The following is a 72,089-nucleotide window of genomic DNA, read 5'->3' as shown; positions in this document are numbered from 1 at the left end:
GTAACTTTTTTGAAGCCAGTTTTTAAAACGGCCGCCATCTTGGTTAATCTAAACATTTCACGGAGCTTAAAATTTTACTAAAAACTTTATTAAAACCTTGTCAAAAGAATGCACCAAATGATTGAATTATTTGTCAGTTTATGTTTGGTAGCTTATGTTGGTTATAAAAACTATCTTATAAAGAATTATTTGCTAACTAATTTCCTTTTTCAGTTTAATCTAATAACATTCTTAATACTGAAATAGACATTCAGGTAGCTGTATATACAGCTTAAAATACGCATTTCAACACGATACTAGACGATATTGTATTTCAGATAGTATAAAAGATTTTTGAGAAACTAAAACCATATGTTTGTGAATTTTTACTTATATTTAAACAATTTAAGATAAATATATATTAATAAATTATTTATGTATATAAATTTATATTTGAGTAATATTAAATGTATTCAATAAAATAGAGTGTTCTTAAAAACTTTTTTAACTTTACGTGATTTACATTGAGTGGAGGCTATAAAATTGATAAAAAGATGAAAATTGACATGCATTGTTTTGCCTCTGGATGTACTGCAAGATATCGTGCTGATCGCAATACTTTTCATAGATACATTAAGCTACATCAAGCCAAAAATTTCATATATATATCATTAAAATATATTCTATAAAATATTGATTAATAAAGTATAGAAACGACCTGAGTAATAGCATATATGCTATTACTCTGGTGATTTTTTTATTCAAAATATTGACTAATAAAATAAAAAAATCACCAGAGTAGTAGCATATGAATTGTTTTTTTTTTGAAAGTCAATTTGTTTTTAAACAGATTTTTAAAGGTTTATGTTTTAACATGTTTGTTATACAATTAACTAACAAAACTTCTTTCCAAATTATCTCAATAATTTTTAACACAATTGGTAAAAATTATTTTACAAATAAAGAGATACCGTTACATTGTTATCAATAACTTTATTTTTTTGAAAAAGTGACACACCACTTTCAAATAAAACAACTTATATATGATATTACTCTAGTGATTTTTTTTGTTTTATTAGTCAATATTTTTAAAGAATTCCATTTAAAATTAAATATCAAGATTTGACAAAAATCTATAACTGCTCAACATAGAGAAAACTTCTAATCCTCATAAATTAGCAGCTCTCTTCAAAAAAGAAGAAGTACTTAATCAGCTTTGTGTACAAAAGCTGGTAATTATAGAACTAAGCTCTCATGTGTGAGAGTTCATTATTGTGCCATACCAGACATTTTTGAAGCACCAGAGTAATAGCTTACTTAGTTTCTTTATAGTTTTATTACAAACTTTTGGTGTTTTATCTTACTCGAATTTAGCCAAGATCATATAGAGCTATTTTTTTATACTAAGTCAGCAGTTGCACTAAAAGATCATTTTTACTTTAAAACCCGTTTTTACAGGTCAGAAAGGTCACATAACAAATTAATTTCAGATTAACTATGCATATCTCCATTTAACTATTTGGATCTTGTTTCGATATTACTTTATATCACAATATTACAATAGCTATATCAAATGATATAATATATATATATATATATATATATATATATATATATATATATATATATATATATATATATATATATATATATATATATATATATATATATATATATATATATATATGCAAATGTAAATAGAAATAAAAACAAATATATTAAATATACATATCTATCTTTCAATTTCTCTCTTGTTATGTATATAATATATACATAACAAGAGAGAGATTGAAAGATAGATATGTATATTTAATGTATTTGTTTTTATTTATGTCTACATTTAATTTTGTTACCATTTAATAAAAAACTCAAAAACATCTTTTTTATTCCATAAGATGTTCACACTGTGTAGAATATGGCATCTGCTAATAGTGTTTACTATCTGAACGTCTACTTCAGTGTTCCTCAATATACGACCTCAAGGTGTTTTATTTAAAACATCTTTAGTCTTATTTTAGATAGCTTTTAGCTAAAACAAAAAAGGTTTTTTGTTTAGACAAAAAACCTCTTTTCGACGGACAAAGGTGACCATTTTTAGACGTCTTAAAGACGTCTAAAAATGGTCACCTTTGTCCGTCGAAAAGACGTTTTACAGAATGCTGTTTCAATACGTCTAAAAATTTCAAAATTAAAATAACGAAATTGTTTTATGAGCAGCCATGGCGCAGTGGTAGCGCACTTGCCTCAGAAACAAAGGATCCATGGTTCAACCCAACATCTCTGGGCAAGTTTTGCGACATCGGTTAGGATGGAGGCGTGAACTTGCAAATAAATGCTTATCCGCAGTGCTCTGTGATAAGACCGTTAGGACTTCTTTGGGCACCTAAATAAAAAAATAAAAGAAGTATTAAATTAACTATTTTCATTTTTTAATATGTAAAGACAAAGTATTTACCAAATCAAGTCGAACCAAATCATTTTCTAAATATTTAATGAAATTCTCATACTCGGCAATAGTTTGTAACTGCTTGACTGCCAAATTACTATGGGGTTGTTTAAATATTGCGATAATGAGCTCCTGATTTTCAAGAATCTTTGATATCATCTTGAACATCATATGGTGGTAATCTAAATTACATAAAGAAAATGAAAAAAGAAAGTTATTGAATGCAAAACATTTATTTATAAAATTTCAGAATAATCAACAACTATTATTGAAAATAATCAAAATGTGAGCACACTCTCCTCATTTTATTGCAAATAAAAAATAAATTAAATGCTTAAGGGCTTACTTCTAACTTTCATAGGAAACTGATTTATAACTAACTTCTCTGGTCCAAGGGCTTCAATCATAGTTGGTTTTTGTATATATATATATATATATATATATATATATATATATATATATATATATATATATATATATATATATATATATATATATATATATATATATATATATATATAGTTTTAGATGAAAAATTTAAATTATCAAAGACACCAAATTGTACCCATAAAAAACTTTTGATTGTTCCTTTTCAGTTGTTTTTGAAGGTAAAAAGAAGTTAGGCTTAACATAAAACTATCAATAAAACAATATTCCAACTTTAATAAACAAAATCTTTAAATTTAAAATTTAAAAGTAATACAAACATAGTGAACCAGAATACGAAGTTGACTTTTCCTTTGTATGTAAAAGTAAAATAGTGTTAGGCAAAGCTAAAAATAAAAATACAGAAATGTTGTAGATTGAAGATGTTCCAAATTGAACAAGTTCTAAAATTTAATAATTCAAAAATTATTAGATACCATAATTAGATTTAACTTTAAAAAAAAAGTAGATCCAGGAGACAAATTAAAATCATAGAATTTTTTTAATAATTTTTTTGGTATGGATTTAAAACCAGGCGGAAACAAAGGAAAATCAGGTAACTCTAAAAAAAAATCCTTATATGTTTTTTTTTAATCGTACTTTTAATTTAAGTTTGATATTAAAAAGAAATTATAAGTATGAAAACAATAATACAATATAATTACACCATCAACATTACTTTTCACTTTAAAGAGACATTTGAAAACACTTATAAAACAATTGTCTATTTTATCCTTCTTCTATCCTGCTGTTAAAAAATAATAACTCTTATAAAGTAAATATTAACAGCAGATACTTTGCCAGCATACCATATATTAACTCTAAATGCGTTCTTTAATAATACTTATAAAGTTTAATCAGGTGTAGTGGTTTATTGTTTTTAAATGTTCTGCTCTTAAAAGTTTATAAACAAAAATAACATTTAATACAATCTATATATATATATATATATATATATATATATATATATATATATATATATATATATATATATATATATATATATATATACATACATACATATATATATATGTATATATATATATATATATATATATATATATATATATATATATATATATATATATATATATATATATATATATATATATATATATATATATATATATATGTAAATTATGTTAGTGTATTTTACAAATAGAGTGCTCAATGTTCTTAAAGAACAGAGCAATAATTAATTAGTAAAAAACACTTATCTAACTTTTATCTTCTACTCGGAGTTTCACCATCGCTGGATCATCCAGCGATGGTGAAACTCCGAGTAGAAGATAAAAGTTAGATAAGTGTTTTTTACTAATTTATATATATATATATATATATCTGTTTATATTTAAAAGATATACTAAAATCAAAATGTTTAAATACAATTGCGAACCACTTAAAAATTATATATATATATATATATATATATATATATATATATATATATATATATATATATATATATATATATATATATATATATATATATAAATATTTATATATATAATTAATATTATAAGATTCAGTATTACACTTATGAAGCAAGATGCAAGTTTGTAAAATAAAAGAATCATAAAATATTTCAACAAACAATATTTTTATTTAGAAAAGTTTCAATCAATGTACTATTTCTTCCATACCAGACCTTTCTTCCAAGGTAGAGCAACAACCTTTTAAAAAAGTTTGAAAAGTTGTAAACAGAATAGGTTTTGTATATAAATCATTTTGTAATTCAAGTTTAAGTATTCTGCATTTAAAAAACAGTGAACATTACAAACATAAAACAATTTGTATATAATTTTTTCAAATAGATAACAAAATAATAACTCTTCCAAATTCAAGATAATGTTTTCTAAATTGATTGTATTCATTAAGAGAATCACCATTGCAACATGCAATATTTGGAAATGATTATAAATTTCTTTCATAACAACACCCTTAAAAAAGAGTGTTGCTATGAAAGAAATTTATGATCATTTTCATACATTTCTTTTATAACAATTTTTCCTTTTAAAGGGAACGTGGTTGTCGAGCGAATTCAAATTGCATCATACCACGTAAGTTTAATAGATTATCAGATAAATTTTGTATTTGGGCGTTTGAAAGACTACAATGTTTAGATTATCAGATAAATTTTGTATTTGGGCATTTGAAAGTCTATAATGTTTGGGAGCATTAAAAAGGTAATTATGCTTTTTACAACTCAACAGACTAACCAGCATTTTTGCATATAATTTAAAATAAAATCAGAAACACAAGGTATTAGAATTTGAACTAAAGGAGTTTTGGATTTCTGATATGTAGTGATCAAAAAGGTTTTAAACTCCTCATTGAATCTTTGAGTTGATGGGTTGTCATTAATAATAATCGTTCAATGTTTCTCATTTAATACTTTAACTTGGCATTGCTTGCAGGAGTTATATCCTGAATGACCTTGTATACATATAAGAAAACACCAAGAAGGTGCATCACATGCTTTAAGTTTAACAATAATTTTTTTATTTTAATAGTATAAACTTTCACTAGGTAACAATAAAAATTCTTCAATAAAATCATTGAGAAAATCATCAAAGCTGAATCTTAATTGAAGAATTAAAAAAAGGTTGTTATTCAAAATTAACAGTAATAGATAACTCAGTATATCTATTACTATCTTTTTTTGTATTTATAAAAACAATTTAAGCCATCAGCAATCGTAAAATATGCACAAGTTCTGCCACACTTCTTATCTACTAGATAGGAACAGTAGATAGTCTACTGTAAAAACCTTAAAGATGTCTTTAAGATGCTTAAAAGAGGGCTATTTAAAATATTTGTATTTACTTAAGACGTCATACAAAGACACGAAATATTTTACTGACTTTTGTAAGACTTCTTTAAGACGTATAGAAGAGAACTTAGATTTGCGCTAAAAAAAAGGATTTAAAAAACCTGATATTAAACATCTTGAAGATGTCATCCGAAGACAAGTCCATTTAACGACCTAAATAAGATAGTCTTGAAGACATCTTGTGTTTGCTTGGTTGTACTCTCAAGTCCTTAATATAAAAAAGAGAAGAAGGAGGGGGGGGGGTGGCTTAAACGTTTTTTTGAAAGTTCGGTGAAAATCGGCCTTAAAAATTAGAAAATAATTATTTTAGTCACCGATAAAAACAAAAACTTTCAATGTAAACAGGCGTCGACCTACTAAATCTTGTTTTGTCAAAAATGATATTTCGGTTTATTTCTCACCAAAATATAAAACTTATATCAGCATACTAGTTCCTATTGAAATTATGATCTGTTAGAAAACATCTGTTTGAAAATAGGTCCTAGTAATTTGATTTTCAGAAAACGACGAAAAGCTGAATTACTCATAGTTGCGCATCAACAGAAATTAATATTTTCTTTGACTTTTTTGGGATAAAAAAAACTTTTAATTGGTCTAATATTTTAATATATGATAGATTTCAGTATATATAATCTGGAAATAGAATAAACCTTTTCCATAAATCGTGAAACACACAATGCATTGTTGTAGTTGTATTATTTTAAATCTAAACAAGTCGCGCAAAGTTTTTTTAAATTAGATAATAAGGTGGCCTAAAACTGGACCTAATTTTGAAATTTCTAAAATCAAAGAGTATGACAATTTTGATTTTCAACCTACGACATTTGATTTTTCATAATTACTATTAATTAAAACATGAACTACTAATTTTTAAGCCTACCATATTTTGTAATTTGTACCTTTTTGAAATTTTTACCATAATTTTTATGCCTTACCGTATTTTTAAGCCTACCGTATTTAAGCCTCCTGTATTTTCGACCTTCTGTTTTTTTGATCGACTTTATAATTACGTTTTTTCTGGTATGTAATTTATTTTTAGTTGTTGATTTGAATCAGAGCTGAATTTATTCAGCCGTGGCGCAGTGACTGGAGGACTAGCTTATAATTGAGAGGTCCAAGGTTTGATGCCTGGTCTAGGCATGTAAGGCGGCGTATAATTTCTTCCGCGCAACTCTACGACAAAACCGTTAGGTCTTGTTGGAGCGCCTTAATAATTAGAAGAAAATCGGTCGAATTAAAAAGGAACTATGATAGGTTGAAACACTTTAGGCGTCAGTAGGACATCTAAAAATTATTTCCACTTTTTAGTAGACGTTTTATTTTGTAGATCAGGTTTGTAGGTGCACGTTATTGTAGGTTGAGCTATGCGACACGGATTATATTAAAAAATAAAAAAATAAAAAATATTATAGTGATGAGTTCTTTTAATGCTAATTTACAAAATAAAACTGATGCTAGTTTTTCTCAGAGCTATTTTTCGTGAACTTAAACATGATGAACTTGTTGCTGTCGATGAAGAAGAATCTATAAATAACATTTCATTTTTTACAAATATAACTCATAACTTTAATAAGGATTATCTTATTAATGGAGATTATCTGTAGATAATTGTAAAAGAGGTACTGAAAAGCATCAAAAGCATCTTGGCTATTGTTTTTTAAAGAAAATTATGTAAAAAATGTATTGCAAATGTAAAAGCATCCATAAATTTGCTTATTGTAAAGTGCAATGTTGTAGTGTCTATGAAACGTAAGCAATACGAAGTTTTTATACACTTGTGCCAGTCTACTGGTGAAATAATTTATGCTAAATTCAATTGAAAAGCTGGTGCAGGAGGCTGTTGTAAGCATGTTGCTGCATCATTATACCAACTAGATGACTATAAAGAGTCAAAAATTAAAGTTGTCCCAGAAACCGAAACATGCGCTGACGTTTTACAGATATGGCATGTTCCAGGTAAATCAACCGAATCTAAAGCAATTTTATTTTCAAACTTAACTTTTAAAAAACCTGACGCTTATAAAGACAGAAATGATACTCAAAAAAGACCTTTAGTTTCAGGAACCCGTAAATATTGTTCATTACCAAATTTTTATGAAACTTCACCTTTACAACTTCGAACACTCTGTGAAGGTTTAGAAAATCTCTGCTTGGGGACATATATTTCTGAAATAATTCGTGATAACAATTTTTAAACATGTACATTTTTTAATTCGTCACTGTCTGCATTTATAGAAAATGATATTGCAGAATTTTTTTGTAAAAAGGTGACAGGTTAGTAATTAATACTCTATTTGATAATTTAAAAAATAAGATTGATTTTTCTTGTTTGTCTTCTGAACAAAAAGCAGTTGTAGAATTAAGCGTTGACATTGACGAAAATTATTGAATAAGCAATCCAAAAGCAAATTATGGTATTAAGAAAAAGGCAAACGATTAACAGCGTCAAATTTTCACAGTGCAATGAATAGATAAAAATTTACCTAATATCTATTTCGTAAAAAGTTCTACAAACTAAAAATATAAAATTAGGATAAAGCTGTGTATGGGAAACAGAGAATGAAGAAAATTAGGATAAAGCTGTGTATGGGAAACAGAGAATGAAGAAAATTAGGATAAAGCTGTGTATGGGAAACAGAGAATGAAGAAAAAGCTATAAAACAATATCAAAACATAACAAAGTCAAGTGTTACACAATTTGTTTTTTTATAAACCCTAAATGCCCATGGTTGGGTTGTAGCCCTGATGAAGTAGTGAGTTCTGATAAAGTACTTGAAGTCAAATGCCCTTCATCAAAAAAACATTTAACAATTGACGAAGCATGTCAGGATAAAAACTTTTATATGAAACTTAGCACCGCTACTCCAAAAATTAAAGTAAAACATCCTTATTATTATCAGTGTCAAGGCCTTATGGCACAAACAGAAACTAAAACAATTGGTTTTATTGTTTATACAGAAAAATCATTGAATTCATGGAATACAGTTATTATTAAGTTATTTGAGGTAACAGATTTTTATTTCAATTTTATGTCAATGAACTATTTAAAATAAAAAACCATTTACAAAATAAATATAAGTTATTTTTTATTCTGTCTTATCAACATTATCAGCTTTAATGTGAGGGGGTAGAAAATTAACTAAATAACAAACAATGACCCATAATTTGTTCATGTCAGAAGCCATCGAAAGCGGAAATGTATTTTGTAAGATTTTGTAGTTTTTAACTCTTGCAATAGCACGTTCGACATGAATTCGTACAGATGCAATTTTTCTTGTTTCTAATTCCTTTTCTAATGTGAGTTGCAAACTTTATGACTACTTTAAATAGTTCAAAATTATCAAAACCAGGTATTCAGTTTAACAGTTTTTGGAACAATTGTTGGCATAAAAAGATAAGTTTTTATTACACTTAGAGTTTTTAAAACAATTTGGCACACAACAAGTACATCCACCTTTTTTTTTATAACAAACTTTTTCATTGGTTGTTTGTATTGACAAACAAGAACTGAAGTCAGAAAAGTAGTCAACTTTGCTTTTAAGATTTAATTTAACTTTACTGTTTTCACAAGATTCATCTTCACTACTTTTACAAAGTTCAACTTTACTATTTTTACTAAGTTTAACTATTCTCACAAAGTTCAACCTTATGATTACTATTTAATTGGCTTTCGGACATTTGTTTTGATTTAGATGAATACAACTACCACAATGCATTGCGCGTGTACCAATTTAAGTAACTTAGCCCGTTTTGCAAATGGGCTCCTCAAATAGTGTTTTGTAAAATTATTAGTTTGGATTTGTAAATTAAAATTTTTTTTAAAAAATACTTATATTGTAACATGGCGTTAGTAAGGCCGACGCTGTCTCTTTCTCGTGACACCTACTTGCACCGGCGCTTGGCGTTAGACCAGAAATTTTTATTAACTGACCAAGATAAATAACACTGCGTAACATGACGTCCGATCGGAAATTTTTACTGACTGACCGAGTTTAGAAGTAAAAAATGCTTTAGGCATTGTGTTTTTTGATCTTTTTCATATTAGAATTCTTTATTCACTTTTTTGATATTTTATAATGCATGATTTTGATATTTTATAATGCATGAAAAAAACAAATTCCCCTTCCTCCTAATCGAAACTCTCCCTTTCCCCCGTTTATTAGATCCGGACTAAAATTCCCACCCCCTTGTATTAAGAACTCAAGAGTATAGAAGTCTATTAAAACATTGTGTTAAAATCGTGTTTATGCAAAACGATTTTTTTTTAATTAATTTATATTTTCTTTTTATGTTTCTTTTCAGTTTATTTCAAGTCGCTTTTAAGCTTAAAAAATCTTTCAAGAATTTAGTATTTAAAATTATAACACAGTACAATCTCTCCAATTCGAATTTTAAAGGGCAAAAAAGTTCGAATTAGAGAGACTTTCGAATTATAGAAAGTTAACTTTTTTTCAAATATTTTTGTCAACGTAACGAATAAAAATGAAACAAACAAATGGTGATTCCGGGACATACAGTATTTTTTGGTCTTTGTGATTGTTGCGCTAATCAAATCGTCATAAACGTAAATCATTTGGATTGGCTACTTACATAAACAATTAATTAATTTGAGCGGCCGTGGCGCAGTGGTTAGAGCGCTTTCTTTGAAAGCAGGGTACCCAGGTTCGAAACGAGCTCGGGACATATTTTTGTGTTACGGTAAGGAAGGAGGTGTGAACTTCCTGGTTGCACTACCATGGTGCTCTGTCACAAGACCGTTAGACCTTCTTTGGGCACCTTAATAGCAAAAAAAAAATTAATGTTTGCCTCGGGAATATGTATAAATAGTGTGCTTATCAAAGCCTCGCTCTCTTAAAGTAACCTATCCAACAACAACGGACTCGAGCAACTCTTCTACTAACTGTGATCTACAATATCTTCTTTGTGTTTATCGCGTATTTGTTATTACTTATTAATTATAATAAATTGAACTTGTTTTAAAATACGACTCTAACGTAAAACAACGGTGATTTTCAAACGTGAGAGCAACAAGTTGATAAAATATTTTATTTACTATTCTTGACTAGACTTATATTCATTGATAAATTTTACGTTTTATAATATAATCTCTTAGCGTTCAAAAATTATGACCATACAAAATTTGTAACTCCCTCAAAATGAGGGGGTTACAAATTTTATACCGCAGCCATCCCAGTTAGTCGAACTTTACTTTTCATTTTTTAAATGTAAACTTTTGTTAGGAAAACATTGGTAGAAAAGACCTAATTCATCGATATTAAAAGTATTTTTAAGTGTGTATCAAGAGAGAATTGTAGGCAGTGTGCGTTCGAGTTAGTCAATAAGCAAATGATCGTGGAGCAATCATTTGCTTATTGACCAACTTTGCCCCTCCAGAAACAATTTAGAAAGATATACCATTCCTGCAAAAAAAATTATAATTGCTTAGACGTAACTTTTACGTATGTTTAAATAAAATTTTGATGTCTTTACAAGTTTCCAAAACGTCCAATTCTCAAAAATATTTATTTTATTTTCTTAAAACAGTTAAAGAAAAAAGCTGTAATCATATATTGTAAAATCGTTAATCATATAATTTGATTAAATAATACGTTTCGCCCGTTTAGCCAAATTTCCTTGAGAAAAAAGTCAACGATTTTATCTTTATTCTTTTTCTAGGTTGAAAAGACTGTTTTGTGGAATATCAAAGGTTTTCGAAGCCTCTTTGTTTTTCCTTTTTCCAATTCCAGAATTACCGCTCTAAACTCAAAACGTTCAAAATTTGAAAAAGAGTTCGATGGTTTAACGAGATTTATCTAAATTTTAATTAAAAAATGTATTTATAATTTATTTCGATTTACAGGGAGAATCTTTCAGAGGAATCTGAAAAATCAATTTGATTTGAGGAGGTTTTCAAATTATAGAGATTCGAATTATAGAAAGATAAACGCAAAAGCGCTTTTCACTGCGACTTTGCATTTAAGTGAATTATTGATGATTTCGAACTAAAAAGATTCGAATTGTACTGTATTAAATAATATTTATTTATAGGTTTGCATAGGAGAGCGATGGCGGGTTTGTTCTAAAAGCGTTTGTATCCACATTACTTAAATCAATTTAAAGTTATTTATGCATTTCTTAGTTTTAAACTAAATTTGTCATAATTACAGTAACATTTCATAACAATGTTTTCGATAATTTATTTCAATGATATGTCTATAAAACGGAGTTTGTCTGGTACAGGAGGGAAGCGTCTTAAACGATTGAAAGGGTAGATACAAATCGCACTAGTACTTTTTATGCAAGAGCTGTTGTCTAACCAACTTTTTTTAACACTGCCTCTACTGTTAAGAATACATCTTTGCTAGTTTTGCAATTACCGCGACAAGTGCATTTTTATTAGATACTACTTCAAACTCAAGTGGTTTTGACACTACTTTTATCTCTTGTTAATCCTGATACTACTGCTACTAATACTTCTTCTTCTGTTGGCTTGACATCTACTATTACTCTAGCAATCTTGAGTTTACTATAACGTTTTGTAAAGGTCTCATTCTATATAAAACTTGTTTTTTAAAACCAAACTTTGTTTCTTTTTTTTTTTAACCTTCCGCATCATGTATGCATTTAAAAATATAATACTTGAAGGCCATTTTAATTTAAAAAGATACGAAACAAAATGTTTTTTATTTTAATTTATACCATAAAAAATATTTTTAAACAATAAACTGCCACACAAACCTCACATAAAATGACAAGAAATTACGTGAAAAATGGGAGGTGATTACTATCAATCCGATGAGTAACTTAACTTATATAGAATTTTTCTAAATTTTATTCGATTAAAGTTATCGTATTTATAATATGTAAATAATTTGCATCCCATGAATAATTTATCCATGCATGGAACCGTAGATACACAGATCTCCTGCATTAACTTTTTAATTTCCGTGTGTTTAAAGTTTTTACTTTTTTTTACTTTTACATGCCTATGGCATTTAAGGCCAGCTATTAAACTGGATTGTTAGTTGGGCCGCTAATGGACAGCGACGAGTAATAATTGGAGAATAAACGTCGGAGTGGAAAAGGGTGACGAGTGGCGTCCCTCAAGAATCAGTTCTTTCATCACTGCTATTTGTGTTCTTCATCAATGAGTTGCCAGACTGGATTTATAACCATATTAAAATTATACGCCGATGATGGCAAGATCTTACGAGTTATCGGTGTCAATGAATTTTCATGTGACCATGAAAAACTGTAAGGGAATACCAACAGCGCTGTAAATTGGTTCCACGACTACTTTGTAAATTTTAACGTCGAGAAGTGCAAAGTAATGCAATTTGATTGTCACAAAAACTAATTGATAATACCATGGTTGACAATGACGTTAACGAACGCAACCTAGTTCCACCATGCTTTGAGCGTGACCTTAAATCAAAATATACCATATGGCGAACCATAAATTAAATAAATACTACAGTTGGTGAAACTTAATAAAAATTTATTTTATCCAACTTTAACAACAAGCAGAAATTGAAAATGAGTTAAATGCGTTAAACATCTAATATGAAAAAGAAGCATTGACCAATAGTAATATGCAAAATCTAAATGGTCAAATAGTTTTTCAACTGACTTTATGATTGTTGATAAACATGTTCAAAAAAGAATAAGATGAGTCATTATAAAAAATGAAATTTTGTGAGATAATTATCTATCTGAAAATAGGATTTTCATCAGTTCTTGCTCAAAATTACAAGAAAATGATTTTTAAAATGAATTAATAATAAGTAATAAAATGATGAATTTTTTGAAACACATTTATGAAGTTCTTTTACAATTAGGAAAAAAGATGCAGCACAAAAACTGTTGAAAGATTTGAATACTTTCAATATGAATACTTTCAATTTCATGATTATTGTAGGCAGGGGCGTAGGAAGGTTTTTAAATATTTGAAATAACCAGCTTTTAAACAAAAAGAATATTTCAAATTTTTTTATGTAATCAGTGTTCAGTTTTTATGACCATGTAAAGTTTGTTGCCCCTCAAATTGAGAGGGGGGGGATTTTTCTTTACATGTTCATACAAACTGAACACTGAATAATTTAAACATAAAATTTGTAATTTGTTGATGAATACATAACTACGTTTAGGGAAGGTAGGGGGAAGGGGGTGGAGGCTAAGATTTAAGGGTTTCTTATTCCTATGAACAAGATGATGAAGCTAAAGGTTTTTTTTCGTTTCCAGCCTCCAATCATCGCATTTTTTTGCAAAGCATTCTTATTTGACATAAGTATAATTATATAAATGTTTGGTGTTTGCTCGATATCCATTAATAACTATGTTTTATTATTTAGTAAAGTAAAAAAATAAAAAATGCAAGGGGAAAATGGGGCAAGATGGCTTTACTTATAACAACTTAAAAAAAAAATTTAAAACAGATGAAAACGAAAGTGTATGTATTTCTTGTACTTTAATACGACATTTGGTTTTTAAAAAAATGTTAACGTAATTTTTAACGCGTAAGTTTTTTTTTTGCTCTTTAAAAACATACTTCGATTTCAGTTACTGCTAATAGATAGTGCCCTTTGTGTATATTTTTTTTTACCCAGACCCAAAAAGTTATACTTGATATTTGTATTAGTATTAAAAGATTATGGCTCTTCTAAGTCTGCTTTTTATTAAAAATTTAAAATCTTATTTTGAATCATTCAAACGTTTTTTAATAGGTGCAGCACCAAACCCGAACTACAAGTTTATGCGGCCTGTTAGTGCAAATGGCTATGATTTTACTTTCTTCATATATTTTTTTAATCTATTTGTAAAGCAAGTTTTAAGGGATGTCATAATCATTCTAATGATTAGCATATTTTAGTGGATTCACTATACTGCAGTGGATATTTATATCGACTAAGGAATTAGAATATAACGGAAAAAAAACAAACTTTAAATGTTAAAAAAAATCCCCAAATGAATCTTCAGTTTATTATTTATATTTTAGTAACTGTTTTTGTTAAAGTTAATGTTTTTTAAAGTTAATGTTTTTTTTTAAAGCAGTTTTTGGTATTAACTTGTTTCAAGCTGGAGTAGATAGTTGGTGGGAAAATAAAAGTCATCTCAAAAATAAAAAACCGAAGTTAACTAAGTTAAGTAGTAGCTATCTTATTTGAAAAAAATGTTTCAAATATCAACATAAATGAATCGCTTTAAAGACGTCATTTTTTGTAGAATTGCATGTCATTAAAATTAAGTAAACGTAAACAAAACTAAAACATTCCAGCGGCTTGTTTACTTTTTTACATTAAGTTAAAGTTTTCAAGCTAAAAAGATGAATGTTTTTTTTTTTTTTCTAACATAAAACAAAAATGTTTTGCAACGTTTTAAAAGTCGCAACATTTAAAACCATTTATTTTTTATAAATGCTTTATTTATTAATAAGTTTATCAAATTATATGAGTTTTATGTGAAACTACTTATTTTTACAGGATATGTCTGAAAAATAATAAAAATTAAAAAAAAAATTATTAACGTCTAATTGTATATGAAAATACGCGGGTAAATTTTTTACACCAAAACACTTTTTAAAAATTCATTAATTATAAATCACTCTAGTTTATGTATAAATGTATTAGTAATGATAAAAGATTACTACATCAGTCAAGATGTAGTGATCATCTGTACACTTTGATCAAGATTATCTGTACATTTTGGTCCAAGATTGTCTGTATTTTTTTTTTAATTCAGCAACATTTGTCCAATATTATCTGGAAATTCCCGGTTGAAGCATTTGATTTTTCTAATAAAAGTTGAAAAATGCTGGTACCTAGTCTGAATTGACTAAATCAAAATATCAACCCATCCCCCATTTGATTTCAGATGATCTGAACCCATCAAATCAAAAAAAACTTCAAATTACCCTTTTGCCCCTGTTTAGACGTATTGGATCCGCACCTGAGCTCAGATACATCTTTTGATAGAGTAAGCTATAACTAGCAGACCTTAGACAAAATCTGTTCAATCTGAAGATGGTACAACCATTTGACCTCACTGCAGAGCCATTTACCATCTTTTTTTTGTGATGTTAAAAATTTCATTCAATGGATCATTTTCTTTGTTTTACGCATTTATCGTACGTCTTCAGCCCTTGATCCAGTTTTGCCTGTACAACTTGAATTGATAAATGTGTAGAATTTGATTTCTTTCATTATAAACTTGTTACTTCTTTCTCAATTTACTTTATGCGTTTTCTCTCCCTTTAATAGATTCTCTCGGGAACAGATAGCAACCATCAATATGGATTTTAAGTGATATCTGTTATCTTTTAGTGACAGTTCTTTTATTGGAAAAGTTTTTCCTTTCCTATGTAACTCATAAAATCGTACGAGGTTTTTCATTCAGATGGTATTGTTTCATTCAGTAGTGAAAGCATTTTTGTTATAGTTAATTATAATTATAATTTCTGAAAAGCAATAATAAATATAAGTGCTATTGTACTTTTATTCTATTGCTACTTCTAGTGCTATTGTGCTATATATATATATATATATATATATATATATATATATATATATATATATATATATATATATATATATATATATATATATATATATATATATATATATATATTTGTATAAAATACAATAACAAAGCAATAGAATGAGTAAGTCAAAACTGTTTTGTTTTGACTTACTCATTCTATTGCTTTGTTATTGTATTTTATACTGTTATTTTCTGCATTTTGTATTTTTTAACGGTTTTTTCTTGATTTAAAGAATAGATATAGCTGATGATTGCCAAAAGGTATGAAACTTTAAGTACCATCACAAAGTTGTATTTTTTCAAATAATCTAACACTACATTTATATATATATATATATATATATATATATATATATATATATATATATATATATATATATATATATATATATATATATATATATATATATGCGTGTATGTATATATATATTTGTGCGTGTATGTGTGTATATATAATACTAATACTAATAATAATAACAATAATAACAATAATAATAATAATAATAATAATAATAAAATGTATGTAAATATTATGAAAAAAACTCAGATTTTTATCTTTTTTCAATTTGATTTTTCTGAGATCGCACGTAATTTAATATATAATAAGCTATAAAAGTTTTATATATAATAAGCTATATAAAGTGCTTTTTTAATTGAAAAATTTTAAAAAAATGTTAGGTCAATCCTAAAAAAATTGACCGAAATTTTAGCTTTCGCCTCTTATGCGCCTTAATCACTATCGAAACAGAATTTCGATAACGTAAAAATATTTCAACGCAATTTATTGAACTTCGAAAATAAAAAGGTTTTTTTTAGTTATATTTTAAGAATTTCGATGATATAAAAATATATTAGTACAACTTTTAGAGTTTTGGAATTGAAAAGTTGTTTCGATGCTATATTTAGGATTTCGATTACTTAAATGCGATGGAATATCGTAAATTTCGTTAAGAAAAGTTTACTTCGACGTAAAATTACCTATTTTTTTTCTCGATAAGTTCGAAGCAAAAATTGTTTCGAACTCAGGATCCAGTAATAGAATTTCGAAAACGTTTTTTTTTAATTTTATTGAAAATTCATTTTTAGTTTCCGCTAACAACCACCCTAGTTTTAACCCGTTCGTACTAACAGTAAAACAGGTTTGATTAAAAGGCCCTTTGTTTTGCACTATAAATTTAAGATAATTTTCTACATTTAATTTAAAGCACAAAACTTATTTTGCTGCAAAAAAAAAAAATCGTTTTTACAGCACTCGATCGCTAAATACTGTCAACATTTTTGCTCAAAACTTTTTAAGCAAACCTTGAGCTGAAGAATTTTCACCCCGCCTGACCAGGATCTCAATTGTTCATAGGTGAGATCTTGCCTAGACAAATTTACATATGATCTTGGTTGTTTTTCTATCCCGGTAAGGCGGGTTATGCTTTTCATCCTTCCCAGTGGGCACAGGACGTAAAAAAGACGTCTTTTAAACGTCTTTTGAACGTTTTGGACGTCTTTTGAACGTTCAAAAGACGTCTTATTTAGGTCCTGTGCCCACTGGGTTGTGAACAGTCCCTTGGAATAGCAGAAAAACGTGTTGAACACGCCCCTCAAGATTTAAACTTTCATAACGAATGTATAACGACATTTTTATTGAATCTTTCAATAATTCTTGATGATTTTCAATAATTCTACAAACTGCAAAGAAATTTTCAAATTCAAAACACGGACATATCCTATAAGAGTTTTTATCGGATATATCAAAATTATACGATAAAGCTTTTCAGGTGATAAAAATCATAATTAAAATTAAATTATTTTAACAATCACTGAATGACACCAAAAGTATTAAAATCATTTGCAAAAAATGATTGAATCTTAAAAAAGGTACTCGAGAAAATGTAATAAAGAAAGAAGAAATTTTTTTTATATAAGTAACATTTATGCTTCTTTTAGATGTTACTTAAATAAAATATACACTAAAAATGATTGAACTTTTGGAAACTTAGCTAAATTATTTTTTCAAAAATAATTTAGCTAATTTTCCTTTTCGAAGTTAGTTTAACTTTTCGAAGCTCATTTTTATTTTCAAAACTCGTCTTGCTTTTTTTTTTTATTTATCGAAATTGCTTATTTTTTCGAAAATAATTTAACTTTTCAAAATTCAATTTAAATTTTCGAAATTAATTTGGCTGTTCGATAATTTTCAAAACTTTTTAACGAATTCAAAACAACTTTTTTTTGTTATTCGAAAGTTTTTGAAAATTGTTCTTTTTGAAAATGAATCCAAGTAAAAATATTTTTCATAACATTTAGTTTATTAAAATTGCATTATTACACAAGTATTTATAAAGTTCCCTCACCCTCTCTATCTAATTATTAGATGTGCACATGTTTCCGTTTTTACAATAATATAAAAGATTAATTTTTGTATAATAATATAAAAGATTAATAATTGCAAATACCAAACTGATTGCTTTTTTAAAATAGGCTCTTCAGCAGAGGTTTCGTTTTTTTGTCAACTTTATTGTTTGTTTTTAAAGTTTTCATAACAAAGATATTTTTAAATAACATAGATAGTTTTAAAGTTTATATAACATAGATATCGTTAATGCAAATGTTACTTTCGTTGATGATTCAAATATTACTTACATCAGCGTCTGCAGATTTAAGTCATATAAAGTGTTTCTGAAGTGATACTTTTTATATAAGATTTATTGCGACATAATGTCTTTGTTTGAAGGAGTTATAAAAAAATCAGGTTTAGATATTAATAGACCATTTCGGAAAAGATTTTGCATAATTTGTTGGGAAAAAAACGAAATGCAAAACAAAGTTAGTCTTCGAAAATCGATTTTTCCTTCGACGAGATTGGTTCAAGCAAAGAAATCGCCTTCATATAACAGTCAAAGTTCAAACAATTGCAAGCATTTGGTCTTAATCTACTATAAGCAAAAAGAAAAGAAAGCTGGAGACTACAAAGGTTGTTTTAATGTAAAGATTATATGGATGGTTAAGCGCCAAACCAGCCTATACAACAAAGTTGAAAAAAACTAGTATATATTAAAAAATGATTTATGTAGTGTTTCTTTGCAAACGCAAAAATACTATAATTAAAATTTTTAAGTGCACTGAACTGCAATTATTCTTTAATTTTTTTTGATTTAGTGGCTCTTGTTAAGAACTTTTTTTAAAAACTTTTAAACTTTGCGTCAAATTATCTCATTTCAAATATACGTTGGATAGTCTGGTTTTGCGCTTAACCACCCACATAAGGTTACGCTTAACTAATTTTCAAGTATTAATTCATTCGTTTTAGAGTAAGAATTGGAACAGGTCAGTTCAACATAATAATTTCATTAAAAAAAATTTTTTTTTAAATAAATATCAAGTAAATTAAAATATATTTATTTACCAATTTATATGTTTCACTAATCATATACTTATTTTTCTTACTAACATTTTTAATTAGCTTTAAAATAAAATGTTTTTTTCTTATTGTGTTTTAGTATTAATATTTTCGAGTAGCATGAAAGTAGCATGTCCTTAATAGAACGTGCAAATTTTTTTAAACGTTTCCAAAATCGTGAGGGGGGGGGGGCGAGTTTTGGTAGAGAGGTAAATAAAACTTGCTAAGAATGATGTCTTACTGGGAGGCCTCATGTTATTGTTAAAAGGAAAATGACGAAAACATGGCTTAAAGAGGAAAAATTTAAAGTTAAAAAAAATGTTAAAATTAAAATTGATAACTAAAGTAAAAAAAAATTTTTTTGATGAACTGAAACTTTTTAAATGTTTTTGAAAAACTTTTGATACCATTTATTTTCTTGAATTAAAAAAACAAAAATTATATTCGGTTAAAAACTTCATAAAGCTACCACATAAAGTAAGTTTTTATAAAAGTTGAATGTGACCTTTGGGTGAGTAATAAGGTAAGTTTATCTCTGTAAAAAATTTAAAAGGAACTCGATTCATATATACATTTATATATATATATATATATATATATATATATATATATATATATATATATATATATATATATATATATATATATATAAGTTTAGGAAGGCATTACTGTTCTCGTATTTTATTTATATCTAGTCAAGGTATTTTAATGTATTTTATTTGCTTTAATATTAATAATAACATGATTTTTAAAGTCTATTTATTTAAAATTAAAAAGACTTTTTCATATGTTGTTTAAGCTTTGAACAAAACTGAATTGAGTACAAAATGTTTAATGATTTTATAAAATATTGAACAAAACACAAAATATATAATCTTGTTTGCTATAACAATTTTACAAATTTTTTAATGCTGTTTTCAGACCAATTGGACTGTATGTTTCAAATTTTAAATCTAACATGCAAGATGCTTAGTATACATTGTTGTTAATTTTACAATGACCAGTTAAATTGTAAACATTAAGTTTACTACAATAATAAACGCTTCATACATTATCTTTTGACAGGTTAAACACTTTTTCAAGATCAAAACTTTTGTTTCGTTATTTGTCCGTCCTTCGCTTTTTCTTCAAATCTTTCTATTTTTCTTTTGATGTGCGATTTCTTTTTATGATGAATGTTCAAGAATATTAAACTCTTTACAATCATCGCATCTTTTTTTTTCTCATCCAACAATATATAAAAAATGTTGTTCAAAATAAGGTATCCATAAAGTACGTACGTAGTAAAAGCACTCATTTAGAACCTCCTCCTCAATTACGCACCTGCGTGCTTTCAACTAGCCCCTCTGCATACGAACGCTTTATTTATGACAAAATTTATAGTAGATATTGAACAAGCATTTTTTTAAATGAGATCACGTAACAACAACTCATTATCATTAAAAAGTGAGTATTAAACAAATCAATTCTCAGACGACTAGGAAAGGCAATAAAATAAACATTGTGCCGTTTTAGAGTTCTAAAATTTTTCACCAAAAGAAACCCCTCACCAGTTTTTAAAATTAAAATTTTTAATTTTTATAAGATATTCTTTCAAAAAAAAAAAAAAAAAAGATTGTTAAATTTTCATGTATTATTATACAGACAAAGGCTCGAAGAAGAAATATATATATATATATATATATATATATATATATATATATATATATATATATATATATATAATATATATATATATATATATATATATATATATATTAGTAGAAAATCACTTAACAAAAAATTTTTTCATTTTACACTGTGTTTCATCAACAGTGTAAAATGAAAAAAAAAACCGGCCGGGCCTAGGTTGATAACACATAGCCGCAACCAGGGCCAGGTTTATGACCAGGGCTGCATAAATATTGATAGATCCTATAAAAATGTTATTTTTAATTGAAATTTATGATATGAGTTATAATTAAAAACAATACTTTTATAGGATCTATCAATTTTAATTCAGCCACGGCTGGATTTATGACCGGGGCTGCATTTATATTAATAGATCCTATAAAAGTATTGTTTTTAATTATAACTCATATCATAAATTTTAATTAAAAATAACTTTTTTATAGGATCTATCAACATTTATGCAGCCCTGGTCATAAACCTGGCCCTGGTCGCGGCTATGTGTTATCAAACCTAGCCCCGGCCAAAGCCCCGGTCGTTTACTACCGCCATGACCCTTGATTACACTGGCTCTCATATATCAGTGAATTTTTTTTTCTTCAAAATCATATCAACCTGGGTCTCAAAAGAACCAAAATTTTATAATGATTTTAAAATTTATAACCTTTTCTACTAAAACATTTGAAAAAAAAATTGACTCATGTTCAACAATTTGATACGTGATTTTTCTATGCTGAAGCGATAGCTGTGGTTGGCATTTGATCAAATATTGTATTTTTGAGAAAAAGATGTTTTAAAAATATCATAAAATACTTTTGACAACATACTATTCTTATATTAATACATTATATTTTCTAATCTCTTTAAGTAATAAATTGCTTTACATACGTAGTTTTGTAAGTTTTGTAATTTTATTAGGTTAGTTTTGTGCGTCGGCCCATAAAATATTAGGTTAGTTTTGTGCGTCGGCCCATAAAATATTAGCATAGGAGAGATTGCAATTAACAAGATTGAAGTAAAGCTTTTTATGCAATTTGTATTCAAAAACGGCTCTTTATTTATATTTATACAGTTAAAACAGAGCATATTTTTGTTTCCATAAGAATAATATGATACGAAATATATTTTCATGATAAATTCCCATCAAATAGAACTCCTTAATATTTTGCGTTTTTCCCGCTTTATTTCATTTTGTCAAATGAAAGTTAGCATTTATAATTTAATTATTAATTGACAATAATTTATAAGAAGCAGTATAAACGGTTATAAATAAAAAAGCATGCTGTTTTAATTAGGAAATCAATGTACTTGAAAAAGATTTTGAGTTTTCGTACTCTTACTGTGTATGTTAACATATAACTTTTAAGAATTTTATTCTATTAGTTTTCAATAAATCTTTAAAATAATTAAAAACTCCATATTAAATTTTACTTCGTTTTTCACCTATTTGAAACTTTTTTAATTAACTGATAAGAAATTGTGTTCAATGATGTATCAGTTAATTAAAAAAATATATATTTATTTTTCCAGTGACCATTTTTGATATTTTATTAATTATATTAGTTGAAAGTAATTATGTCCCAAATAATGTTAACAGATGAGCGTCAGAGTAGTGTATGATTGAAGCTGACTGTTATATTCTGCTCATTTAGGAAAATTTGTTCTTGATAATTCAGACTTCAGAGAGGTATCAGAAGGAATTAGAGATTACCGAAACGTTATTTGCATTAGGTTATCTCATTTACACAACGAAAAAAATGGCGGAAGAGATTTATATTTATGTTTAAAGACAGAAGAGCAAAAAAATTGCTTACTCAAGGTCCTCCATGATAATATTGAAATTGTTAGTATTTCTTATTTTTACTTGTTTATTATATGTGTTTGCTAAAAAAAAAAAAGACAATTTTAATTTACAAAAAAGTATTTAGATGCCTCCAGCTTGACGAAGAAAAATTTAGCACTTAGGCCCTTTTTTCTATGCAATAATTTTGTGAAAAGTTGTTTAACTAATATCTTTAATTAAAGATAAAGTTAGCATTTGATTTTTAATTTTTTTATACTATAATAGATATTGAGCGAAGAAGAATATATTGAAGATACTACTGAATATCCTACAAAATTCATTCCTTTTGATAACGATAACCCGTAAGTTGAGGTTTTTTTAAACATTAACACAACCAATATTATTATTACATTGCAAATTAAATTATGTATGTATGTATGTATGTATGTATGTATGTATGTATGTATGTATGTATGTATGTATGTATGTATGTATGTATGTATGTATGTATGTATGTATGTATGTATGTATGTATGTATGTATGTATGTATGTATGTATGTATGTATGTATGTATGTATGTATGTATGTATGTATGTATGTATGTATGTATGTATGTATGTATGTATGTATGTATGTATGTATGTATGTATGTATGTATGTATTTATGTCTGTATGTATGTATGTATGTATGTATGTAAGTATGTATGTATGTATGTATGTATGTATGTATGTATGTATGTATTTATGTATGTATGTATGTATGTATGTATGTATGTATGTATGTATGTATCTTTGTATTTATGTATGTATCTTTTTATGTATGTATCTATGTATCTATTTTGTGATACAATTAAAAGTGATAAGTTCTCTATGAATAATGTATTTTCCAATGGAACCAGTAGATTTCTTTTAAAAAATAGGTTTAGAGAAAAGAGTTCTTTTGTTATTATCTTATTACTTCCCAAAAGCAATCAATTACCAAAAATATCGTTTGGGTATAATCCTTTAGAATTTCACTCGTACTGTAATTGTGAATATCGTATGAGTGACTTTTTTTGTGTTATGTGTTTTGTTTTATGTATTAGGAAGCATCGTATTTTTTTTCTGCTGCTGAAATTTCATTTTATGGTGAAGGTAATGTTTTTTGAAATAATGATGCCTGTAATCATGGATTGAAAATCTCACTACGGTAGTACTGATATTATCAGTACTACATTTATGTTTCACTGTTGCTACAACTACCCAGTGGGCGCGCTTTGTCCAATGGACATCCGTAGGACCTCTCACGGACGTCTAGACGTCCGTAACAGAGATTAATTTAAAAATGTTGGGAAGCGCCAGAAGTGCAGTTATTGCTTCCGATTAAAAGCACTTTAAAAATAACTTTCTATTTGCAAAAAATAAATTTAGTTTGTATAATTCATCAATCATATTAAACCTTTGTTTCAAGAAATATTTTCACTAAGGGTTTTTTACTCAAAGCCTAATAACCCTACTAGGGTATGATTTATAATCTCAAAGTCTCAAAGCCATGTTCTTGGGTCTGGCTTTTAAAAGCATTTCTCAACGTCATGCTCGTATAAAGTTACATAAATCTTTAGGCCTTTGTTTTTTAAAACAAAATCTCTCAATGTATTTAATAAAAAAATATGAACAAGTTCTTAATAACCAGAATATCATTCCAAACAAGTTGACTTTCAAAACCTCGGTCTAACTCACCATAAAAAAAAAATTGTGAATTTTCCGCATAACGAGAGCAACATCATTAAAAAAAATTTAAATATTAAATGTGTTAAAAAACAACAGTTCTTCAATTATTTTTAAAAAAAGTTCGTAAAACCATAGAATGTTCTCAAAAAATTTTATTTTTATCAAGTTCTGTAATCCTTAAAAGCTTTTTTTTATTGGCTTTTTGGCTGGTTGGTTTTTTTATAATTAAATTTTGTTTGTTTCTATTTCATATTTAGGATAGACTTTTGAAAAAGTTAGAAAGTATGAGGAAAAAATTACGAAATCAACATGAAAACGAAACTTTTTACATTGATGCATCGACTAATGAGTTTTATTTTTCAGCTCAAGAAATTACAAACATTTTTAAATGTTACAAGTTTATTGCAGCAAAGTTATGATTCTGGCTTTGGTTTGATCATTTCCTCAACGTGTTTCTTCAGTAGTAAATTTTATTCTTGCAAGTTAACTTGAAATAGGCATTATAAGTTGTTGTGGCTTAAATGATTCTTTATGCAAATTAATCTACAATCGTTATCGTTGCAAATTAATCTACATTTGTTATCGTTGCAAATTAATCTACAATCGTTATCGTTGCAATTTAATCTACATTCATTATCGTTTTGAATGCGCTTGTTGTTTATTAAATTAAAAATTATTAAGTTAATATTTTAATAACTTGGATTTTTAATAATAATCTAACTTTTATTTTTGTTGTTTGTAATATATATTATAAAATATTTATTTGTAACATTGCTAAATAAGTTATTTTTATTTATTGTATCATTAAATTTAATAACACAGTTAACTTATTGTCTTATTTAGTTTTTAATAAAAAAAGGGATTTTGTCTCTACTTTTTATTGATTTCAATTTTTCCATTTGTCAATTATTTTTCTTGATTATTTTTAATTGCATACTCATTTATTGCCAACAGGTTGCAATAAATGAGTATGCAATTAAACAAACAAACAAAGAACTATTCGTTCAGCTTAATTAAGTACCTTTTTACTAAATTTTCACTAAAGACTCAGAATTATCAATCAAAGCTTTAGTTTTAAAAGATGCTTTATGAATATGAAAAAGCCATCATTATCATCAAAATCATCAATTCAGTAAAAGAGAAAAACATAAAGTATTTCATTTCAGGTATTTAATCTATCACAAAAACCTGAATCACAATCATAACTGATGTAGCCCATATACTGCAATTATGAATACGTTTAAGATATTTCATTCCCTTTTTTAAAAATGTATAGTTTGGTTTCAAAGTTGTATGTAGTTAGAAGAGAAATTATTCAGTAAAATAGTTCAAATTGTGATATCAACCTTAAACTGTTCAGAAACTTTCTATAAATTAACAGAATTTGCAAAAAAACTCTGCTCTAAAAATATTTTGCTGGTCCTAGGGCAACCCCCGAACTGAGTTGACTGTAAAAACTATAAAGTCTTTTAAATCAATGATACAATATTCTATATGAAAGCAGTAATTAAAAGAAATTTTAAGTAAACAACTATTCCAAAACTAAAATAAAATAAAAGTCATAAAACTAAGTATAGAAAGAAGCGGATAAAAGAATAAGTTTCAAATTTATCATATAAAGGAATATTTCAATGAAATGGAACAAAATTTGGTAGTAAGTTAATAAAAATGAGGTTTGTTTATTTTTATTCTTAACAGTAACTAGAACACTCGCATGCAACTCTTTGCAACTTAACCAAAAACTGACCAGAACACTCGCATGCAACTCTTTGTAGCTTAATTCTAAACATTTACATTTGTATTGCAACCTTTTTTGCACCCACATTTTATTAACTTGGCGTATCATTTAACTTCGCACGTCGTAAAACTTCATAAAATATAGCATCGAAAATCGTATAATAGACGTATCCTATATAAATATATCATATAATATCAATTTGTTACTTAGAATCATATCCCTATGTATAAAGCCGTTACTAATGTAAAACTTAGTAAAAAAGCATATTCAACCAATTTTTGTTTTAGAATATCATATCCCCCATGCACAGCAATCGTATCTGACATAATATGGTTAAATCTCGTCGTACATATACTTGCTATCAACATTGTTTATTTTGAATATTTTTTGGACGACTTAGGTGCTTTTAAAAGCATTTTTAGAAGCAATAACTTCTAATCGCATCAACTTTTTCAATTTTTTTTATTGGGGATATGATATTCTAGGCGCATAAGATATAATGTAAAATTTTAAAATTTTAACTCCCGTTATCTCTGCTCCATATTGGAAGTGCCTTCATCAGTGTCGTGGTTAGTGGGTTGGAGGTCCCCCCAAAACCTGTCATTAGGGCCCTAAAGAATTTCTTAATAATTTTTTCCAATTTTTTATATGGTGTAGCTAAAATTTATTAAAATACATCATAATTGCAACTATTTTATATGTCGATTAATCTACGTCATAATGACGTCTGATAACTACGTCACGGATACGCCGCTAGACAGTTTTTTTTTTTTAATCTGAGCGTCGCACAGTGACTCAGGGCGATTAAAAAGCGGCAAAAATTATATAAAATTTGTCTTAAGTTGTAAATAAATATTGTTATATATCAAAAAAATATTTTTTTGTGTCAAAGATTTCAAATTTGTTGAAATTTTTTTTTTTACGCGCAGCTTCGACGCGTATAATGCGCGTATGCGCGCGTAAAAGGTGACTACACGCGTACAAAAAAATTTGTCTTCAAGTTTTAGATTCTTCAAAACAAACTCATTATCGTGATATATTACTCTACTTGATATTAAAAAAAAAAAGGTTTTTAAAAGATGTTAATACATAGAGAAAAAAGCTATAGTTTGTTACATTATTTTATTATTTACATTACAGTTAATTTAATAACTTCGCCTGGTAACGGTTTTCCTCAATAGCTCTTATGTTTTCTAAAAGATATGCTTGATACTTTCGGATCTAATCATACTAGTAGGTAGTGGTATCTGATTCATCATTGTGTTTAACCTTGATATTTTTGCTGTGTGCTTAAGCCTAGAATTTCTTATCTGTTTCTTTTAAACTCTTCAATGCATCTTCCGAATTTATTCCGATTGGCAAAGGTAATTTATGTGATATAGAAAAACAATGTAGTAGCAGTTTATGTACCGTAGGAGGCATAACATACCAGTCGTACAAACTCACTATACGTTTAGCTGTTTCAGTGTAGTATAAATCTAATTCATTGATATTAATAGGATATCCACAAGATATGGTTATGAGAATATTTTGCAATCTTTCAATTATATCCCAATCAACTTTAGTAATTTCAGAAAAACTTCACTATTTTTAAATGCTTTTCTGGCAGTTTTGCCGTCATTGGTATTTCCAGACCCAGTTTTAGGCATGTCAACATATAGGCTTAACCGTTCTCTGAAGAGTACCTGAATCTCTCTTTTTTTTAAGTCTACAGATCATTTTTCCTCAATTGTTTTTGGCTTATACTTTTTAACTCAAATGATTAATAAATTCCAAGCATTTTATCTAATAATGCAAAGCTGAAATTTCGAGCCCCAAGGCTGACTCACTCTCAGTTTTTGCTTTTAATAAATCAATATTGTTCATTTCGTTGGGTTTAGCATTGCACACATTGCAGAATTGAGTGGATTTTGTCTCTGTAAGTGCGTTAACTACTTTATTATCAAACATTGTAAGATCAACTCTTTAGCTGATGTTAAAGGTCACCTTTCTTCCTGCAATATCAAAAACTTTGCAAAACGTCTTTAAGGTATTTATTTGATTTTTTAGATCTGATTCTTTTTCTCTAGATAAAATTGGACTCTCTTTTTTATATTGTAGATGAAGAGGTCTACAAAAGTGAAAACTTGAAGGATTTCCATTTTTGCTTATTTCGCCATCTTCTACTTTCAGCAGTAGAGGCACAAAAGCTGTACTAAAAAGATTTTCTTCACTTTTAAGTTCTATACTTGTGTTGCTTGTCCCGTGTATCTTTAAAACATTATAAATATTGATTTTTAAAATAGAAGCTTTTTTTTTGCTCTAGCAGCATTTGCACTTTTTGCAGAAGCTAAAAACAGAGCTTCACGATGTTCAGTGGCTAGTTCTTTTCTTTTTTTTCTTTTGCTTCGCTTCCCAAGAACATTCCATTGTTTATGTGGCCTTCCGGAACTAAAATGGCTATTTTTATTGCTTATAAGATTTTTTTGAAGCCAACGATTTTCTTTTTGTATAAATGTATCATAATTTCGTCCACATTGTTTTAGTTTTTTCTTCACCTTTGAAATAAATATAACTAAAGCATTATTTAAGTTTTTTTTTGCAAATTTCTTCAGTATTTTTTATTTCATTAAGTAAATCGTTCCACAATCCTAGTTTATCCACTCCTAATTCACGTATATTTGGGATAAGATCTAATCTTTTCATTGTTATTGTTTTCAAGAACCATTAATATAATAAAACAAATATATCAGAAACATTTTAAATTACATTATACATTTTTTTACTTTACATTTTACTTAAAATTTTATTTTGTTACAGCTTTAACAATTGTCACATTGTTAAATCCTGTAAAAACACTATATTACCAAGTTAACTTTATATTACAGGAAATAATAAAGTTATTTAGTTAAGCTTTTCCAAACATGTTGTACTTATCGAATAATAAATCGTTCTTTAAAATTGTCAATAAATATTTTAACAAACATTTAAATAGTATATAATGACAAAAGCACGTTTTTTAAAATTATATTTAATATTTATGATTTTAAAACTATATTAGAGCAAGTATTACAAGTAAAAAATTAAAATTTAAGTTTCCGCCATTTTCATTTGTTTTGATTATAACAAAATACTTTCAAAAGTGACGGAAAACAAGGTTTTTAAGCGTTTAACAACATTTATATTTCTTTAATAACTTCCAATACCGCAGGAGACCGCAGTAATCCCTTTATATTTTAAAAGTAGAAAGTTAATTAACTAGAAAAAATGTTTAAATTTTTGGAATTCGGTGGAACGTTTTTTTCGGTGATATATAAACCAAAAAATACAATTACTTGCTGCCTTTTTTTTCAAAAAGGCTTTAAACTTAAACAAAAAAATCAGACTTTTTTTTTCTTTATAGTAAACTTGAAATATATAGAGCCAAAAGATTATCTTCAATATAAATATACACTTTTATTTAAATTAAAAGTACTCTATTTTAGCTAATTAAAAAACTCACACTTTTCAGATTTCTTTGAAAATAATATCCCATTTTTTCACTTCTTTTTACTATAAAATACAAAATAAAAGTTTTATTAAAAAATTATTTATACTTTTGAAATAAAAAATTATCGCAATTTAATATTATTTAAAAAAGGGCACCTAATTTATAGAAAAGTTGTGAGGGGTTTATTACCATTTTTTTGTTGTTTTGAGTCACTGTGCGTCGGTCTAAGACAAACGAATTGAAAAGTTGCTCAATTTTTTTGAGTAACTGCTCATGAGTAAAAGCTTTTGCTCAAAATTTTTATTTACGTTAAGTTGATCAATTACTCTAAAAACGATGAGTAAAAGCAACTGCTCTTATTCACCCGGTCTACTTTCTTAAAAAATGACGTCATTTTAATACGCTTTTCCTCCAGCTATATTATACCACTTTGCTTTAGTTAGTAGCAAAAAATCTTTAATATAAACTTATGAATGGTACTTTGATGATTTTAAATGCTTTTTTAAGTACGATTTGAAAAAAATGAATTTCGGATTTTCATTATCCTTTCGAAATAATATTATTTGCGCAGGATTGTTCAAATTCTATCAAAATATTACCAACTTTTTTTCTGCTACTTTCACATTGCTTGATTTATGAAACTCAAAACAAAATTATTACATCACCATATTTACTTACTAATTGTAACTTTCTTTGAAAACAATTAAGTTTGAAAAGAAACAACAACAAAAACAAATGTTTAAATATCTTAATTTGACCAAAAACTATATTTACTGCTTGTAAAAATGTGCTCCAAGGTAGAAATCTTTTAAAACTATATTTTATTCTATAGTAATTTATTATATAGACATAAGCGATATAATAGATTGTATCATCATCAAATTGGCGACAGTGCTAAAAGATAAAAAAAAGAAACCCTAAGTGAACCTAAGCCATGAGATTTTTATATTTGGCAAAAAGCCTTAATATACAGATGAAACCACTCAGCAATTTTTCAATTTTGCAAACCTTACAAGTTTTGTTGATTGTTGCAAAAACTTTTGAGCTGATGGACAATCAGTTATAAAAACTCAAGAAAGAAACGATAAAACAGTACGAAATGAATACATTATAATGATAATACTATATTCATGTAACACTACATGAATACAGTAGCAAAAACAAAGTTTTTACAAGCTAGTAAAGCAGTGTTCAAGATCCGTAGTATAAAATGTATCATGTGATATAGAAAATACATAACTCAAAAGATATTGATACCGATACGGAAAAGAACTTTCACACACTGATATATATTTAGCTTTGGAAAAAACTGCTATTCCTGCAGGAAAATTGGGTTCATAAGTCTGCAAAAGTAAAAAAACAAAACGAATAAAAAAGCACAACAATACATCAAGGAAAGAACTTTTTTCTTTCTTGAATTTAAATAGAACTATAGAAATGATCAGGTTTATACAAAACCACTTAATGTAGTTTACTTATATATTTACAAACTCAAAAATCATCATTTAGAGTTAAAACAAGCTAACTTGTACTATATGAATCCTGAAATAACAATTAAAACGCAGTAAGTTGACGCAGTCATCGTTCTTATATCGGACCTATCGGAGCTTCTATCAATCTTTTAAAGTTTGAATCATTTAAAAAGATAAACTAACTCCTTTATAATTTCACTTTGTTTATATAAATATAAAAGAGCAGATTAACACTTACGAGGGATAACAATTCAAACTTTAAAGTACAGGCAAGCGTTGCAATAGATAGTAAAACGAAATTGCTTCATACCACATTCCGCGTGATCAAAACTCAATCAAAAACCAAAAAAATTTACTGTCTGAAAACTAAAAAGTTGGGTTTAATATAACTATATAAACCTTTTGTGCATAAAGGCGTCAATAAAATACTTTTAAACAAAAACAATCGAGAACAAAAAACAGTTCAAAAATAATTTTGGCGACAGTAATAAACAAATTTGACTTTTTTCTTTGAAAATTCCCAAATTAAATACTTATCATTTAAACGCTCCTAAACGATTACATCCACTTATAAATGCATGCAAAAACGTTTTAGCGGATGAATAAGAAAACTTTCAAACTACGAAAAAAAGGTAAAGACAAATATATAATTAGTCGCATAAAAAGAAAAAGAATTTGGCAACGGAGGATGCAACACCCCGGATAAGTCCAATTATATTTTTTTCCAAAAAATGACGGCAACATATGGATTTGCGAGGACATGCGTGTTGCTAACAAGACTATTGGAAAAACGCGTTTTCCAATTCCAAACCTTGATGATGTTATGGTGTGGCGGAATAGTGTCGCAAAATTTTGATTGTCGCAAATTTTTAAAGTCGCAAACTTTATTGTCGAAAATGTAAAAAAGGACTAGTGCAAACCGTGGCATTATTGATTGTCAAATAACAGAATAAGGAATAATATCGCAAATGAATTTAATGAGTAGTGTCGAAAACAAAAAAAAAGAAATATTGTTATTAGAAAGATTTAAATAAAGACGTTTAACTCCACATTTTGGAAAGTGCGTATTTGAAAAAAATCAAGTTTTTTGGGTTTGTGTTTTCAATGAACGAACGCAACCAGATCTAGAGAAACTTCAATGTATCAAGAACAAGCTCTTCAAAGCTTTCTCGGGTTGCTAAACTATTTCAAACATTTTATTCTACATTACTACGCAATTACTTATCCTTTATAAAACCTCGTTCTAAAATAAAAAAAAATTCAAAGAGTTACTCAATCACCGTAATAGTCAAATTTCGGACATTTCTTGAGGAATGTCAAACTGTGATTCCTGTACAGTAGAAATTACAAACTTAAATATATTGTCAGAAAAAATAGTTTTACTATTATGTATAAAAAATAAAAGCAAACAAAAGCAATAGTCAAACAAACTATGCGCGATTAATTGTTTGAAACGGTTGGAAAGAAAACCGAAATATTTTATAATATTATGGTTTCATAGTTTTGCAAAATTGCTCGTCAAATTACCAATTGTCTAAAGATTATTTAAAAGAAATTTAAATATTTTGATGGAGGTCAAACTAACTTTTGACTTACATAGCTTAATAAAAAACTGGATTAGACTTTCCTTATTTTATTTTGTTTAAAAGACTTTTCTATTTTGAATAATTTCTTTTATTAGTTTAAAAAAAATAGCAATTATTATCTTACTTACAATAAATTTTGGACTTCTCTTTTTACAAACACCCTGAGTAAATTTTTTGTCAAGTATCATCGTTTAACTATCATCAGGAAGCAATGACTAATAGCAAAAATAAGCTCACACTAAATTACATCAATAGACACCCCCAGTTTTTACACAAAACTTTGTATTTTTTTAATAACTTACATTTGAATTACAAACTGAAAAAAAATTTTTTTTAAATGAAAACTGAATTTTAGATTCCCTTCACATACACCCTGCTCACTTTGTATTTACTTAAACATCTCCTAATGTTAAAATTCAGCTATTGCATAATTGTTAGTTAAAAATGTTGCTTAACTCACAAGTTTAAATCGGTCTCCGAACATAATTCGAATCGAAGTTAGTCGATTGCAGAAAAACATCGCTTCTTTTTTTAAAGTTACGCAGTCAAATAGGTATCTATCATTGCTCCAAAGACTTTTGATAAATATATGGTGGCAGTTTCATTGCATAAAGGTTAAAATAGTTATTACGTTTCTCTAATTTGTTTTTATATTATTATCTTTTCCATTTTGTTATTAAATAATTATAAGTTTTCTTTTCATATTAAATTCAATGTGACAATAATGAACTTTTAGTTGTTGTTTTTTTATAGAGAGAGATTTGAGTTTTATAGAGAAAACATGTTTACTTGAGTTCTATCTCTTTAGTCATCACTGAGAAAATTTTTAATGTAATTTAAGATTATTGATGACAACCAAACTATTCTTAAAGACACGTTTCTATTCCAAACGTCAAAATACTTAGTCTAGTTTTTGAAACAAGAAATATGTTATTTCTTGTTTCAAAAACTAGACTAAAAACTGTCAAGATACAAGAAAGAGACAAAAAGTTGACATAAAAAAGAAGCTGTTTATAATTGCAACGATAAAATCTCCTTTCCTTGGTGTTCTAGAATAATCAAGAACTGTGGCAAGAAAAAAAAAAAGAATGTTCATATAAAGACTTTGGGATTCTTAAACATAATTTATTGTTTAGCTAAATTGTTTATTTCCATAAAACCACATTTGAGAATTGCGAGTCTTATCTTCTTTTTGATGTAAAGGGTTTTAAATAATTTTTGTGCCCCTTTTTAACACAAACATTATGTTCTTCTAGTAGTAGTAAAAAAACAAACAAACAAGAAGTAGATAAAACTTTCAACTTACATTTTACTCAACAAATAGATAAATTCCAACAACTTACACTTTTAAAGATGTTTGATGGTGCTTTCAGCACAAAATAAAGTGCTGTATAGAAAAAGCTAGCGTATAACTAAAGTTACAATATAACAAAAGAAATCTTCATGTTTTTCTATTATGGCTGATGAAACATTAGACACTTCGTTAGTTATAAGAATTTTCAGCTTCAATTAAGGCATGAACGAAGAATTCGCCAAATTTCAAAGTTCAAATAATGTTACTTTAGGTTTTACAAAAAGGGTTTATTTAGTGTTTTACAAAAAAAGTATTTCTGATTTTTCTTTGGTTATTATAAGTTGTAAAATCATGACATGGATACTTTTCAAAAGCACATTATTCCTGCGGTTTTCTGTCTTTAAATATTGATTAGTCATTTAACTTGTTGTTTTTTCTGTAAAGTAAAATATTAATATAGTTATACAGTTCAATCGGCTAAAATTATGCGGTTTAAGTTTTTGTTATTTTTCGTTTTGTTTTTGCAACAAATAGATGTTAATATAAGGGGCGGGTTCATCCTTTTCACGAACTTCTTTTTTGTTTTTAAAAAAACAAACAAAAACAACAGCAATAAAACAATATAAACAGTATTTAAGTAAATAAAAAACCGTATTTTAATAACAATAAATAGTATTTATATACTAATTAATAATTATACACGAGTAAAGACATATACTGATATTATGCAGTACAGTTACACTATTGTCATAATATTCTTTAAAAATAATTGATATATCTACTACTAGTACTGTTCTATTCATTATACTGTCTACAATAATATAAAACTATGTAAGCATAGCTTTATATTATACTTTAAGATTATAATCTTACAAACCAAGAAAAACCTTCAAATCGGATCACTTTTAAACTTCAGACCGGATCACTTTTAAAAATATCATGTTTCAAAAACGTTTGTTTAAAAAAATGGTACTAAAAGAGCCCAATGATTTCACATAACTAGTGTGCCTTCAATGCTTTGCTAAAGAAAAGATAGGCAATAAACAATTTACGCATTTTAAGCCCCGGGGGTGTGGTAAAATGATTATCGATTATGAAAATATCATAAAAAGTTATTGCTGGAATGATTAAAATTTAGGAAATAGAAATATGAGGAAATAGAAATCTATAAATTAGAAAATACAAATCTGCCTAAAAAATGTCCCTCATGCAAAAGGTGACTCCTTGGACTAGAGAAGATAAGTCGTGCATGCAAACAATTTGCTTTTCTACCCAAATGCCGTTTGGCAAGAATTTAGTATTTATTTATTAAAACTAAAAAAGCACTTCTATGATTGCAAAAGATAGACGAAATAATTTGGCGTTTGGAATTGAAATATCTGCTTCAAAATAGTTTGATTGTCATCTAATATCTTAAAATTTATTAAAACTTATATAAATCAAAAGTATTTAAAAGATCATTTTAGAAAAATAAAGATGTTAGTGATTGCTAAGTTTCTTAGGGAGAGACCGGTATTATAAGTTTCTTAGGTAGAGACCAGTATTTGAACTTTCTTAGGTAGAGACCGGTATTAGAAATTCCTGGATTAGAAATCCTACTTGGTATTGTTTACAAAGTTATCTCTGAAAATGAAAAAAAGAACTACTTGGGAACATAGAAGAAGGTTTTAACTTTATGTTGGCTTATCTAAAGTCCACTAACCTTGGCAAGGTATTGTACTAAAGACAACACGAAGGCAATGCTTCGAATTTGTTTTTAAAAAAAGATAATATATTAAATAGATTTTTTGTATGCATGGTCTTGGTACTCAGGGTGTTAAATATATCATGGTCCTAATATCTTTCAGAGAAGATTTTAAAAAAATGGTTAGGCGAAACATTTTATAAAACATACAACGACGATACCAAAACCTCTTCAGAAGACTACAGAAGCGTAGAAGCCAGTGCAACAGTTCAAATTCTTGGACTTTAACTTATATTTCCGTAATATTTTTTCAACTTATTTTACATTTAAGCAAAGTTTTAAGAAATATAGGACAGCATCATCCTAATTAATTGAAAACATTAAAAATTATTTTACTGTTGTTTTTTTTTTGTTTGTACAAATAACTCAATTGAGTTATTTTTATAAATTATTAAATAATTACTTAGTTGATCATTTAAACTAAAATAACTACTCAGTTGATTATTTAAACTAAAATAACTACTCGGTTGATCATTTTAGCAGATTAGAGCTAAGATAAGTAACAGCTTTTAGACCTAAAATTTGAAAAATTAGGTACGAAGGTAAAGTCTTGATCACCTTCAGGCCCACTTATGCATGTCACTTTAAATATATTTAAAGCAGACTTTAACAACAACAAATTAATTATAAAATATTAATTTACATTATTAATAAAAAACTAAATAAAAAATAAAAAATGTAAGTGGAGCAAAATTAGAAAAAAAAAAAGAATTAAGAAAAAATTCGCTTTAAAGTTTTTTTTCACTTTTAAACTTAATGTACCATTAGTCAAATTCATTTGATGTAACGTTTTGCACTCAATCTGTAGCTGTCATTAAACACAATATTGATCAAAGTTTTCTACTGTTGTTCGTGGCCTTACACAATCAAAACAATTTGAGTTTTCTAATCTAAGTTAAGTAAGTTTCTTTTCTAGTCTTGATAAATTTCCTTATGGACCTAATTTATCAGGTCTACAACCATATTTATTGCTGATGATTTTTTTATTGTAAATAAAGTATTTTTAAAAATCACAAAAGTAAAACAAGTGACCCAGTACGCAAGCTACTAGAACAAATAGGACACCTGCAAAGTTCTTTTCAGGAATAAATTAATCAAAAAGTAAAACAACTGATCTCAAGTTGTCTATATATTTTCTTAATCATCGATTTAATACATTTAACATTTAATCAGGAAAGTATTTTGACTAAAACTATTTGGCGATCAGGCCGGATGATTAAAAATGAGCAATTGCTTTAACTCAGCATTGGTCAGCTTTGCGTGAATAAAAACTTTAGCCATTTTCCTTAGGTTATTCACGTAAAGCTGAGCAATTACTGAGTAAAAGCAATTTCTTATTTTTATTCACCCAGCCTTAATTTTAAAATTAAAGCTGAATGTTCATCTTGTCTCATGAACATTCAGCTTTAATTTTAGGTATTTTAAGTAAGACTGCATTGAAAATACATTGAAAATGCATTCAGTTTGTTTGTTAGCTTTCGATAACGTAAAGACATTTACATTTTGTTTCGCAATTCCTTAAAAATCCCACAAATTAAATTCAAGACCAGACCTCTGAAATGAATTTAGCTAATTTAAAAGTTTTTCAATTAGCCAAACTCATTTCAGAGTTCTGGTTTCAAAGTTAACTTGATTTAGGGATGTAGTTCCTTATTCATCATGATTAAAAACGAAGATATTTTTTATAAAGAGCGATGTGTTAAATAATTAAAAAAGATGGAAAAAGAGTCTTATGTGGTACTTTCAAGGAATTGCGAATAAAAATGTAATTGTATTCACGCAATCCAAAGCTAAAAAATAAACTGAACGCAATAGCCTGATAGTCTATAAAATATTGTTATTGAATAGCAAACATGTATTTTCCGTGCAGTCTTATTTAAGATGGCTAAAATTATATCTGTATAGTCATCCGACAAGATGTTTTACCATAAGAAAATTATTGAAAATGTCGTTTAAATTGACCATGAAAAGGAAGGGAACTGCGGACTTCCTGAAAAAGCATAAGGATTGCTACAAAGTTGCAAAATAGTTTTAGTTCAAATGCTTACTCGGTTATATGTTAAATACATTAATTTTATGAGTAAAAAATTATATAGTGACTTTTAGAGATTAGCTGTTTTGTTATTTTTAATTTTTTAATATTGCCCCAAGAAGACCTAACGGTTTTATCACAGAGCACAGCAGAAGTGCATTTAATCAGGAAATTCACGCCTCCTTTCTTACCGTGACGCGAAAATATGCCCAGAACTCGTTTCGAACCTCGTTCTCCTGCTTCTAAAGCAAGCGCTCTAACCACTGCGCCACGACTGCACGTTGTTAGAGCGCTTGCTTTAGAAGCAGAAGAACGAGATTCGAAACGAGCTCTGGGGATATTTTCGCGTAACGGTAAGGAGGGAGGCGTTTTACTTTTTGAGAAATTTATTCCTGAAAAAGAACAATGCAGTTGTCCTGTTAGTTCTAGTATTTTGCGTACTGGGTTGCTACTTTCACTATGGTTTTTTTTTTTAACACTCAATGATAAAAGAATATAACTACAATAAAAACTACGAAAAAAAGGTTTAGACTCTATCTTGCACAGAACAGTTACAAAGTGTAATCATTTTTTAAAATTAACTGAATTCTAAAAAAATAAATAAAAGCGATGACATAATTGCCAAATCAGCAGATCTAAATCCAAACTTTTTTTAAAAGGATGTATTAATTGTTTAAAAATTGAAATAACACTTAAAAAAATGGCTGTTTAGTTGTAATATTTTGTACTGATGTAATTGAACTTTGAACGCAAATCATCTGTCTGCCAACGTTTACATTATAAATACTCACAAAAAACTGCATTTGTTTTATCAGATTATATTTGTTTTAATACTCCATTATTTGATCCAAATATACTTCAAATAGGTAACACTAAAATTGAAAACGTTGACTTTTTATCAATACACTAACAGATGATTTAAATGATAATTGTACTTTAGGAAAAAATAACTCTTTTAAAAATAATACCAAAAGTGTTTCTAATACCATCCCAAATAATATTGAAAATACTTATGTAAAAAGCATTTATGATAGTTCAAAAGGCATAGCACATATCTCATTAATAGAGAGCATTGATCATGGTAAATATTGACCTTAGTAACTGCGTGGCTCCAAAACGATGTGGTAAAGAGAGCCATGATTACAGAAAACATAAAACTACAGCTGTTTGACTATACAATTTACTTTTTGGGAAACTTGTTTTTCTATTATGTTGGACTGTTTTTTAAAATGGGAAATCTACACTAGGACATTTTTCGAAAATATACAAAAAAAAAAGTAAATTATTTGAAAACTTCTTTCTTGAGCAAAAGTTGAAAAATGACTATACTTTATTAGCCTAATCAACAAATATGGTTGTAGCACTGAAAAATTAGGTCCATAAAGAAATATATATTAGACTTGACAATTGAAGATTGTGTTGGACCATGAACAACATTAGGAAATTTTCATCAATGTTATGCTCAATGCCAGAAACAGATTGAGTGTACAGATGCAAGACTTAACGTTTTTTAATCATACCTGCTAGAGACCAATACATCAAATGTTTTTAAGTTGAACGAAATAGTACCTTATTAGTAATTCTAAAAGAAACGGTAAATTCAATATATGAAACAAAGACAATAAAAAAATTATTTGTCGAATTATCTTGAAATCAAGATTTGAAATCTAATTTTATTATGTTAACAGTCAAGTTTTGGCAATCTGATATTATTATTTTAAAACCATTAAGAAAATTTGTTAAAAACTCAAAGTTTGTTCGCATTGTAATTTTTTTGAGGTTTCATTTTATAATTTTATAATTATAACTTTATCTTAGCTTGTACTTTTGTTTCAGAGTTTCACTTGGGTTTATGAATGATTCAAGTTTTATTTTTATTGTTTTATCTTTTTTTTTTTACTGTTCAACTAGAATAATAGTCTAGCAAGTTGTTTGTATTTTATCTCTTATTTTAAACTTGTTTTAAACAACTTCATATAGGTTTTTTGTACACTTTCTAATCTTGTTTAACGATAGTATTTGAGTAGACCATTTGAATCTTTTGATTTAAAATTATTGATGAATAAAGCAGCAGCACAATACAATTCAACCGTTTTAAAAATCATCTCGGCCAAATAATCAAAAGCCAGAAATAGTATAAATAAAAAAGTATAAAAGAAAAATTCTTAAATGAAGTAAATATTTTTTAGATTTAAATACTGTTTATGTAAAAAAGTTAAGCGGAAATTATAATTTATGATTCCTTAATTTATTTTCGATAAAAAAGGGATTAAAGCTTTGAATAGAAAAGTAAAACAACAGACGCTTTTGAAGCATTTTTATGAATTAAAAAACTAATAAGTATTTTATGATTATTAAAATTTGTTTTTGAATTATCTTTAATTTATTGGGAGCCTTTGACTTGCATTTTTAACTTTTATTCCACACTTCGGCTTCAGCTTTTGCCCTTTTTTACAAATGGCGAGCAATTATTATAAACAAAAAAAAGCGGCTTCATTTTTTGTCCAATAAAATCCCGCAAGTTAGACATCTAAGGTGGAATGCAAGAAGCGAACTTGAGTCAAGTTCGACTTGAACTTTACATTGTAACCAATAGCGGCAGAGTATGGGTTTTCCCCTCAAAAAATACTCTGCCGCAATTGGTTACAATGTAAAGTTCAAGTCGAACTTGACTCAAGTTCGCTTCTTGCATTCCACCCCTAGTTTATAAAATATCATTGATATTCGTAACAGATTGAGTCTCAACAGTCTTAAAAGACTGAGATTTAGGATAATAATTAACAAAAAATAGCTTTATACTTTGCAAAGTTGCCGAAAAAATCTTCCTTCCTCCACCTTTTTTGTAAATAGATTGTCCGGATCCGCATAAACTACTTCCACATCCATATACGAGTCTTTCCATAGTTTTTAATTAAAACCTGCTTTTGAACGAGTAGAGTAAAAAAACTAGAGACATGTTTAAAAAACATAGCATGGTAGTAATTTATGTTAATTTATGTAGCATGGTAGTAAATCTTAAGTTAAGATAATATACGTGTCTAAAACTCTTGAGAATAAATTTGCATCACTGTGTTTCAACAACTTAGTTAAAATATTTATATCTACTAGCAGTAGATATAAATATTTTAACTAAGTTGATCATTGCTTAATTTAATCATTGCTTATAGTTAACGGCAAAATAACACCACAAATTTATCATTTTAAAATATTTTATCAACTGAAATATTTGAACTAAAAAGATTTTATTTGTTTCAAAATTGAACAATTATGGTTAAACAATTTGAATAATTATATCATAAAATAGCAAGCAACTCGTAAAATATTTTATATACATGGTCTGGTGTTTTATATACATGTTTTATATACATGGTCATAATGTGGTATTAAGAAATACGTAAGAGCTCAGTAATTACATGTTTTATTGATGTACTAATTCTCATTTAACTCTCATCTAAGTGAGAGAGGGAGAGAAAGAAAGTGTTTCCAAAGCAGCATATTAAAAAAAGTAAAAGACACACAATAAATAATATCAACTCGTTTAATTATGTTACCAGTAAACAAAACTATTTTTACCTATATTATAAATAGTTCCAGCTTCTCTCTAACTGTTGACTAATGACTAATAGAGTAAATTTCATATCATTAAAATTTACAAAATTAAAACCACGTTTCAACAGTAAGGAAACTAATCAAGTGATGACAAAGACAACTAAAAAAAAGAACATTGAAAAACAACAGAATTATGTTTGAATTTATAAAAAAATTTAAAATCATTTTAATTTAATACTGTTATCAACTGTTACTGTAAATAGTAAAATTCATTTTTAGTATTGTTCTAAAGTGTTTAAAATCAAATAAAAAAACATTAACACTGCTTGACACTGAATTCTGGCAAGTAAGTTTTCTGCTTGCCGAGCAGCATATTTTACATTTCAACAATGACTAATTTTACCTTGCCTAGCTCTATCTTTTTCATTTGGACAACAATTATTTTTGCCTATTAGAATTTACACAAATAAATTCTTCGCTTATTAATAGCCATTTCAATTTCACTGTATTCTTTAAAAATACTACCAGTAATATTACTATTGTTACAATTGGATAATAAAAAAAGTAAAAGAATCTTACAAATTGTGATCTTTTCTAATTAAAGACTATATTTTAACTTAAGATTAATTGAAATCCATGTCTTTTTTGAAGTTTATGAACAGAATAGCAATGATATAAACAGAAAAGCAAAAAATCTGGAACAAACATTTCTTTGATTAAAACTACTGTATTTAAATGAATTAAATTAAATAAAGCTCTAGAACTTCCCACATTGTTGATGGCAAAACTACAACGTTGGGCGAATTTCTTCATCTTCCATTTCAGCTATGTTTTTAAATGCAGGAGGAATTGGGTTCTCTTCACTAATAAAATTTTGCAATCGAAACATTAAACCATTTAAGCAAAGATCATTACCACATTGTCGCATTCTAAAAATTACTGCTGCAAGTAGATCATAGATGTATAGTTGACAATGTCAGCGGAACATCTTGATTTGGCCTAAGATTACATATACAAACAATACTCTTACGACTTTAAAAAAAAATATATATATCAGTTTGGAGATGTTTGAAAAAAAATTAACTTAGCTTTAGATTTATCAGATAATGTATTATGTACAACATAAATACACCATCTGACAACTCTAAAATAAAAAATGTAATGAATAAGTAAATAAATAAGAAAAACATTACATACAAAAAATGAAAGTCAATGTACCTTATAGAGAAAAGCTGTTGTGATTTATTAGAGTAGTTGTTAAATATTTTTATTTCATGTTAGCTTTTAGAAAATAATTTATGCTGGTACATCATGATTCCAAAATATTTATAGCAAAATCATATAATAAACAATGCTAAATACAAAAAATCAAATTGAGAAAATATCAATTGTTTAAATATGTTTATGGCAAAATAATGCCATATATGCAATAGGGATTATTTTGCCATATATGCAACATAGGCAGTGATTTTTTATAATAAAATTACCTATTTATCATTTTTAACAATAGACACCAAATGAAGGTGTGCCAAATGTCTATCAACTCAAAAGATAACAAAAAAAAAAAACATCACAGCAACAACACACAACAATAGCACACACCATAAGTTAATATAATATGCATATAACATAACTTAAGTAACATAACATTTATATATAATAGAACATAAATAACAACATTATACAAATTGTTATTAAAATACATTATTATGTATTTTTAGAATAATTAATAATAAAGGCTTGAAAACACCTTGACCTTTTTTTTTTTTTTTTTAGCAGTAACACCTAAAGCAGTAACAGTTTGACACTAAATACTGACGTGTAACCCTCTGTTATAAGTACATCACTTGGCTGGCAAGGTTGTCACATCTTGCTTTACACATTTACCAAGTCACAGCACTTTGAAAACATGGAAGCAACATAATATAAACATATGTACCAACTATACATGTATAAATGCGTTTAAATATGTTTAAGGTTAAATATATACCTTATATACATATTTAAGCACATTTATAAAACAATTATATAACACATACACAAACAATAAAAAAAACACTTTACATTATTATAAAAAAACATTGATAAAACAACTATAATTTATAGTTGTTTTATCAATATGCAATATGTGCTTTATAGTATAAAGCACATATTGCCACATACACATCCTTATCAAAAAAGCAAACAATAAACATGTGCAAACAAAAATTTTTTAAATGACGCGAGAAATTTTAATAAAATTTTAAGTACAAAAATAATTATATACAAACGATATTCTTTACCTTCATTTTTTTTTTCATAAGAACTGTAATCCTCATAACAAAATTTAACCCTTACATACAATAACATGTGACATGCCATGTCAGTGTTAACACAAAATTTTAATTTATTTTTCTGAATTTTCTAAAAAAGAACAAAAATAGTTAAGAGCATCACAGAAATTTCAAAGAAGTAATAACCAATTTTATGGAAATAGCATTAGTATAACTTTTTTGTTGCATAAAAAATAATTAGGCCTCATCCATGCCCCTATTTTCCTTTTAAAAAAAAAAAAAATAAGCTCAATAAAAACAAAACTGCTAAAAAAAACAACGAAGCTAAGAGGAAAACTAAAGCAAACAAAATGTAAGCAATTTTTAAAATTAAAAGTGACCCTTTCTACTTTATATCTAAAAAAATGTTATACATAAATTGCTATTTTCTATACTTACTTCAATTATAATATGGTCTTAATGATAATTATTTATCTTAATATGATTCTTTATGTAATATTTTTAAACTAATAGATAATAATTAAATTCCAAAAGGTAAAAAGTTTTAACTCGCTTAAGAGATCTTTCTCCAATGACTGCGTGCATTTGGAGAACGCGCTCTTTCAAAGCCTAATAACTAATAAAACGACGTTAAACATTAAACGTTTCTGTAGCAATTAGATTATAGATATATATACATTTATAAATCCTTGGAGTCGCGGACAACGTCATAGTTTATGTGTTGGGAGAAAACATTGAACAAAACGCATGATAAAACTTATAAATGCGTTATGTACAATACAAAACAGGTTATTAACGCGGGTTTGTAAACCCCCCCCCCCTCCAACACACAAACTATGATGCTTAAACACTTTGAACTTGTACCATGAACTGTCGTGACTTCTTTAAGAAAACACTTGGTTAAGAAAAGTCTGGAAACTACTTAAAAACTAAAAAATTGTGCATTTTACAGAATACAGAACTGTAACTAATACCGAACAATAGGCATAACTATGTGCACTAATAATAATATTCACTGTGCTATTTATATTAGGAAATAAAGCAGTGAGTTCTAGTAATGAAACTACCTATTAATCATTTTTAACAACAGACACTATCATAAAGATAAGCCAAAGGTAACAACATTACGCAAAAAATTATCAAAGATGTTATTTATTTTCAGAACAGTTATATTGAAGGCTAGACAACACTTAGACCTAAAGCAGTAACACCGCTTGACTGGTAAGGTTGACGAATCTTGCTCTAGATCTATAAATCAAATATATTGTGTTTCATAGTTTTACTAACTATAAAACACAATTTTTTTTTAATGTTATATTACATATAAAAACACCTCTTTTAACAATCATGTACACATTAGATAAAATACATTTCATACTATTATAAAAACATATTTATATAAACACATTTATAAAACAACTATATAACATATATCACCACATACACGTATTTATCAAAAACTTTTTAACTTTGAGCATAATATAAACATATATGCAAACCTTTAACAACTATAAAACAACATTTATTAGCATCAACTATTTTTAATGTAACAAAGAATGCAGACTACAATTCACAACATTGGAATGAAAAAGATGAAACCATTTAAGAACAAAATTAAAAATTTCTAATAAAATTTATTAGAAATTTTTAATTTTGTTCTTAAATGGTTTCATGGATCTTAAATGGTTTCTGGAATTTGTCAAAAGAATGTTGTGTTATGCTTCATTTCAAGGTATCTGAATATGTATTTATTATGAATACATATACAGAAACCATTAAATGAAGCATAACACAACATTCTTTTGACAAATTCCAGAAGAATTTTTTTTAATTTTTCTATTTCTCATTATTTTTCCTAAGAATATAAAATATACATATAGATATAGAGAAATATAAAATAGATTAAAAGAAACGCAAACTTATATTTATGTATTTATTATGAAAGTTAAAATAGATTAAAAGAAACGCAAACTTATATTTATGTATTTATTATGAAAGTTAAATAAAATAAAACTGTTGTTTGTGGTCATGTAAGTTTATGTATATAAACTTACATGACCACAAACAACAGTTTTATTTTATTTAACTTTCATAACAAATACATAAATAAAATTTCATTCTCATTATTCTTTCTACAAAAAATAATCTTAATTTATAAATAAGAAAATGAATTGAACTCATTAAAAAAGCCATCAGCTCCTCTTAACTGCTCTAGAAAATAAAACAATACTTACTTAAAATGTTCTAAAAAGACTAACGACAAAACTGAAACAGTTTACTAAAAAAGAAACATTGAATCATTCAATGTTTCATTGAATCATTCAATGTTTAGTACAATGTTACATTGTACTAAAAAAACTATTTTACCAGTGAATTTGGTTCTAACTTCTTCTAAAAAATGAAAACAGGCGATAAAAATTAGAAAAATAAAAACAACCAACATCAAACAAACGATTATTTAAATTTTTATTTTAAACAATGAACAACATTAATTCTTCTTGAAAATAAAAATATATCAACTCTAATTTGCTTGCTTTCGAAAGACCGCATGGAATATATAACCACGCATTCAAAAGTCTAGAAAGTACTTAAAAACGAAGAAATTGTGTATTTTACAGAATACAGAACCGTCATTAACAAAACGAACATTAGGCGTAACTATGCGCACTATTCATTAGCGTATTACTATTTAGATTATGCATTAACCTTTACCACAAAATGTAAAACTAAGTTTTTTTTAAAAATGTTGTGAAAAAAGCAAGATAAAAAGATCTTTAAAATTTCAAAATAATTAACTTTGTTGAATAAATAGTGATGAAAAGCATGTACAGTAAACGCTCTATATAAGCAACCTCTCTATAAGCAACATTCTTTATTAGCTACATCTAGTTCAACCGTTCTGTATATTTCCAAACAGTAAGTATTTTTATACTCCTTTTTTCCCTATGAGCAACTTTTACCATTAAGAAACTTTTATTAAAATTGGGTCAAATGAGTTACTTATATAGAGCGTTCACTGTATATAGAGATTTTTTATACTTGTGCTGAGTATTATCAATTTGTTTAAATTAAAATGTGTGAAGTATTTTTATCATTAGAAGGTTAGTAATAGTGACCGGCATGTGCAACTATATACTTCACGAAAAGGAATGTTGCAATATGTTGCCAATTGGCAAAATTTATACTATAAAAACATTATTTGAGTGAAAATATAGCATATGCAAAATATCTACTATAATATGCCGAAGCGATTGGCTGGGAGTACAAGATATTATTTCCCACCACCTGGAGAGCGATTTATCATCATATATTATTCACATATTATTATACCTAAAATTTATGTAAACTTATAACTTTTTATTGATTAAAGATTTTTATTTACAATATTTATTTTAAAAAATTTGTTTAATACTTTAATTCACTGGTTTTAAAACTAGTATTAGTAAATGAGGTACGATCGGGTGGGATAGGACACATTTTTGGAGGGTTGTTCTTGACAACTTTATTCATTTACATATTAAAATAAGAAACTTTTTAATATAAATAATAATACATTTAATATAATACGCAAACCTATATAGTAGTTATAATATAAACCTAATAGTAAATCATTTAATTCCAATAAAAAGATCCAAGATTTAACAAAAGTGTTATTAAAGTGTTTATCTTCATTAGTAAAAGCGAATTTTTATATTACTAAATGCTAACACTTTCATTCCCATTCCTTATATATGAGAGACTTTTTTTAAAGACGATTTTTTTAAAAGTGTGTTAAGAACATTCTAATGCTAGTTATTATATATTATATTTTTGTCACACGGGTAAAAAGAGGTTTCATGGTTTTGCCCAGAGCCGCAGCAAGCTTGAGCGGGCCCGGTGAAAGAAGTCGCTCCGGGCCCCTCACCTAAAACTAACTATATTATAGTTTTTACTTCATTCATTTTTAAATTTACTCATATATAAATATTAAATATATAGATTTTAATTTAAAATAACTTTTCCAGCTTTTTCGCTCGCGAATTCTTTGATGATGGTGTCAAAATTAAGTTCTTTAGCCAATTCACATTCAATAGAGAGTCTTGCTATATCATTCAAACGATTTTGTACCATTGTGGATCTATTTTGATTTTTAATTTGTGAGAGGCAACTAAATGATATTTCTGCCTCAGCAACGGTAACTTGAAGGCAACAGAATATGCGTAACGTTATAGCTAAATTTGGAAACAGCTTGCCGATTTCTAATTTACGAATTTCGTTTAGTAAATTCAATGGCGTTAAATTTAAAGCTATAAAATTAGCCACATAGATGGACTGCAAATGCAAAATTTTATCAACTAGATCGTTATTGATACCCTTCTCATATTTTTCTTGTAAGATTTTAGCCTTTCTGACAGCATCCATTTCTTCGAGTTCGTTGAATGTCCACAAGACGGCAAAAGTATCACAAACTTTTTAAATTGCTACAAATCAAGTTGAAATTTCTCAAATAACGCTACTGATAATCACAACAAATACATTTTTTCTAAATTTCTGTTCAGTCGAAGTTTCATCGTTAAAATTTTCAAAATATTTCTTATTGTATTTCCGATTATGACTTTCCTTGAAAGTAGAAACTAAATTGAAATTATCAGCTTCAGTCTTTGCTTCATTTTAAATCAAACCCCATGAATCTCTGATCTTTTCTAAATCTTTCAAAAGACTTTTAATGTTTAGCAATTCAGTCAAGACTGTGGTTTCGTGATTTTGCAAAATTAAATTGACATTATTTAGTTTTGTCAAAACTTTGAGCCAAATATTAGATAGCATTGTAGCCTCGAAAGATTTTAAGTAGTATTTGATTTCTTCAAGTTCTGCACGAGTTTCTGCGGATAAATTTGCAAAATTCATTAGCATAAGTTCAATTGATATGATGACTTCAGGCGTTTTCAGCGAAATTGGTTTTACCCTTTCAATTCTTGCTGACCATCGTGTCTTTGACATTGAATGAAGTGACATTCCCGTGTTAGATTTCAAAATTTCCCACCGTTGCGGACTAGAACTAAATATATTGTAAATTTTTTGAATTATACCAAAGAATGTAACAGCCTTTTTACACAATTCTGCAGCATGAACTCCAAACAGATTAAGCTCTTGACATTTACATGGAGAAAAAATTGCTAAGGGATTTTTTTCTAAGATCCGCGCTCGCATTTCTTTGTGTATACCACTTATGTTTGATCCACCATCAAATCCTTGGCCTCTACAGTCATTCAAAATCAATTTGATGTCCTATTAGGGTGTCCAAAATCATAACTGTAATTGCTTCCCCTGTTTTTAAATTGCAATCAACAAAATTTAGAAATCTCTCATATATAGGAAAAAGATTCGTTTTTTTGTTGAGCCCTGCAAAACGAATAATGAATGCACATTGTTCCGAATGGGATACATCAGGTGTTGCATTGACCATTTACGAGTAGTATTTAGCATTAGATATCTCTTCTAAAATGTTTTTAACCACAAATGTTCCACAAAGGGCAAGAAATTTGTTTTGAATTTGAGGAGACTTATAGTTCTCTTGCAATTTCTTTTTGTCACTTTGAGACTCTTTCACTTTTTCTAGATAATTTTGCAAAGAATCTTAGTTACTGATCAGCTCTAGTATTCCTAAAAAATTTCCATTATTAGTATCACCAATTAAGTGGCTTTCTCTTTGAAAAGCCAAACCTCTTTGAGCTAGGAACAAAACCACGTCTGGAAAACGTTTCAATAGATTTTTTCAGGTTTGTGATTCTTTTTTAACTTGATGATTTATTGAGTTAACAAAAGCATTGTTACTTAGTTTCGATAAAGATTTCGACATTTCCGTGTCAAGTAACAACTTTTATGATCGGGAGATTTTTCATGTTCTGGAATTCTTCGATACAATTGATGATATCTTTTGTCAATAGTCTATTCTTGTTCTTTTGCCATTGTTGAGCGTTGATTGTACGGTAGATCACAAAAAGTTCGGCGAGGATAACAAAATAAAGATTGCATAATTTTGTTCCACACCAGCCAATCTCAATTAACCAACTCATTATTGCTTAACTTGCAATTTAAAGCGTAGCTCGGAAATTTTAAACTAGTTTTGTTTTTAGGAAGTTCAGATTAAGAAAGGAATTTTCCGGGACCTTTCAAAATGGCTTCTTCCAGAAGCTTTGAATCACTCTTTTTAAAGTAACCGATGTCAAAATACAACAAAGAATCTTCGGCATCCGTTGTAGTGAAATTTTCAATTTCGTAATTACGATTATTTTCAGTCTCTTCGATCTCTGGTGTCTAAGGAATTTGAATTTTCTTCAATTGGTTTATCTCGTTCATTCTTCTCTAGATATACAAATTCATCTGATGTTTGACTGGTTATATCATCCAATTGTCTTGTTTTAGATGGATTTTCAACGGAAGAATCAAGTTGATGTCGAAAAGTTGTGAAACCAAGACTTTCCAAAGTTCTTTTTTCTTTTTCTGATTCTTGTTGCTTTAAATTTGCTTGTTATCGTTTCTGAGCTCCGGATTTATGCTGATAATTCATCTTTTAAATTTTTAATTAACTAATTTTTTCGTTGAAATAAAAATATATAGATTTAACGGCATCAAAATTAAGCTCAAAACTTAATGAATAAAATTAAAAAAACCATAAAACAATTATTTTTTTGCAAAAAATGATTTTTTCAAACTTTTTTCACTAAGGGGCCCAAATAAACAAAAAGTTATGAGATATGTTGATTTATTGATTATAATTTTTATTTTTTCTAAGGTATCCACAAAATCCGGGTCCCCTAAAGGCCCGGGCCCGGTGAATTTGTATCGTCTGTCACCTGTCTACAGCCCTAGTTTTACCTCTTTTAATCCGGGGCTAAGCTCCAATTTTGAAACACGTCTTTTTTCTAACAATTTTTCTTTTATGTTTTGTACATTAATAAGGTACACAATAATTAATTTTACGTCTTACTCAATAGATAAATGTTTATACTTTTGAAAAAGTCTTCTGACACTCCTTTTTTTTCCCCCAATAAAATTCTAATATGAATCAACATTGTTTAACTGGTATAAAATTTTTCAAGCTTTAATAGCAAATTTGTTTAATCTTTAGTAAAATTATTAAATAAGTCCCTCCTGAAGGTTGGTGTAATTTTCCATAAAACCTTTTTTTCATTCTGTTGAAAACTAATACACACTGATAAGTTTTGCTAATAAGATATTTAAAAAACTAAACGAAACTATTGAGCTAAGTAATTAGTGGTGTTTCTAGTAATTTTCCAAAAGAACAAGAATGCCTCAATTTCTTTTAATTGCCTCAAGAACTCGTTTTTTGTTCACTAAATAAGGTTACAACCATAAAACTCAATACTGTATTTGCTTATAAATATGGTTTGTTAACTTAACTGCTTTACAAAATAACATACTACCATGCATAGGCAGATCCATAGGGAGGTGGATTGGGGGGGGGGGGAAGAAGGCGATAGGGAGATTGCCTCCCTTAGATACTTTTGAAATAATTTTTATTTTTAAACTTATATATAACAAAACATTTTGTTTCAAAATGAAAGTAAATTAGGGAGTCTGTCTAAAAGTGATAAAATGTTCTAATAATTCTATGTGGTGCAAAAAAAAAAATTGGACTGTTTAGATATCAATATGACGTAACTTCATAGTTACACAAATTAAAATAATGTAAGACTAATATTCTAAAAAAACTAACTAAAAAAGTTTTATGATTTAAACATAAAAACTGCTCCCCCACCGTTTGCTTTATGAGAGTCTGCATCCTCTGAATGAAAATATTGTTGTATTCCTCCTTCTTTTTTCCTGGATAGTCTGGATCCACCGAATCAAGAAAATCTGAAAATCGCCTCCAAACTAGATAATCTGGATCCACCGTGCCACCATAGTACTACAAAGAGTTTAACAAAAACTTATAACCGTACGGTAGTGGTGTAGTGGTAAAGTGCTTGCCTAATTAGCTTTAAGAAGATCCGAGGTCAATCCCCACCACGTCCCTGGTTGGTCCACCACGCTCAGCTTGTTTCTACGCGCAGCGGCCTTATTCGTCAAGGTTCATGTTTAGGAGTTATAGAGTTGAGAGAGGGTTATAACCGCAATTAAAAAAAACAAAAACCTCCTCTGTGGTGGCCTTCATGGCCTTTGGGAATGTAAATTAACATATATAAAAAAAAATAAAAAAGTAAAATCTAGAAATAAAAGGCTTTTTTTTTTGTCTTTCGACTTTAAGATTGAAAAAAATATGTTTGATATAACTATGTGGGATAGCCTGAGAATTTATGTTGAACATATGTAATTCATTCTTAAGTACATTAACTTTGAAGTTCAAAATTTTCTTTAAAAAAAGAAAGTTCTTTGAATTAAATACTTTTTTTCTTCAAGTTTCTTTTTTCCTTCATGTTTTTTTCATAGACAAAATTTATTGATGAATAACCTTTTTTTTTATGTATTATTACATTGTGCAATTGAAAAATCTCAATGATTCATGGGTATAAAAACATTTTTTCTAAATATAATTTTGATGATAAAGTAGAAACAATACATTTAACTCATTTTGATGATAAAGTAGAAACAATACATTTAATTCAACAATGAAATACTTTGAGTCTTTATAAATACGAAGACCCTCAAAAGAATAGCGTTTTCCATAATATTGTCTGAAGACTGAATGCATAACATATCATTACTTAAAGACTGATTGTAGCGAAATTAAATGTAATAGTTTTAATGCAGTTTACTCAGCGACATTGAATGCATGTTTCCTATTTTGTCTTCAGAATTTAAACTTTTTAATTTATACCCCTTTGCAAATGCTAGCAAAAACTTTTGATGGTTTTTTTAGTGGCAAAGGTACAGTAAGAATTAAATTTGGCTCTACGCAATTTTTACGGGATCAAAGTTAACAACAAAAAGTTTCACAAAATTAACAACAAAAAGTTTCACAAAATTAACAACAAAAAGTTTTACAAAATACGGCGTTTTTAATATCAGGAATATTATCTGTTGGTATTCTAGCGATCCAACGTTTTTAATTATTAATGCATTTTGGGAGTCAAAATGTTTTTACTCTTTTCTGAGGGTAAGGCATAATATTACAAATTTTAACACTGCATAGACAAATCATTGATAAAAAAGAGTATGAAGCCTACGTATATTTTTTAATCTCTCAAATAATTCATTTTCTGTTAAGATTCGAAAGATAGTTGAACAATAAAGGGTGTTTTTTAATAAAAGACCTTTTTAAAACTTCAACATTACCTTTAAATACGTCTAACTTTATTTCATTAAATTGTTTATTGTTAATTAGCAAATATTAGAAATTAAAATTAATAATTATTTACACAAAAACCTAAATAATTTATTTGTATCACCATAGTTAATAAAAAATAAATATATACTACTATCTTTGCTTCCCTGTAGTGTAGATTAGGGTAATATAAGCATACTTAAAGATTTCTAAGATATAAGCAGTAAAGTTAAAGTTGCTTTATATTTTTTGAATCAACTTTATGTGGTGATAACAGGAATCAATGCAATTAGGGTAAATTTATATGCAGTTATTAGCGGCTATCATCTAATTAAAACGCTGTTAGTTTTTTTGCGCTGTTAAAATAATATTATCACGCAATAATAAACCTATGGCGCGAAGTTTTCGTGCTAAAATAATGAAATTAATTTTTCCATAAAGAAAAATATGTTAGCTAATAATCCAATCCATTTTTTTTTTGAAAAACAATGCATAGAAACATTTATAAAATTTCAAAAAATTAGAGTTTTTATCGTTCAAAGGCTTGAGATAATAAAGTTGAAAAAACAACGAGTTAATTTTTTTTGTTTGTTGCGGAAAACATGGTATTGTTTCAACAAAAAGTGACTTAAAATTTAATTTTTTTAATGACAAGTTTTGTTAATAACGAATCATTATATTCCAAAAATTAGTTCTAATTGTCAGGTTGCTATTTTTTTACTTAATTAACATTATTTTTTTGAGCTTATTTAAGGTGCTCATATTGCCAAGTGGTCTGGGTGATATGAGCACTTTTGCTACTTTTTAAAACCTTTGTGTTTTTATGAAAAAATTTCTAAATATCTAAGTGGATTATAAGTAGGGATCCTTAAAAGTTGTTTATTCGCAAAAATTTTGGATCCAGCATATGCTGAATCCAAATGCGCATAATTATTTTTGATCCTTATTTGCATTATTATTTTTGAACATTTATGTTAAATTTATAGTGTTAGATATTCCAATTTTCGCTCAAAGTGTTACCCTAATATTAAGGTGTTATTATAATAGGTAATATTAAGCTGTTGCCCTAATATAACCATACCTTAAAATAACCGTAATCTACCCTTTACACAACTGTTTTCTTGCATTTTGTACATAAAAACTTACCTCCCTTCAGGCTTATTACAATACAAATGACCTTATCAAAGCGTTACTTCAGTAGCGTTTTGGTAAGGTTAGTTATATAAGCTTATTTCCATTTAAGTAAATTTGAATTATTTAAGCAGCCATCCATCTTTATTTTTCAAAATAACAATTAAAATTTCTAAAAATGTGTGCGTAAGCGGAGTTATCATTTTTTTTGCTTTTCCGCTATTATAAAACGGTTTTTGGCCAATCGAGCCAACAAAGGTTCTAATAAACATCAAATCTTAAGACTTCACAATCAAAGCCCTGTCAGTCAAGAAAGATTTTAAGTATTAATATTTAATTCGATTGAGTCATCGTTTTGTGAAAAGTTTTTCTTATCAGATTTAATTATTTTTTTAAAGTTCATAAACTTTCTTAACCTACGTGCGTGGGCAGACTTGTTGCTTTGTTACTTCTTAAATGATCGTTAAAAAACTATTAATCGCAACTAATAAATAAAAATAAAGATGTCTTCACATTTTATGATCTTCATTTTTGTTACTTATATATTTGTTAAACAACTAATTGAAATAATTCGATTTAAAAAATAGGGTTACGTATATATAACTGTTGTTATTGAAATTAGAATTTCTAAAATTTTGTTGGTAGTTTAATATTTTAGGTTATTTATTTTTAGCTGTTCAATTAAAAAAAAAACTATTTGACATTGATTTACAATATGAGACTTTTCCGAAGATATATTGAATACACTTTTGGGACATTTTCAATATATTATCTTATTTGCATTGTGTCTAGTCAGCGTTTAGATTGTGTTGTTGACAATTGGGGATCTTGGAGCAAATGTAGTAAATTCTGTTCCATTGGAGAAAGCATAAGAAATAGAACGGTTATACAAGAACCAAATTGGATATTTGCCAAACCATGCCCTTCGCTAAAAGAAAGCAAAGACTGTGGTGAGAAAAAGAAGTGTGAATATGTATGCAATGAACAATTAGAAGTTTGTCAGTGTCAAAGTGGATACGAATTAGATAGTGATCATAAATCTTGTCGTGATATCGATGAGTGTTTTCCTAACAATGGGCTTGGACCATGTCATCATAAATGTAAGAATTTGAATTCTACATACAAATGTTCTTGTCATGATGGTTTTATTTTAGCACCCAATAAACACAGTTGTTTTTTTGAAAATAAAAAAGAATTATGCTCTCTGGAAAATAAACATTTTGTTAATGGTACATGTGTATGTTCAAATCAACTTCATGGTGTACGGTGTGATAGAAATGAAACATTATGTAAAAATGTAATTTGTGAAGGTCAAACTGTGTGTTCATCTTTTATACACACCCCAAATAAATGTGTAAAAAAAGAAAACCAACTTTCACTTTTATTAGAAATTCCATATAGCATGTATAATACAGAGATGTATAAATACAAAGTGGATTTGTATTTAGAAGCATTAATGAGTGGCATTTACCCAGAAATAAAATCTCTTACAGAGTTAAATAAAATGAAACAAATAAAAAGTATTTCTAAAAAATTTTATGTTGAAGGGACTCATTCTATTGAAGTTACAAGTGCACACACTTATGTTAAATTTATAGTGTTTGAATTTAAAGACAATAAATACAGAGAAATTGAAATTAGTGCAGTTTGCGATATTCTTTCATCATCACATATTAATTGTATGGGCAAAAAGGACTGTGAAATATTACAAAATGCTGGCTATGAATGCCCTTTATTTATTTACAAAACCTCTTTTGGGGCCCAAATTGACAAATTAAAAAAAAAATCATTTCTGTGGTTGTATTGTTTGCTCTCTATAGTTGCGGTGATTGGATTGGTTGGTTATGTTTTTAAGTTTAAAAAACTAAAAAAAAGAAAAAATGAAAATCCTAATACTTTGCTGCATTCAAGACATACTGCTAAGTTCCAATGTGACCAAAATACTGTTAGCGTATGCGAAGGCCTAAAAGATAAATGCCAAGATATAAATTTAGATAAATGCAATGGCTTGTATGGTGAAGACTCTGATCGCCTCTATGAGTCAATAGATAATTTATCTAATTTGATAGACACTCATGATTCTGCAGTTAAATCCAAGCAGAAACTAGTTGTAGACTTGAATTGTCATTATGATGTACCAAAGAAATCAGATTCGCAGAGGTGCAATGATTCAATGAAATATACCAGTTCTGACAGGTACACAGACATATCAAATATGATTTGTCCAACCAAGTATGAAAATTTAAATAGAAATGCTCATTTACCAAAGTGAAAAAACCAACACTTTGATCAAATTCTGAAGCTTTAAATTATAAGTTATAAAGAATATAAAACTTAATTTTAAATTATGTATATTTTTCTGTAAATTAATTTTTTTTATATAAAATTTATTCGAAATTTTAAATTAGTATCACTATTTGTAAGTTTTATTTTATTTAAGTTAAAATCAGCAAAATTTTTGATTAAAAAAACATCAACATTTCTGGGTCCATTTATTTCAATTTTTAGCATCAATTTACATGAAATTTATAAGATTATAATATAAATCTGATTGTAAATATTAAACTTTAAAATATTTTTTGAATTTTAAATACAGATTTTTTGTTGTAAAAAATAACAGGTTTATTTTTTAAGTTTTAAAACAATTTATTTTATTTGTAAAGTTATTTATTTTTTATCAGTTTTAATTATTTTTCTAAAGTTCATAAACTTTCTTAACCTACGTGCGTGGGCAGACTTGTTGCTTTTTTACTTCTTAAGTTTTTTTTGTGATTGTTTTGAATTATTTTTTTTTACTATAATTCTGTTAACTACTTCGAAAATAGTTGCTCTAGTTGTTACATAATTGTTATATTTATTGTTAACTAGCAGTGCCGTACCCAGACTTAATTCCATTTTGTTTGTCATTTTCGTAAGCCGTGCATACGTTTTATAACTATAACTATAGTGTAAACTTTATGAATGTTGCTTTTATTTTTTATATAACTATGGAATTTCATTTATGTGAATTTAAGGAATGATTTTTTTTTTATCGTTAAAGATTAAATTGCGTCGTAAGCACATTTCGCATCGCGTTGAGATCTCTCAAACTATATCTCTAACAAAAATAACAAATGTAATTTAAACTCGTTATTAGATTTATTTATTTATTATCGTTATCAATTTATATATTTCTTTATTATTTATTTCTGAAAAGTATTTTATACATAACATAATAATCTTTTGTTTTTCTTAACATAATTCTGTTTTTTGTTGTTGTTTTCTTACGTATTAAATGAATTATATAAACTTAATATGCGTTTATAAATAAATCTTATGTCGCACGAAATTAACGAGATTTTGAAAGAGAAAAAAAAAAGTAACGCCATCAAATAAGGGATCGTCCATAAAGTACGTACGCTCAGAGAGAAAGAGGGGATCAGCAAATGGCTTTATGAGTTGTGGGGGGGGGGGGGGGAGCAGTAAGTCAATTATAAAAGTATGGAGACACTAAATTAGGAAAATATCATAAATATTGGCTTGGTAGGTTAAAAGGGTAGGCACTTTTAGGAAGGTAGAGGGTACTCAAAAAAGCGTACGGCAAAAAGCGGAGTGAAGGTTGGGGGGGGGGGGGGTTAGGGGAAGGGCAGAGGGGAAAAAAAGCGTACGTACTTTATAAACAACCCTTAGTCTTTTATGGGGCGCCCTATTCTCTCCGTCTTTTTTTTCTTAAGGTTTCTTTTTTTTTAGGGCTTTTTTTTTTACCAGTAACGCCCAAGCTATCATTGGGGTTTTTTTCGTTTAAATACTAGCTAATATGCGTTAAACGCCATTAATTGAATCCCCATTTTTGGATAGAATCCCTCCTTACGCATGTATAAACGTTTTTGTTCAACATCACTGATCAACAAGTATAAAGCTCCTAAGATTAAATTATGCGTTTTTCATTAATTTTGATTTGATAATTCTAAAACTGGAATCAAAATATCACGCTAGAAAAAAAAAATATAAAGATTCTGAAAAAACATTTTGTCCGATTTAACATGTACATTAAAAGCACAAGAAAGCATGAATGTTAACAGAAATCGATAGGCCTAATGTCAACAGAAATCGACAGGCATAATGTCTAATGAAAACACAAGTTTTATGTTTTGCGTCTGTCAAAACTGTTCGATAAATATTCTTAAGATATAAAAATACCTCACCATTTCGGCTCAAAGCCTTTCCAAAGCTCTTTATTTACCCCAGTTTAATGTGAAAAGAGGCAGATGTATTTATAATGGGTCCACAAGAGGCTAAAGTTGTAAGTTGTGCTTGCCGACAACAAACTCAGATCAAGGAGGCCGATCACCTTTAGCCCATAGTGAGTTTTGTTATCATAACTTTTGGTTTTGGCTTAAATTTTTTCTTTTGAATAAAATGCAGTTAAAAATATTTTTTATAACTGTTTGGTTTAAATAAAAAAAAATTTAAGTCGTTTTCAGAGAGTTTTCATTATTCAAATTTATTAGTGAATCGTTATTAGACAGTATTAAATTGTATAAATGAGACCTCCATAAGAAATCGAGAATATTGAGTGTTCTTTGTCCCAAACGATATCTTAAATTTTCGTTTCGCTCTTGGTTTATATTTGTTCAAATTTTTTTCAAAAAAGTTCGTTATAAAATGCTCCAGCAACAAATCTAGTTTGTTTTTAGACATAACAAAGTATACTTGAAGAAATATTTATTTTAGTGATTATTAGTTATTCCGTTTTTTCTAATAAGAGTTGAGCATGAGTAAATTTGTCTTTGTTGTACACTAGTCTTTATGCATGTTTTTGACATAAGTATAACGACATATATTTTGAGTACTACTCCGTAGTGATGTCGTTGTACTAAAATTTTAGTATTTGGTACTAATACCTAATAAAACACTTGTACTCGGTACCAAATTCGGTTCCTAATTGAAGAAAGAACTATAATGATCTAAAAACAAATTGAAAACGTGCCTATGTTCCTAAATTTGTAACCAAATTTGTGAGCGTGCATAAATTCATAAAAACATCTTAAACTTGCATATTAAGCGAAAACTTTTTTTTTCTATTTCTAATCTGTTTTTCTAAATTCTTTATGAACAAAGTATGTAAAATATCAAATATCAAGTGCATTCAGTAGTAACTACTTTATCTTAGGAGTTTTCATTGATCTGTCAAAATCTTTCGGTACCCTTAATCATATTGTACTAATAAAAAAACTTGAACACAATGGAGTAAAAAATAACAATTTACTTTGGTTCAAAAGTTATTTGACCGATAGAAAACAATTTATAGCGTATGAACAAAAACAAACAATCTCGACTGCCGTAACTTTTGGGGTTCCCCAGGGCTCTATTTTAGGACTACTGTTGTTCCTAATGTACATTAATGATTTAAATTTAGCAACAAATCTATTAAATTGTATTCTTTTTGCAGATGACTCCAATCTTTTTTATTCCCACAGATATTAATACACTGTTTGAAACAACAAACGAACAATTATCGAAAGTTAATGAGTAATAAACTTTCTCTAAATGTGGATAAAACCAAATTTTTTTTGTTCCACAAAGTGAATAAATCAAAAAATATTCCCATCAAATTGCCTAATCTAATAGTCAATAACACTAACATTAAAAGAGAAAACTTCAGGCGAAATCTTAGACGAACGTTTAAGTTGGAGTTTACAGTGGTGGCCAAAAGTCTTGGAACAAAACATTTAACGACCAAAAAAATTTATTTTTGACCTAAAGTATAAATTTTGAAAGTTTGATGCTTTTGTTTTTACATAGCAATATGTTTATAGTTACATATTTGTATATTGCGCAATTTATTATCGTTTTTTATTATTCATAACAAATTTATCAGCTATATTATGCCAGAACTTTCACCTAAAAAAAGAGGAATTATTGCTGCATTATATGAACAAGGTTTAGTTCAAAGAGAAATATTTGAAAAGCTTGGTTGTTCATTATCAACTGTAAGTAGATCTTTAAAAAGGCATAAAGAAGAGCCCCAATTAAATTTTACTCCAAAGATGAGATCAGGCAGGCCCAGAGCAACCACCTCAAGAACTGACAAACTTATTGGCCGGATCAGCCATGCAAATCCACGGCTATCTGCACACGAGATTTCAAAAGAAATTTTTATTGAGAAAAATGTAAGTGACCGAACAGTTAGAAGAAGGCTTTTGGTTGATTTCAAAATGAGGGCATGCAAGCCAGCAAAAAAACCTTTTTTATCATTAAAAAACCTAAAAGATTGAAAAACATTTTGTCAGCGCTACAAAAATTGGACTGGAGAAAATTGGTCTAAAGTTCTTTTTTCTGATGAAACATGAAGCAATCAAATCAGTGTGGATCCATGAAATTACACCAGACTATTGTACAAAACTTGTTAACAGCATGCCAAAACGTATCCAAATGGTAATTGACAATAACTATGCTTCCATTAAATATTGAACTTTTATCATGTATGTGCATGTACCTATCATCTTTAAAATTGTTATAAACACTTATTTTATTGAAAAAAATAAAATAATTTACTAATAAATTGTTTTTCACACAAATATATTGATTTCATAACATAAAATATGATGATCCAGGACTTTTGGCCACCACTGTACATATAAAAAATATTGAAAATAAAATATCAAAAAATTTAGCAATCATATATAGGACTAAACCATTTTTAAACAATAGTTCTTTAAAAATTTTATATTTCTCTTTTATTCATTGTTATTTAATTTATTACAATACTGATGGGCAAGTAAAAACCATACAAAATTAAAAAAATTGCACTCTAAACAAAAACACGCGTGCAGAACAATTTATGGAGCTAATAAAACTGTACCTTGTGAGGCTCTTCTGCGTATACTTGGAGCATTAAATATATATAAAATCAATTACACCAAGGTTTAATGTTCATGTATAAAACAAATATAGGATTATCTCTTGAAATATCTCAATCCTATTTTGATAAAATAGTTCATAAATATCAAACAAAGTTTTCAAATAACAACTTTATTGTCCCAAAATGTAACTCAAAACTAACTTCATATTCAGTTATTTATCGTGGATCTTACTTGTGAAAAATGTTTTTCAAGATTGTTAATACACATAAAACTAGTATAGAGTGGTTTAAAAATGAATCAAAACAGGCATTCTTACTTATGGATTTTAATATATCCGGTTTTAAATGTTTTTTTTTAAATCAAAACTCAAATACAAAAAGATATTTAATACAAAAATTATGTCACTGAGTGAATCAAGATTTTTTTTTTCATTACCTTAATTATGGTATTACCTTTATGGCATTTGCTAATTTATTTACGTTATGTCTATGAAGTATACTAATTTATTTATGCTATTTCTATGGTGTATGTTAATTTATTTACTTTTAATTTTTAAATCTTAGTTTAAATTTTTAAGTTTTGAGCAAATGATAATATCTTATTTTTTCTTATTCACTTTGTCTTACTCTTTCGTTAAATTTTGCTTCTTTAAATTTTTCTTTAAATGACAACGAATTGTTATCTATTTTACTTATATATTTTTTTTAATAAATAGTTTGTTAACTATAGATATTTAAATATTACGGTTTTTGTAAATACGTGAGAATGGGGCTCGGTGATAAGGCTTAATAAGTCTTTTTCTTGCCCCGCCAGTATTTATTTTTATTTATATGCTTCCAAACTGTATATATTATTAAACGACAAAAAAATAAACAAATAAAAAATAATAATAATAATTTCTGACGTTTATTTTGATATACAGACTATAATTTCTTTAGACTTTTTAAATTAATTTTTTTTTTTTGTTGCATGCAAATTGCGTTACCAAATTTCAGTTAGAATCGTCAAGTTATTTTTAGATTCTATATTTGTTTTAAAAAAAACATTTTTTTATTAATTTAATACTAACACAAATTGTTCGTGTTTGAAAAAGAAAAAAGTGAGTCAACCAGTTATAATTCAATCTCTAAGAATTGTTTATTACACATTTAGACTTTTAAAAACATCAGCATCTTATTGGAGTATATCAATCCTAAATCGACGGTCTAGAAAACTTTTAAAAATAAGTTAGAAAGTTAATTTATATATGAATAGTCAAGTCAGGTTATCCTACAACTGGTAACATGTAACCCAATACAACCTGCTTTATGTACTGCTGTCTTGTTTAGGCAAAGGTTAGGAGAAGCCAACTTTGACTAAAAATAGCCTCTGCCATGGGCGTTTTATTGAATAAAGGCCAGAGATGGTATCTCAATAAAAATACTCATCTTGGGGAGATGCTAAATGCATCCAATTCTATCTGATGACTAGCTTCTCACCCCTTCTTCATCTATTAGGCTGATGTAGATGTATTTATAATACATTGCGTCCTGTTTAGGATTCCAGTGGGCACAAGACGTATTTTAAACGTCTAAAAAATGTATTAATGCGTTTTAATACACATTTTAGATGTTATAAACACGTCTTGTGCCCACTAGGATGTTAAATGCGAGATTTTCTTGACTCGTTGCGTGAATTTTGCTTGTGTCTCTATTTTTAGAACTGGACGAATCATTCTATTATCTCTTAATAAAGATACATTTCTACAACTTAGTTTTATGGTTCTGATAGTATGATTTTAATAGCCGATTGATAGTCACGTTTCCCGGACTCTGTGATAGCTCTCAGAGAGGCTGATTCCATCAACAGCTGTAAAATACCAGAGTATAAACAGTGCCATGTACAAAGATAACATTTTCATAAAACTTTATCTTTGTTAAAGACGATAAATGCAATAGAACCCTATAAATATTTATTTTATTTCGTCATTAAAAAAAATACAATGCCGTTTTATATAAATGAAATTTACGTGACCGGGGCTAAAAGAAGACAATATTTTTCTTATCAATACGCATCGACGTGCTTTCATCAGCAAGCGTGTACAATCACTAAAATGTAAACATAAAATTACTTTGTATCATATAAAAAATTAATACAAATTTTACAAGTATGTTAAGATTAGTAACTAATCTATAATCAAAAGAAAATCGTAAAAAAAATAAAAAAATAATAATTATAATAATAATAATTACACCTAAAAATTCAAAATAAGATAATAGGATAATTTAAAGAAAATTTAAATTAAAGACCAGTTAATAAGATAGTTGTTAAAAAAGAAATAAAATATTATTTAATAAAGTGTTCCATAATTTAGGACCTTTAATGGGTATAGAAAATTTAGTAACCAAATAGTGCACTTTAGGTTGCTCATAATTGTAATTTGAAAATCTTGTAGGGTACTCGTGGTTAATTTTATTGAAAAGTGTATTAAACATTATAGGAGTTACTTTATTATGAAATTTGTACATAAATATAGGAATTTGATAAAGGTTCAACTGAAAAACATTAAGTATGTGATCATTTTTAAATAGTTCTTTAGAATGTGTAAAACGACCTGCACCTGAAATAATTCTGACAGCGTGTTTTTGTCTACTAAGCAATTTTTTAACTTTACCTACATTAGAATTGCGCCATGCAATATTTGCATAGTTTATATAACAATGTATGAGGGAGAAATATAAGATTTTTAAATAGTTTTGGCTTAATAATTGCTTAGCTTTGAATAGAATGCCAATATTTTTTGAAACTTTATCTTCTAACGTTCCTATGTGTTCTCTACATGTTAGGTTTTCGTCAAGTATCACTCCTAAAAACTTTTAAGATGACTCTCTTATTATTTTAGAGTTACAAATATAAAGATCATGAAGTTTTAATGAAATATTTTCTTTATCGTGAACTCTATGTAAAAAAGTATACTTAGTTTTATTTAAATTTAAGGACAATTTGTTTGCCTTAAACCATTCTGCTAGATTTAAAAATTCCTTGTTTACTATTTTAAATAAAAGGTTGACATCTCCATTAGAATGAAATAAATTCGTGTCATCTGCAAATAAAACTGAATTTAAAATGTTTGGAAACTTATGGAAGTTGTTTACATAAATAAGGAATAACAGTGGACCCAGAATTGAGCCTTGGGGAACACCGCAAGTTATAGTCAAGTAATCAGTTTTTCCTTCTTCGTGTGCTATGTATTATTTTCTATTGCTTAGATAATATTTGAGTCATTCTAAATATGTGCTTTTAATTCCCTAACTTTCAAGTTTTTTAATAAGAAAGCTATGGTCTACTGTATCAAAGGCTTTGCTAAGATCTATAAAAACTCCGAGGGTAAACTTACTTTTGTCAAATGCTTTAAATATATCGTGAACAATATATATAAATGGCATGGTCAGTTGAATACGCTGGCTGAAATCCAAACTGTTTATTATATAGAATATTGTTTATATTTAGAAAATTAAAATTCGTTATACATAATTTGCACAAAGATTTTTGAGAAGCATCCCAGTGGGCACAGTACGTTTTTAAAACGTTTTTTAGACGTTTTTATAAGGTTTAAACCTAATAAAAACGTCCAAAGAACGTTTTAAAAACGTACTGTGCCCACTGGGATGGAAGAATTGAAATTTGTCTGTAATTTTCAGGATTAAAAATGTCTCCTGATTTGAAAATAGGTATGACTCGCAATTTTAAGTTTCTCCCGATAAATAACTAAGTTTTAAAGATAGATTAAAAGTATGTAAAAGAGGGATTGTTGAGTATTTTATCGATTTTTTAATTAAATTACTACTAATATTATCATACCTCACACTTTTGTTTAGTTTTAAAAGATATACTGTATATAAAAGTTCCTTTTCAGTAATTTCATTATTATCCATCTTGGAGGTCTTATTAGGAGTAAGATATGACTCAAAGTTTACTTTAGTAGTTTCTTTTTTTGACGCTAAAGTGGAACCTACATTAAAGATTTATTTGTAATAATTAAAGATTTATTTGTAATAGTTTTATTTTCAATGTTTAGATTTATAGGAAGACTACTTCCGTCAGTTTGTTTCGTGCCAATTACTTCCTTAATTATGTTCCAAATATTTTTGGATCATTTTTATGTTTTATTAAATGCTCGGTATAGTAATATTTCTTTGACTTTTTAATAACCATCTCAAAAACACTTTTATAATTTTTGTAATTAGTTTCATTCTTAAAAGTTTTTTTTTTTTGAGAAACTTATTATATAATCGTTGCTTTTTTTTTGACGACTTTATAATTCCAGGCGTTATCCATGGATTTAATAATGTTTTTTTCTTCACACACTTTGTAACTACAGGAAAAGCCGCATTATAAAGTTGTTGTAATTTATCAATAAACTTATCGTATGCCTTATTTGTGTGTTCAATATCAAGAAGTTCATCGCAATTTAAATCTGATAAAAGAGTATTAAAATTTTTCATGGATTTTTCATTTATATTTCGCGTATTTTTTTTAACTTTTTGTGCATAGATGTTATCACATTTTTGTGAGATAAGAAATACAGGGAAGTGATCTGAAACTTCGCATTTAAATATTCCTGTTTTGATTTTTGATTTGAAATCATTGGTGATTATTTGATCTATAATTGTTGCGCTTTCTCTAGTTATCTTGTAGGTTTATTAATTAGTTGAATATAGCCTTTCTGATATATGACGTTAAAGAAATTATTTATATTTGTATTTAAATCACTCATGTTCAGGTCAAGGTTAAAATCACCTACAATATAAATTTTTTGAAAAACTCCTAATATTTAAATGCAAAATTGAAATTGAATTTGCATCTAGTCCTTGCATTATGTTTTCAGTTTTAGGGTCATAAGGGGTCATCCATAAATGATGTCAGTAAGTATAGGGAGGGGAGAGAGTGCTGGAAAGTTTGACACTAATTGAAAATGGGGAGGGGGGTGTTGAGGCCAAAATGATGTCAATTTAAATTTTTTTAGTTTTAATGAGCAGATTGATTTTAATGATTAATGAGATTTTAACGGTATTTACATCTACTAAATGGTATAGAAATGATGTTTTGTTTGTGGGGAATTTAATATTAAATGCGGGTAATTTGATATTATATTTTATTAAACTATTTATGATATAATATTATAAATTAATATAACAAGTTTCCCAGAGACATTAAATAAATAACAACTACTAACGTAAAATAAAAATTACTATCGTTTTATTAATATATTACCATTTGACTGTGAATCAAATTATGTTAGAAATATTAACTCTTTGTATATGAAATTCACAATCGTGATTCGCTCCCTAGCGGATTATAAAATGTGGTTCAAAGTAAACTCATAAAAGTAAACTCATAAATTTGTCATTTTTTGAAATTAAATTGTCTTTATTTCAAATATGAAACCCTAATTGCTCTCTAATTGATTGTAAAACGTGATGCAATGCAAATACATATTGAAAGTTCGAAACACTAATTTCTCCCTAGCGGGTTGAAGAAACTCTTTTAAAAAGCTTGGGCTAACGATGAGCAAAATCATTATTCTGATTGTGATGTAAACAATACTAATAAATCAATATTAAAATATGGATAAAACCGCATTACTAAACATATTGATGGTCTTGTATGGAAATGCTCATCCCGATAAAAAAAATTCTAATATCATGAAAGAAGTCCATAGTATATGGAATTCATTAAAAGAAGAGAAACTGGTGCATAAGGATCTTGAATAAAGAGTAATGTACTTAATCAATTTATTTAATGAAAAGGCAATGAAGTTCAAGAGCAAGCAATTATCATTTTGGGCCAATACTCAAAAACAGTCTGTTATTGATGATCAACAAAGTGCATTAACTTTGAGTTTGTTGACCACGAAAAATCAAAAAAATGCAAGAACAGTGGCTCAAGATCAACTCCATTCCGAGATTGCAGCTTTAAATTGTGAAGTTGCTGGACTGAAGACTAGAAAGAGAAGTGGATTTATTGCTGAAGCTGAAGAGGATGATTTGAAAAAGAAAAAGAAGAAACTAGCTCATCTATGTAAAGTATTATATATCTTTAATATAATTATATATCTTTAATTATATTAAAGATATATAATACTATTTGTTTAGTTGATAATTTAATGAGATATCGACTATTATATAATATAATTTAATAAGATCTACTATTATATAAATGTATAATTTAGTCAGAAAAAAATCAATGGTTTTTAAGCCTTTTTATTGTATTTTAGTGGGAAAGTACACAAAAGCTGACATCATATATAACGGGGAGTTGGCCAAAAATTGACAAAGGGGGGAGGGGAAGTCGAAATATTGAGAAAAAACACTGAATTCATTTATGGATGACCCCTAATGTAAAGTATTAATATTTTGAAATACTTTGTTATTACTAAAAAAATTAATATCCGGGTCAGAACGCTTATCTAGAAGTATCCTAATTTTTATTTTGTAATGAATTAAATTCTGAGTTAAGTGTAACATTATCTTCATTCATAAGTAGGGTATTTTTTATTAACTGTTAAACTATTATTTTTCTGAAAAAAATAGAAAAAAAAATAATAACAAAAAAAAATAATGATAATAAAAAAAAAAAAGTTCTAAATAAAAATGATAAAGTAATTAAGCACTCGCTTTATTTTTCCTAATTCTCTAACTATAAGTTTATCATATTTTATAGATGAATATTTACCATTTTTTCTATGTATCTTCATTTCTTCTACGATTTTTTTCCTTATGACCATTGTTTTAAAAGAGAAGTCTTCGTTGATGTATATTCCTGATCCTTTCAGTCGATTAGGTGAAGTACTTTTATTTTACCTTAGTAATGTAGAATTTTAACAACAATTGTTTTAGTTTTACTTTCTTTTTTTTTCCAGCTCTGTCGATATCAACGTTCTTAATATTTAATTCGTTTTCAAATAAAATTAATTTTTTTTTTTCTGTTTCATCCCAGGTTTCTTGATCGTTTTCGGGAAGCCTGTCGATGCCAAGATTATTCCTTCTGAGTCTATCTTCAAGCTGTCGTTATTTATTCTTTTCCTCTTCACCTATACTGTTTTTGTTTTTAATTTTATTTTCTGATTCTCATAACTTTTTGTCTTGGATGTCTTGTGTAACTGTTAGTCTTTCTTCGATATCATTATTTGTCTTTTCTAGGAATCTTACTCTCGGTAATTTCTTTAAGTTTAGTGTTTACCTTTTTGTTTTCTTTTTTTAAAGAGTCGCAAATTTGTTTTGATTTATGTATTTCTTTAAGTAGCTCATTTATTTTATCGTTAGTTATTTTTAGGTTACCACTGATAAGCTTAAAGATATCTTTCTGCTGTTTTGAAAACACTTCATGAAAAATATCGCGAACAACATTTGTTGATAATTGTGTTTCATCTGTATTCCCCGTTTCGTTAGGTTTCTTTCGAACATCAATATTTTTTTTATCCATTTTATAGTTTTTTTTTTAAATTTATAGAAATTATATCAAATAAAAAATAAAGCATAATACAAGAAATTAAATTTAACAAAAAAGTTTATCAAAAAGGTTGATATATTAAATTTCAAAACTATCATTTGATTTCAAAATTTCTCATTTTATATGAAACTTAAATGAATTTACTGATTTTGCCATATTGAAATGGTTATTTTAAAACCTGTTCCATATCTTAGGCCCTCGATGTGTTATATTTTACTCTTTATATTTAATTATTTTACGAGGCAGTGTATTTGTGAGCCTCTCATTATATATATATATATATATATATATATATATATATATATATATATATATATATATATATATATATATATATATATATATATATATATATTATTATTATTGTTATTATTTTAGTGAAATAAAAAACACTATTCAGTTTGAAATACATGTTTCGAACTTACAAAGTTCATCATCAATTTAAAATAACCAATGTAAATTTTTCAATATATAGGTTACAAAGTAATAAAAAATCTATTTAAAATTGCTGTTAAAAAAAAAAACTATTTATAATACATAATTAAAACAAAAAGTATAATACAAAGGAAATAATAAAAATACAATCAAATTTAAAGTTAACATTCATTACTCAAAAGGTATTGTACAATAAAGGACAGGATTTTAATATAAGTTAGATTTGAACAATTCTATATCTCTGTGCCTAACTTGTTTGTTTAACTCATGGTTCTGCCATTTTATATAAAGACTTTCTTTCTCTTTGCAAAACAGCTTTATTAACTCCGATAATTTGTTATGAGCGTTTAAAGATCGTTCACCAATATAGGGTAACTTAAAATACTTACATTCATATTTAGGTTATTCAACTCTTCCTGTTATCTTCTAAATAGGGTACAGTTCTAAAACTCAGTTTGGTTGTTCTGAGACCAGCTGATAGTAAGGTTTCCCGAACTCTGTGGTTAGTCTCAGAGAGGCTTATTCTATTAACAGCTTCAAAATATCAGAGCATTAAAAGTGCCATGTTGCTCATGGATGACGTCCCTGTTAGGGATAGCTCTTTTACTTTTTTTTTACTTACTTAAAAGTTAATTTTTATTATAAAGTAAATTACATAAGTAATTTTAAACTTTTTGTTAAATTTATATTTTCGTATAAGTAATTAATTATTGTGAAACAACTTTAACATCATAATTTAAGTTTTTTTACTTTTTTTTTTATGTAATCTTCTTATACATAACTAAGTTATGTAAAAGAAGATTATATCAAAAAGCTGTTTACTTTTACATTTAGAATTTAATTACTTTTGAAAATTACATTACATAATAGAAAAGTTCCTGTAAAACTGTAATTTACATTTACCTATGAAAGTAACTAATTAAATAAAAACTATTGGAAAAAATAACTTGCATATGAAAGTAAATTACATAAAAGTAATATGCTACCAAATGTAAACTAAATTTACAAATAAAATTATATTTTTTAAGTAGGAATTATTTGTTTTAAAAGTAATAGCAAATCTTTATTAAAAATAAATTATATAAAATAAAATTTAAATTACATACAGTTGCATTTTATGTAATTTGTAAAGTAAATTAAAAGTAATTTATATAAAGAAAGTAAGTAAATTTACTTATATTTTACAATAACTCTGACAGGATCTTGTACAAAAGTAATGCAAAAAAGTAAAACTTTAAGGCACTAACATTTAGTTTGCCGCAACATTTGATTTGCGCGGTTTTAGGTATTTCTTTCCTGTAAAGTTTGAAAATATTAATAATAGGTTTCCGCCCATGATTAAAACCCTCTTTAGTTCCGGTCTATGATAGTTTTAGCATTTATAACCATTCTTTGAATCAAACCGTCTCAAAACTATTCACTCTCTGGCCAACCATTTGAAAGGTCTGGAATTTAGACAAAGCTAAAATAAGGCATTTAGCAGATGGGGCATATATCCGTGGGAGACTCAGAAAGGGTAGATTATTTGAAAAGAAAATAATTGGCATAATTGTTTGTTCTTTTTTACAAGTTTTTTTGTGTTTATGTATTTATACATTTACGCAAAAAACTTGCTGTTTATTAATGTTCGCAACTAGAGCAAAAGTCTAGTCACTATTTAGAACACACTAGGCCGTCAAATCTTAAGTGAAAATGCAAAAAAGATTGTATTAGAGTAAGTATTAAGCAAAATATTATAAAAAAGGACAAAAGTCCAGTTAAAAAGCTTATAATTTAGTGGTAAGAATGGGCAGGACTGATTTCCGTATGTTTTTGACGATTAGGGCTTTTCTTGTATAACTTCGCATATGAACCCTAAAATATCCCAGTTACTTTATGGAGCACATACAGCTGTAAAAGCGTCAGTGAAAAAGAAGTTTGAATTTTATTGGAGTTAGAGTTAGTTAAACAATGATCAAAAAAGCTGGGCAGATGCCCGGTATAGAAGCATCGAGTGAAAAGGAGGAAATCCTGCTCACTGATCATTTATATCTCGTATTCCGTATAAAATGTATACCATTTTACCGGAGATATTCAATTTATACATAGTTTATATCTAACTTTTGTTTATACTGCTTTATTGAAAATATTCTCTTGTTAGTTTACTAATAAATTATAATTAGTTTATATTATATTTGTCTATATTATGGTAGTTCTAATAAAATCTTAGTTTATATTAGATCTTAATGTACATCCTTCAGGGCAAGTATTTATTTATATTTAATTTGTATTTAATTATAGTTTATACCGTATAAATGGGGCTTTTCGTTTTATGCTTATTTTATAAATGATTATGATCTATGCCGTTTTAGTGGAGTAATTTGCTTTCTGAAAATGTAAACCATTTTAGTAGAATTTTTCGTTTTATACTTAAGTTTATATTTAACTACACCCTTTACTTTTATATACAGTTTAAATTAATTTTAACTTGTATTTATATTTAATTTATACCCTTTAAATGGAAGTATTTGTTTTTCGCTTTTTACTTTGTTTAATTTTAATTATAATTGGGGAAATGTTCGTTTTATACCTAGTTATGTCTAATTATTTTAAGTAATGCCTTTTACCGGAAACATTCGTTTTATACTAAGTAATATTTAATTCCTAGTCCCTGTTAATGCTTTTGGTGCGCATTGTCAAGGCCACATAAAGAGTCCTATGTTAAAAATTGTGGTTGATTAACAGGAATGAGACAATTGCTTAAGAGACTGTGCTCTATCTATGATTGAGTCATGTTCTCTTTAAACTTCCCAAAAGTAACCCAAACTATTAAACATAAAAAACCGTACCCACAACCTAACTATTTTAATATATATTTTATAAGTAATTGTGGTCTGCAAAGCAACCTATCATCAGTTGAATTTTATCTCTTGCAAAGTTCACTAGACATGCTTGCTTATAGTGAGACTAATTTAAATTTCGCTATTCTTTCCTCAGATCTCAATGTTAA

The 72,089-nt window shown here is 27.3% G+C and overlaps 1 protein-coding gene across 2 annotated transcripts; it reads left to right on the top strand.

Moving 5' to 3' along the window:
- The first annotated feature begins 18,738 nt into the window (after positions 1-18,738).
- Positions 18,739-25,635, top strand: LOC101238858 (uncharacterized). Of its 2 annotated transcripts, none has more exons than XM_065799648.1 (4): positions 18,739-19,185; positions 22,932-23,122; positions 23,348-23,424; positions 25,036-25,635. In XM_065799648.1, the coding sequence occupies exons 1-4, from the start codon at positions 18,930-18,932 to the stop codon at positions 25,190-25,192; spliced, it is 681 nt and encodes a 226-aa protein (XP_065655720.1). In that variant the 5' UTR covers positions 18,739-18,929; the 3' UTR covers positions 25,193-25,635. The 2 variants fall into 2 exon arrangements, with proteins under 2 accessions (XP_065655720.1, XP_065655721.1); XM_065799649.1 differs by having other exon boundaries at positions 18,741-19,185; positions 25,031-25,635.
- Positions 25,636-72,089: the final 46,454 nt, after the last annotated feature.

Source organism: Hydra vulgaris, chromosome 06, assembly GCF_038396675.1.
Source record: "Hydra vulgaris chromosome 06, alternate assembly HydraT2T_AEP".
Lineage (NCBI taxonomy): Eukaryota > Metazoa > Cnidaria > Hydrozoa > Anthoathecata > Hydridae > Hydra > Hydra vulgaris.
Note: the sequence above shows the minus strand (reverse complement) of the source record. Positions and strands in the feature narration are given on the sequence as shown.

Excerpts from the sequence above, each read along its gene's own strand:
- LOC101238858 (XM_065799648.1), top strand. The coding sequence starts at position 18,930 with ATGTCTTTGTTTGAAGGAGTTATAAAAAAATCAGGTTTAGATATTAAT. Across the intron at positions 23,123-23,347 it reads TCCATGATAATATTGAAATT|ATATTGAGCGAAGAAGAATA; the intron begins GTTAGTATTTCT and ends ATACTATAATAG. Across the intron at positions 23,425-25,035 it reads CCTTTTGATAACGATAACCC|ACTTTTGAAAAAGTTAGAAA; the intron begins GTAAGTTGAGGT and ends TATTTAGGATAG.